Source organism: Apium graveolens, chromosome 3 (genome assembly GCF_009905375.1).
Source record: "Apium graveolens cultivar Ventura chromosome 3, ASM990537v1, whole genome shotgun sequence".
NCBI lineage: Eukaryota > Viridiplantae > Streptophyta > Magnoliopsida > Apiales > Apiaceae > Apium > Apium graveolens.
The window spans coordinates 5,977,709-6,049,797 of record NC_133649.1 but is presented as its reverse complement, the minus strand read 5'-3'; the positions used below and the strand labels follow the sequence as shown (position 1 = coordinate 6,049,797).

The window sequence follows — 72,089 nt, the reverse complement described above, 5'->3', positions numbered from 1 at the left end:
AAGTATAATGTTTAGAATAATTGATGAATATGCTTAATAAGAAAGATTCAATTAATATAAAAACACATCGGAACATCTTTTTCTAGAAAAGGTATCAATATTGTATATGATAATCATATTCATATTCGAAGCACATCCATATGTTTGGATCATTGAAAGGGTGATTTAAACATCCGTATAATTGGATCGTCGAAAATATTTACAAATTTAGAAAATATCAATAAACATGGGATATCAACTCCAAAAAGTCGAACTTATCGCTAGTGAGTTATATGTAACAGTTTACAAACAACTATTTAATCTAGTGTTGGGCAATAGTTTTTCAAAAACACTATTATGTAAAACAATATATAGTTCGGAACTCCCAATTGTCGATACGATCAAGTTGTAAAAACAAATAACAAACTAAAGATAATTAGATGATTTATTTACCGATCGTTTAACACTAATAATATAAAAAATATTGAAATTGAAAATGATAATAAAGACATTCTAAACGATTCAAACTACACTAATATCTATTAAAGAACATCTTCACAATTTTTCATGTAATATAAATTCAATATTCTTATTACCGACATACTATTTCGTTAAAATAATTTGTGATTATTTATTTTTTAATAAATTATATAATTTATTCCTCTATATTAATTTATTCAAATACATAAAATCCAAATTATTGTGGTCCTAGAGAATAAATGAATTAATATTATTCAAAATATTTTAATTTATGAGCCATGTATTTTTTATATAATAATTTAGTTGAGACTTAAACATATTATTAATTACTTTTTATTTCAGACATATATTTGTTCAGACATATGTATCTGTCGGAACAAGAACACATTTATTTACTTGGTAGTTAGGCCGTTCATCCATGTCCATGTGCTCTCAAATCCATAATACTCTCAAATCTATGCTCAAATTCGTGCTAATACTCTCAGATCTATGCTCAAAATCGTGCTCATACCCTCAAGTCCTCAAATCTAGATATCAAATCCATGTCACATCAAGATTCCAAGACATCAAGATCTCGGGTTTTAAATTTATTTTCACACTTGAACAGGTAAGTACAGTCTTTTATGAAGTCGGGTTTATATGTAATCTCTTTTGAATTCATTTTGATGAATTCATTCTTTTGTGATTCTGAACTAGGGTTCATATTGATTTGGGGGAAATATAAAGACTTCACAATTCATTTTTAAGAAGCTATAAGGACAGGTAAGTACTTTAATTTATGCATTTGGGTTATATAAGTCCTCTGTTTTGAATTCATTTTGATGCCTTTTTTACTTCAATTAGGGTTCAGTTATAAAGATTTTGGGGAAATTTAAAGATTTCATAATTTAGTCTGAATTTGAGGTTCTATTCAGACTTTTAAAAGATGGATAGGTCATGGTTAAAAGCGGATAGAAGAACGAAAGAGTTCAAAAAAGGAGTGGAAGATTTGTTAATATTTGCATTTGAGAATGGTTATAATGCAGAAAAAATCAGTTGTCCATGTGTAAACTGCGCACATAGTAAATCATGGAGAGCGCAGATAGTTAAAAACCATCTTTTTCAAAATGGTATTGATCAAACTTATACACGTTGGATATGGCACGGGGAGAATAATTCTGTAGAAAGTTCTAATGAAACCGACACTTCGGAATCTATCAATCAAGGCACCTCAAGAATGGGTGAACATGACGAGGACGACGACGATGATATGTCTTCTGATGAAAGTTCTGACGAAACCGACACTTCTGATTTCATTAACCATGTTAAAGGTGAACATCAACCTCTTTATCCTGGATGTGGGAGGTACACTAAGATGAAAGCTCTGGTCCAGTTATATAACTTGAAAGTGAAGCATGGTATGTCTGATTCATGCTTTAGTGATATTCTGTTATTACTTGGCTCTTTACTTCCAGAAGGCAACAACATCCCTTCTTCCTTCAATGAAGCAAAAAAAACCATATGTGCATTAGGAATGGGGTATGAAAAGATACACGCATGTCCGAATAATTGTGTCTTATACCGTGGCGATTTAGATGAAGAACAAACTACTTGTCACGTATGTAAGGTCTCTAGATGGAAATTGAACAAAAAAGGAGATGAACTTGAAGGGGTCCCTGCTAAAGTTCTATGGTATTTCCCGCTGATACCAAGATTACGAAATTTATTCAATACACCTCACATTGCAAAGGACATGACGTGCATGACACCGAGCGACAAAAGGATGGTAAAATGAGGCATCCGGCTGATTCAATAACATGGAAGGATGTCGACCAAAAATGGCCTGATTTTGCATCAGAGACTAGGAACCTTCGATTAGCTTTATCTTCCGATGGTTTCAATCCTTTTCATGGAAACCGTACTGATTACTCAAGCTGGCCTGTTTTGCTATCAATTTATAACCTTCCTCCATGGCTTTGTATGAAGAGAAGGTATATTATGCTCTGCTTGTTAATATCTGGACCGACTGAGCCTGGAAATGATATCGACGTGTTCCTTCAACCACTAATAGAAGATCTGCAAGAGTTGTGGCATGGGAAACAAATGTACGACACTTATAAGAAAGAGTCTTTCATGCTTAGGGGCATTTTATTATGGACAATAAGTGATTATCCTGCCTTAGGGAACTTGTCAGGAAATGTTATTAAAGGGTATAATGCGTGTACTATTTGTATTGATGAAACGAAAGCTACTAGGTTGGTTAATTACCGTAAGATGGTGATTATGAGGCATCGAAGATGGTTGCCCCGTAATCATCCTTATAGAAGGCAGAAATCAGCTTTTGATAACACTGTGGAGAAGGGGGTCGCCCCTGTTCCATTAACCGGAGAAGAGGTTTTTCAAAGAGTACAGCATTTAAGGGCCCATGTATTTGGAAAGAAACAACGGCAACCACGATGGAAGAAAGGTGAACCTAGACCTGTTTGGAAAAAGGTTTCAATATTCTTCCAACTTGAGTATTGGGAATTTTGCCAGTTAGGCATGTTCTCGATGTGATGCACATCAAGAAAAATATATGCGAAGCCCTTGTTGGAACTTTACTAAATATTCCGGGGAAGACAAAAGATAGGGAATATGTTCGTCTTGATATGGCTGAAATGGGAATAAGAACGGAGCTGAGACCTAAGACTCCTGGAAAGAAAGAAAAGGTACCGTTGGCATCATGGAACTTAATGCATGCAGAAAAAAAAACAGTTTGCTCATCATTTCTTAAAATGAAGTTGGCAGATGGATTTTGTTCAAATATTAAGAATCTTGTAAACATGGAAAATCTTCGGCTTGTTGGAATGAAATCTCATGATTGTCACACGATATTGCATCATTTGCTTCCAATCTCAATTTGATCAGTATTACAAAAACAAGTCAGGTGCACAATTATTAGGTTTTGCCTTTTCTTCAAGGCAATTTGCAGTAAAGTGATCAATGTAGACAAGTTGGAAAAAATGCAGAGTGAGTTAGTGGAAACATTGTGCCAGCTTGAAAAGCACTTTCCCCCTTCGTTCTTTGATGTGATGATCCATCTCTCAGTTCATCTCGTGAGAGAGGTTAAACTTTGTGGGCCAATATTCCTTCATTGGATGTATCCCTTCGAGAGATATCTAAAAGCGTTTAAAGGATATGTACGGAACCCGGCTCATCCCGAAGGGTGTATTGCTGAGGCATACGTTGCCGAAGAGGCGGTGGAGTGTTTGGTGAATTTTGAAAAATCTACCGTAGGAGTGTCTCAAAATGCAAAGTATGAGCAGAATGCAAGACCTCTATCTGGTGCGACATTGACAAAGCCGAGCGATGAGGACTTGCATCTAGCACATTTGTGTTTTCTCCAAAATACAACTAACATTAGACCATATTTTGAGTAAGTTAGTGATATTTAAGTGTGTGTTATTTCATTATTTTATGCACTTTGATTAATATACTAAAGAAAGTGATTTTTCTCGCAGCGAGCATATGGCATCTTTGATGACAAGATACCAACAACATGAAAATGATGAAGTCTGGCTTAAAAACAAGCAAAATGCAGAATTTCATAAATGGTTCAGGAAAAAGGTATAATTGTTATTTGAATAAAAACATCATAAATAGGCCTAGTTTATATTTTTTCCTGGTAAATGTATAATTGTTAATTTGAATAAATTAGGTTTTGTAAATGATCCGTTCGTGCTAGGGAAACATGTTAAGCACGTTTGTTACATTGATGATCCTCTTGAAAAACATTGGTATGTCGTGTTGAAATTACCGGAAAAGAACTGTTATGAACAATGTGACGATGAAAATGATGGATCAGTAGAAATAGAACTTGAGAATGAGCTGCACTTGCCAATGTTTCCCAATGTTGACGAACTTGATGAGGAAAAAGCTAGTTATATGTGGGACGAAGATGAATGGATTCAACTCCCATGATGGTAAAAATTACCTTCTTTTAAGTTAAATTGTCTAGAAAATTACCCCAGCATGAGTTACCTCTCTGCCTTATATAATTTATTTATTCGTAAATCTTTTTTTATTTCTCGAATTATTATTTGCCAAAATTTGATAATTTTAATTAATCAGTGTCAATTACGATTACTGTTTTAATATATATGAAGTTAGCAGTTTTTTTAATTTTTATAAATGATTTATCATACTGGAATTTGTCATTTTCTAATTTATCGCTCCCTTTTTTCTTGATTGTTTGGACTGTCTGGCATTTATATGTTGGATTCAGTGTCATCTAATTATTGGACAGTAGTGTTGATGGGCCATAAACCCTGTTAATCTTAAATTTGTAACCATGTTCAGTTTTTTTATTTTTCTTTCAATGACCAATGTGATTATTGATCCGGATTTCATTGTTTCCCGTTTTTGCCCATTTTCGTGGAAAAGCCTGTTTGATTGCATTATTGGTTTTATGGACATGCCTAATTAAAACTGTTGGTCGCTTGTCAAGGTTTTGGTTGGAATTCTGATCGAATAAGGTGTTCATATATGATACCCTGCTTCTTCTCTGCCAACAACTTGTTACTGGGGGTGGAGGGTTACCAGCACCTTCTTCCACTGTCTTCAGCTGGAGGAATTTGGTCCAAGTCAACTGGTGACGATTAAAAAACGGGAACTTACTTCCAATGAAAAGACCCTGCTCTAGCTGCAGAAAAAGTCTAGAACACGGGTATTAGAAAGACACAGCGAGGAAGAAAATACTCAGTAATCATCTAACATCAACTCATCAAGTTTCTTCAAGAAATACTCTTGATATTTTACTTATTTATGAACTTTTATCAATTTGCTTACCTGGAATACATTTCTTTCACCCACAATTGCTCCATTGACAAACTTTGTGTTGTCTCTTGTTATATTAGCCTGTAAGAATGCCATTCGGTCAATGCCAGTGCCACTGAGGGTTGTCGGAGGTCCATCAGCACTTACGCCTCCACTTGGCAACACCCTTTGCTCAGCTGGACATATATTACTACTTTCATCTCGTGTTGTTATCTCTTCCATCACAATTCCATAAGTGAACTTGCTTTGACGAGTGAAATTCTGCAATAAGTAATTATTTGTTGGGTGTGATAAGTAAGCTTACATAACATCTTAATAAGTAATTTGGTTTATGAATTATCCAATTGAAATTAGTTGTTGACTTGAGGAAATATTCTGATTTGCCAACTTGATTGAGGGTTTTTTGCTAGTCTATATTGGTTGGATGATATTTTGTTAGGTAGTCATTGGTTGGCTACTTTTGGATTAATTTTCTGGGGATTTAATATATATACAACTCATTTTTTTCATTTTAACATTACTCAGAGACAACAGTTTATAGATAATCTATTAAACCATCTTCTACCTAGAGTTTAGACAACATGCATGAAGAACCAAACCATTGTGTGTTTAAGTTTCTAACAAGTTTTTTACATCTCAAACCGTTGTCTATTAGTTGATAGATGAAAAAAGTAAACTGCTGAGTTGTTAAAATTTTATGGGAGATTAAATTAAAATAGGAGGGAGAATGAAAAATAAATAATTCAAAACAACCTCTAAAAGTATCTTTTAAAGTGTGGTGTTTAGACAACGCGTTATAAATCCGTCGTGTAAATCTTATAAATATAATGCTTTAAAACACCATTATCTGTGGCCTTTCCTTTTAACAATGGTATAAACGCACAGTTGTTTGATTTTTAATGAGACAAGGGTAAGAATAAGCACTTGTCCAAATTACACAACATAAGCAGCAAAACCATCGTCTTAATCTGATAAATGGTTGTTATTTAACAACAGTTCTAGCGTGTTGTCTTAGTATTCTAAGACAACCTTTTAGTTTGCACACTGTTGTCTGATTCCATGGGAGGGCATAACAAAGACAACAGTTTTTGAACTAATAGATAACTATTGTCTGTCCTTAAGCTCACACAACTGTTTTTTTTTCAAAATCATTTCACCGTTGTTGTATTTTTTAGGACAACGGTATTTTTTTTAACCGTTGTCTTTCAACCGTTGTCTGATTGCATTTTTCTTGTAGTGATATGTTATAGACTAAATGCTACAAAAACACCTTAGTAGATTTGATTAAGTGTATTTGTAGCTTTCGACGGATGATCCTATCTGTCATCCGTTGAAAGAGTACCTTATGTATTAAGAAGTATTTTGTAGCACATTCCTCTGTATTGTAATGCCTTAAAGAATTAGAAGTTCAAGGACATTCTAAGTCATGTTGACTACAAGAATGATATGTAAAATAGGGTGGAAAATTATATATATTAGATGCCTTGTAATTTTACATAAGTAAAATTGAGTCAACTGCTATGGAAACACTTTGAACGGATGTTCTTCACAAGGCTTCGACGGATGACCCAAGTCAAATTTCGACGGATGACGAATTTCAAACAAGAGTTGATAGTGACATTACAATAACATGGGTTGATTACCCAGAAAAGGAATGTGGCAGCCTATAATTAGGTTTAAGAGGACAAAGAAGCATTTCAATTTCTATACTTACTTGAAGAAAACAAAGATACTGGATGGAGAAATGAAGAAGCATGTGATTAGACAAAGACACATTTTATTACTTTATCTTAATCACGTGTATCTTGGTAATATATAGACCAAGAGTAGCTAGTAGAAAATTAAGCAATCAACTAGAGAAATAGAAAAAGCTGTATCTGTGAAGAATTTCTCTGTTCCCTGTGATTCTACTTGTAAGCAGCTATGTACAATCTTTGTATAACAAAGTTCTCGAAATATATATATCTCTGGTGGATAAGTTCAATCCACCAGAAAGTTTTTTAATACTTGTGTTTAAATTACTTTATTTTTGAACACATCAATACTTTTACACCGTACTTTAGCATATTCAAACACTGTTATGTATATTTGTTAGAGAAGTTCTTAAAAGAAAGAAGAAACCAAGAATTACATTCAAACCCCCTTCTGTAATTCAACTGTTAGATTATCTGGGAATGACAATTGGTACTAGAGCAGGCTCTTGACATATTAAGAGTATAAAGATCAAAGAAACCAATAAGATGAGCATGAATGATGTTGGAGTAAAGTTCCTTTTCTTAGATAAAGACAATTATCACCATTGGAAGGTAAAAATGCACCTGCATCTCCTCTCTCAAGATGAAAGGTATGTTGATTGAATTGAGAAATGACCTCATATTCCTGTAATAGCTGCTATAGGCAATGAGCCAAGTGTCCAAACGCCACAATCAAAATAGACAGATGAAGACATTGAACAAGTGCACAAAGACAAGAAGGCTATGAATATTTTGTTCAACGGTCTTCATGGAAATATATTTGACAATATATAAATTTCAAGACTGCTAACGACATTTAGGATACAATTCAAATTATATATGATGAAACTGAGCAAGTGAGGGAAAACAAGATGCACTTCTAATTCAGTGGTATGAACATTTTCATCGTGAAGACAGTGAATCCTTAATTGACATCTTTATTAGATTTCAAAAACTACTAAATGCACTGAAGCTGGATGGAAGGGTTTTTTAGACAAAAGATTCAAACCTGAACTTCCTTAGATCTCTACCAAAAGAATGGAAGCCTATGACGGTCTCTCCCAGATATTCACAAGATTACAAGGAGTTTACCTTGGAGAGACTATATGAGATTCTAAAAACTTATAAACTTGAGTTAGAACAAGATGAGAATATAGAGAAAAGAAGGAAGAAGGGAGGATCTATAGCACTGTAGCTGAACAAGAGAGAGTGAAAGAGATGAAGGTTGAAGGTGTGGAATCTGCACCAAACTCTAGGGTTTGTAAAGGCAAAGGAAAGGGGTTAGTAGCTAAACATGAAAACCATCTTTGTTAAGATAAAATGGAGCATATAGATGAACATCTACCTTTCCTATCAAGAAGGTTTGCCAAGCTCAAATTTTAAAAAAAAATTGGAGCAGCCAAGCCAAATAGATCACGGTGGATAAATCCAAATTTAAATATTTCAAATGTGGCTTGAGTGGTCATTTTGCAAGTGAATACAGAAAGCCTGATTCTGAAAGATAGAAGTTTGAGCCTGTGGATTATAAAAATAAATATTTTGAATTGCTCAAAAAAAGGAAAGGGCTTTTTTGACTAAAGATAATGACTGGGCAGCTGATGGAGTAGATGAAGATGAAGAAACAAGTTATGTTAACCTAGCCCTGATGGCCATATCACATGAAGCAGAGGTCAGTTCTTCAAGCAATCAGGTAATCACCACTAATCTGGCACAGCTTTCTAAAGCTGAGTGTAATGATGCTATAAATGATATGTCTACAGAGTTATATAACTTGCGTGTTACACTTAAGTCTCTCACTAAAGAAAATACCAGAATTAAAGATAACAATCCGTTCTTAAGTGAGAGAAATGATGTGTTAGAAACTTAATTTATTGAGTTTGAGAAACTGAAAATAGAATGTAGAATTGGTAAGGAAGAATTAACTGAATCCTTAAGGAAAAAGGAAATTTTAAGAAAGTAACTTGAATGAGAAGAAGAGGTAATTAAGGCTTGGAAATCATCTAGAGATGTCCATACTCAAATTACCAAAGTTCAAGGTATAGAGTCTTTTTGTGAGGAAGCCTGCAAAAAGAGTAAAGATAAATTGGATCATAATTTGGTAGAAGGACTTTTGACAGATGTGGATTGAACGGATAATAAAGATTACCCATTGAGAGATAAAATGGAACCACATCCGTCGAGTGAAAGAAAACCTATAAGCAGAGCCAAGTTATCTAAACTCAATGAAAAATATGGATCAGTTTCCAAGAACTTTATTACAGGAGAATCAATTCAAATCAAGGAAAACTAGAGATTTAATGTGGGTCATCTGTCAATGAAACTACTGAATGACATATTGGAGAAAATTGAGGTTAAGGCAGTATCAAAAAAGAAAAATAACAGAAATGGGAAAGTGGGAATTAACAAACATAACAGCTACACACCTGATAAATGTGCACCTAGAAAAATCTGTGTTAAGTGCGGTAGTGTTAATCACTTTTCTGTTAATTACAAACTTGTTATGCCTGCTCCCACATCTGTTCCTCCCTAATTTCCCAGCATGCCCACAATACCTATGAATGTTATGCCTTCAAAAAAATTGAATGCACAATTTGCTAATATGCATTTGCACAAAATCCTTAATATGCTGCATTCAGTATGCCACAAATGCCATTTATCATGCCATATTGAAATACCATGTTTACACATAATATGCCACTTCATGTCACTCAACCTATGCATGACAGTTCTTCAAATATGAATAATTTTCAAAGCTCTACTCTAATGGCCAAGGTTGAATCTCATTCACCTAAGTCAAACGAGGACAAGCCTAAGAAACCTAAAACGAAGGCTAACAAGGCAGGACCCAAGAAAACTTGGGTACCAAAATTAACTTGATTTGATTTTGATGTGTTCAGGGAAACAGAAAGAACTTTTGATACTGGGATAGTGGTTGCTCAAGGCACATGACTGGAGATTCTACCCTGCTCACTGAGTTCAAGGAGAGAGCTGACCCAAGTATTACTCTTGGTGATTAAAATAAAGGGTGTACTGTGGGATATGGCTTGATTTCAAAAGATAATGTCATCATTGAAGAAGTTGCTCTAGTGGATGGACTCAAACATAATATTTTGAGTGTTAGCCAGCTATGTGATAAGGGCAATTTAGTAACATTCAATTCTAGAGCCTGTGTTCTTAAAAACAAGAAGGATAACAAAGTGGTTCTCACTAGCATGAGAAAAGGCTATGTGTATTTAGTTGACTTCAACTCATCAAGTGCAAATTATATTACTTATCTTTTTAGCAATGCAAGTCAAGATGAAAGTCGGCTATGACAAAAGAAGTTGTCCCATCTGAACTTCAAAATGATGAATGAATTAGTCAGGAAAGATCTTGCAAGAGGCACTCCTCAAGTTGATTTCTCAAAGGATGTACAATGTGATGCCTGTCAAAAAGAAAAACAGATCAAGGCATCATTCAAAAGGAAGCTTGAATCTACAATGAAGAACCTCTACAACTATTACACATGGATGTGTTTGGACCAATCAATGTCTTGTCAATCTCAAAGAAAAGATATTACCTAGTGATTGGAGATGATTTCTCAAAGTTCATTAGGACATAAAGATGAAGCTAGTGAAATCATAATCAATTATGTAAGGCAATTTAACAATCATCCTGATCTCAAAGTTAGAAGAATCATGAGTGACAATGGAACTGAGTTCAAGAATTCTGTTATGATGTTGTTTTGTGAAGAAAATGGAATCATTCATGAATTTTCAGCAGCTAGAACTCCACAACAAAATGGAGTGGTGGAAAGAAAGAACATATCTCTTATTGAAGCTGCTAGAAAAATGTTAGAAGAATCAAAGTTACCCACATACTTTTGGCAGAAGCTATAAATACTGCGTGCTATACTCAGAATATTTCTTTGGTCAATCAAACAAAATGCATGACTTCCTACCAATTGTTCAAGAACAGGAAGCCAACACTAAAGTTTCTTAATGTCTTTGGCTGCAAATGCTATATTCTAAGGAACCAAACTGAGCAACATGGAAAGTTTGATGCCATAACAGGCGAAGGTATTTTTGTTGGGTATGTAGTTGAAAAAGCATAAAGAGTCTACAATCTCAGAACCAACATTGTTATGGAATCTGTACATGTTATGTTTGATGATAAGAATATTGAAGGGCTGCAAGATGAAGGTTTCCATGAAAGTCTCAAATTTGACAATGTTAAGATGATTTGTGATGATAGTGAAGATGAAAGTGATCAAGAAATAATCTGTAAAGACAATGCAAAAAAGTCAGCAATAAATGAAGCCCATAATTCAACATCCGTCGAAAGACCAAGTGCATCATCCGTTGAGAGACAATCTGCATCATCTGTCGAGAGGCAAAGATCAACATCCGTTGAGCCACCAATAGGAGTTGAAAGTCAATAAAGATCACACTCAGAAAGGACCCCAACTTTAAGTCAAAGATCCACAAACTCAGGGGAAATTTTTTCTAATCAAAACTCAGTCATACATCAAGACAACTATGAGGCCTCTTCATCTAGAGCCAATCTACCATAATAAAGAAAATGGACTAGAGATCACCCATTTGAACTTATCATTGGTGATGCAACTTTTAGAGTGCAAACTAGAAAAGCAACCCAAGAAGAATTTCTATACAACAGCTTCTTGACATTGTTTGGAGTCGGTGTCTTACTTTTGTACTATTTCCGATGTCATCACTAAGCATCTAAACATACAGGGAAGAGAGAGAGAAAGAGAGAGCAATTACAAAACTGAAATAGAGAAAGAGAGACACAGAGAGAGCGAAGTCGGAAGAGAAGGAGTAAGGAGAGAGTCGGGAATGTTGGGCGGGGGATTGGGCCGATAATGTGCCTATATTTCAAAGAAAGTTAGAAACGTACTTTTGAAAATAAAAATTTAAAATAAAGTTTATTTGTAAAAAGTTCGATAAGTTGGTATAATTGCAAATAAATATATAAAAATTGGTATTTTTGACAAATTCCCTTTAAATTTCTTCTAAAACTATTTATTTCTAGAGTTAAACTTAATTAGTAATAAATTTAATTTAGATTTGTATTGATTCGGATTGTATTAGAATAAAAAAACTATTTTTTTTCTCTCCTTAATATATACAGATTTTAAGCAACAAGTTCTATCAAACCCTATCAATTTTTTAGAGTATGAAAAATAGAGGGAAAAATAAAGTTTTCTGGTACTAATACATCATCAATCCTTCAAAAAACGAGTATTAAGACAGATACGAAGGAGCGTAGATTACGATAAGATGATACCAGGTGAACTGTATGACTTTGAACTCCTAATATGTATATGATAAAATTGTTAATATTTATTAACATATATATTCTCATTTTTGTAGAGAGATTTTTTCATTGTATTAGATGCTCGAAACCATCACATAAAGTATCTGTACATGTGTGTTTTATAAAAAACAGACATGTTACTAAATAACTACGGGATAAAATTGGGTAAATTTTCTTTTCTCAAAACTGATAATCAAGAACACTTCTTAAAATAAAATGTATATAATCACTAAACTATTAGCATGAAAAGAGGTATATTTTAATAATAAATAATAATAAATTGGGATTTTGAAGATTAAAAATTGAAATAATCTTTGATCGTTATTTCATATGAAAAGTTAAGATCCCATTCCCGCTAAATGTTGAAATATTTTTATGGCAACTCTATACGGGAATTTTTCCTATAAGAGCTTTTACTTTCCACAAAGGTCAGTGTCGTATTTCGTAAGTCCGACATGCTCGTATAGTGACGTGGAACTGGAGATTTACTTATTTTGGAGATGTAATTGTAGTAAGGATATGGGAAGTTGTTCTATGGGAACGATATTTTCAAACTTAAGGGTACAAATGAAATAACCTAGGGTAAATGTGAAACTCTAGAAGATTTGTGCAGGAAGCAATATAGCTAATGAGGTATGTAAATTAATATTAAGTCAGGAGAATTTGGATAATAATATTTTTTGACTTCCAAAAAAAGGTAGATATACTAAAGTGAGCATTAGGGTTCATTCCCAGGTAGAAAAAATAATTTTGTGGGACCTTCACCCCACAAAGAGCGATATATATAAAATTATTGTATAATGGTATATGGTCACACGATTTATTTATGGCTCCTAGATTAAACTTCCTGAATAACTGATAGGTGCACACATATATGTTATTTTCTTAAAAGTAAACATGGTCTTTAAATTCTCATTTTACGGGGCGAACTTATTATCTAAATGTTTTCAAACTATTACATTCAAGGAATGAAACTCTTTATTAAACTTATTGAAGAACAACCGTCGTAAGTTTGCTTTTCCAGAATAACAAAAAACTAAATTTTCAGTATCCGGCCATTTTCGGCTTCCAATTAAAATTCTTAACCTGCCAAAATCTTATGCAATCGCAAACTCAAAACAAACTCTAAAATTTACATTAGTTATACCGTAAATCTGTACTAATTCACAATCAAAAGTAGATAGCAAATTAAAATTCAATTTACGAACACCCACAAACCAAATTCAGTTTACAAGCACAACTTGATTATCTTACAAATCAGGTTGCTGATTAACACAGTAGATATAACTAATTAAAATAAAATTACTGTAGTTAATGGAGGGAGTAACGATCAACATCTTTATCTTCATCTTCATCATTGTTGCTTCGGAAGTTATTGCCATTCAATGGTGCGTTGTCAATTCTAGTACCCTGCATTAAAAAATATATAATATCTGTAAAGTGCAATTAACTTGATACCGAATAACATAAACTTTTATCAAATTGCAGCATTTGCATGACATAGGCACTCAATAACAGAAACTTTTACAAAAACTTCTCAAGCTCCCCCAAATCGATAACCTTGCTCCATAGAGCTCTAAGGCAGGCACTCAATTTCATCAAAGGTACTGCAACCTCAGCCTTTGTAGTTTTTTTGATGGCAAACTGCAACAAGTAGTGGAGTATGAATTGAGCATCATGGCTCTGATACCCCACTACTTTCCTCTCCTTTATGTGCACGTACATTTCTCCCTATGTTGGAGGCACAACCGTACGACAGTTTAGTGTTTTCCAATACTGAAGAAAAGATCTCCTTCTCTTTGTTCGACAAGTCAAAGATTGCTGCTCGTATTTCATGGTGTGCTCCATCTTCTGATAGAACAGGATGGAGGGGTTTTCTAATTCCCATTTCTTGTAAATCTTTACGAGCGGCAACATGATCTTTTGTCTTGCCACTTATATTGAGTAAAGTGCCCAATATGTTATCGCAAACATTTTTTTCTATGTGCATGGTGTCAAGGTTATATCGAAGTGGATTATGCTTCCAATAAGGTAAATAAAAAAAATTGACTTCTTTTTAAAAGGGCCCTCAGTTTTACTCTTTGCCTTTTTGTTCTGCAGGCCGAATTGGTTTACATACCCAGACAACAACTCTTCAATGTCAGTTCCCGTTAAAATTGAAGGACACTGCCCCATTTCAATTGCGCCATTAAACCTTTTAGTATCCATTCTCTACTTGTGTGCAGAAGGAAGAAACTTTCGGTGGTTCATATAGCACATTTTCTTGCTATGTTTCAAATAAAGTGATGAAGTTTCATAATGGCAGACAGGACACCCTAGTTTGCCTTTTGTGCTCCAGCCGGACAACATAGCATATCCCGGGAAATCGCTAATAGTCCATAGCACTCTAGCACGTAAATTAAAATCTTCATCAGCCAAGACATCATAAGTATTAACGCCGACCTCCCATAATTCTTTTAACTCGGCAATTAAAGGTTGCATGAACACATCAATACTATTCTTTGGTGAATCTGGACCAGATATTAGTGTCGAAAGAATTAGATTTTCTTGTTTCATGCATAGCCAAGGTGGGAGGTTGTAATTGACCAATACAATTGGCCAGGTACTGTGACTTAGGTTCATTGAACGATAGGGGTTGAATCCATCTGAGGCTACTCCTAAACTAACATTCCGATTTTCTAATGAAAAATCAGGATAATCAGCATATATCATCTTCCAAGCCTCTGTATCAGCCGGATGTCTTACTTTTCCATCCTGTTGACGTCCCACATCGTGCCATTTCATTAGTTTTGAATATTCCTTGCACATGTATAGCCTCTGCAATCTCGGCTTTGGAGGGAAGTACCTCATCACATTAGCTGGCACTTTGTGTATAACCTGCCCCGGATCACTAGCATCATTGCCTTTATTTTCCGGTAACACCCACCTAGAAACACAACAATTATCGCATTTTTCTTTGTCTTTATTTTCTCCCCAGTATAACATGCAATTATTTCGGCATGCATGTATTTTTTCATAGTATAAGCCTAAATCCTTGATCATATTTTTTGCAGCATTCAAAGACAAAGGTATTTGGGTATCAGGAAAGGCGTCTCTTATTAACTCCAGCAATTCCCCAAAGGCAGACTCAGAAATTCCATGAGTACACTTTAAATGATAAAGTTTGATCAGGAAACTTTGTGGTTTTTCAACAACATTTAGGTGGTTCTCAGCAACATTTCGGTGGTTCGGGTTCTCTGCAACGGAGTTAGGGCGTGCAATTAGGGTTTCAGAATTTTAGGGTTTCGATTGGAGCTAGCAATTAGGGTTCAGAGCTGCTTTGTGGTTTCAATTTTGGACCAAGGTAACCTCTAATTGAACTTTATTTTTGATTTTATGTATTTATCCCTGCTTATTTAATATTTTAATATGTGTCTGTGTTTAATATGTTGTAAATTGAAGTAAAAAATTTAATAAAAATGAAAGCATGGATAAAAATAGGGAATGAGATGTAGGAAATTATTAGTTTATCTAGTATCACTGCAGTATAGTGCACAGAGAGGATTACACGGGCTTTTTTAGGTAGACTTATAATCTTTTAACTTCGCTGGCTATATTATACAGTGTACTAATGGAAGATGATTATAGTAGCTGGATGGGATTTCCAAAATCTAGTAAAGAATATGTACGAGGGATAAAGGCATTTTTGGAAAATTTATTTCCAATTCATGCTAAAGGAGAAGAAATGAAGTGCCCCTGCAAAGTATATGTCAACCGTTATTGGCACACTCAAACAGTTATCTATGATCATCTCATATGTAGTGGCCTTTCTCCACTACATATGAAATGGATTTGCGAGGTATCACATACCAAAGTAGACGGTAGTACTGACTCCATGGATTCGGGGACGGGGATGGATTTCGAAGATAATTTAGAAATGTTCAATTGTACAGGTAAAAAGTTTCGAGATTTAGAAAATGACTATGAAAGTCTAACAAATGCAGAGGCTAGAAAGTTTTATGGCCATGTTAGGGAGGGTAAATAACCACTATACCCCGGATCCACTAAATTCTCTCGGTTAAGTTTCCTGATCAAACTTTATCATTTAAAGTGTGCTCATGGAATTTCCGAGTCCGCCTTTGGGGAATTGCTGGAGTTAATAAGAGACGCCTTTCCTGATGCCCAAATACCTTTGTCTTTGAATGCTGCAAAAAATATGATCAAAGATTTAGGCTTACACTATGAAAAAATACATGCATGCCGAAATAATTGCATGTTGTACTGGGGAGAAAATAAAGACAAAGAAAAATGCGATAATTGTGGTGTTTCTAGGTGGGTGTTACCGGAAAAAAAGGCAATGATGCTAGTGATCCGGGGCAGGTTATGCACAAAGTGCCAGCTAATGTGATGAGGTACTTCCCTCTAAAGCCGAGATTGCAGAGGCTATATATATGCAAGGAATATTCGAAACTAATGAAATGGCACGATGTGGGACATCAACAGGATGGAAAAGTAAGACATCCGGCTGATACAGAGGCTTGGAAGATGATAGATACTGACTATCCTGATTTTTCATTTGAAAATTGGAATGTTAGTTTAGGAGTAGCCTCAGATGGATTCAACCCCTATCGTTCAATGAACCTAAGTCACAGTACCTGGCCAATTGTATTGGTCAATTGCAACCTCCCACCTTGGCTATGCATGAAACAAGAAATTCTAATTCTTTCGACACTAATATCTGGTCTAGATTCACCAAAGAATAGTATTAATGTGTTCATGCAACCTTTAATTGCCGAGTTAAAAGAATTATGGGAGGTCGGCGGTAATACTTATGATGCCTTGGCTGATGAAGATTTTAATTTACGTGCTAGAGTGCTATGGACTATTAGCGATTTCCCGGGATATGCTATGTTGTCCGGCTGGAGCATAAAAGGCAAACTAGGTGTCCTGTCTGCCATTATGAAACTTCATCACTTTATTTAAAGCATAGCAAGAAAATGTGCTATATGAACCACCAAAAGTTTCTTCCTTCTGCACACAAGTGGAGAATAGATACTAAAAGGTTTAATGGCACAATTGAAATGGGGCAGTGTCCTTCAGTTTTAACGGGAACTGACATTGAAGAGTTGTTGTCTGGGTATGTAAACCAATTCGGCCTGCAGAACAAAAAGGCAAAGAGTAAAACTGAGGGCCCTTTTAAAAAGAAGTCAATTTTTTTTATTTACCTTATTGGAAGCATAATCCACTTCGACTTAACCTTGACGCCATGCATATAGAAAAAAATCTTTGCGATAACATATTGGGCACTTTACTCAATATAAGTGGCAAGACAAAAGATCATGTTGCCGCTCGTAAAGATTTACAAGAAATGGGAATTAGAAAACCCCTCCATCCTGTTCTATCAGAAGATGGAGCACACCATGAAATACGAGCAACAATCTTTGACTTGTCGAACAAAGAGAAGGAGATCTTTTGTTCAGTGTTGGAAAACACTAAACTGCCGATACTCCACTACTTGTTGCAGTTTGCCATCAAAAAAACTATAAAGGATGAGGTTGCAGTACCTTTGATGAAATTGAGTGCCTGCCTTAGAGCTCTATGGAGCAAGGTTATCGATTTGGAGGAGCTTGAGAAGTTTTTGTAAAAGTTTCTGTTATTGAGTGCAATATTTGAATAACATATACCCACATATACCAAATTGCAGCATTTGCATGAGAACTTTTACCAAATTGCAACATTTGCATGACATAGGCACCAAATTTCTGTTATTGATGCCTGCCTTAGGTCACTACATAACTGTAAAGCCACATATACCCCCATATACAAAAAAATTGCTTAAAATAGTAAATCTTATTAGAACATAGGGTGATCAGGAGTTGTTCAATGTAGCTATTAAAACAATGATAAATGGATTCAAAACAAACCATCTTAGCTCGGCCTTTGGTAATCTGAAATTGTTGCTATGCATTTTTCCTCTTGAAAGCATGTATCTTCTTACGCTTATCGGCTTTCTATCGATAATAAAATATTAAGCGAAAATTGTGCACGACTTAAGTAAAGCACGACAATGAAAGTAAAGAAAAGAGGGGAACTTCAGTGTTAATAGACAGAAATATGGGCAACAGCTGCCTAGGTGAAAAAGACCCCTTCAACTTGACATAGCAGTTCCAACAATGTACAAGGAGTGATACATAAGCATGAAACGGAGCACTATGAATACCTCAGTTATAATTTGAGCTTGCTTAGCTAGTCCTCACTAAAAGAATAATGATTTGCTCCAAAAGCTTCACATATTTTTAGGATTTTATTCTTTTCTTTTCCTCGGAGACGAAGACCGCAAATATATTTTTCTCAACCTGAATGATATTTCACCATCAGGAAGTCAATATTATTATATACGACTCGTATGTATATAAAAAATGATGCAAGCAATAACAATTATAGGTAAAAAAAACTGAATAGTTAATGAAAGGACTACATATATGTTAAGCAATTTCTCTACGAAATAAACTTTTCAGTTTTCACTACATCATCTCAAGTGAATATAATCAACAAAATCCAGAGGTATCAACCTTTTCCCCAGAAACAGGATCAATGATTGGGTGCCCGACAACAGCCTGCTTCAAGTACACATTACCCCCGGTAGCACGAAATAAAATCCTTTCAAATGACATAGATTTCGCTTTAGGGACAAGACCGCTTATAAAACCCAATTTAACTTTTGCAGAGCACGATATATGATGCGAGGTATGATAGAAAATGGGGCAAGACAAGGTGTAAGAGAATGTGTTGAGCAGCATGCTACTTTGTTGGCTCAAAATGTACGCTTAGTTGATCCTATGGACATTGCTTCTGACAAGGAACAAGTTTTAGCATCACTACAGGTGGAGCCACAGTCGGACTCTCGAAACTGGGTATCCAGTGTTTTGCTAATTTTACGACAACATCTACCATTTTTATGGGGTTTTATCTGCTTTTGCACCTATGCTTAACCATATCTAATGTGGCGCCCTCCAAACCCGGGTCAGAAGTTTGGGGTCCACAACACAAACACAATATATCAACCTATATAAAAAATATTATTTATAATGACCCTGCTTCACAAAACCACGGATCGCAACAGGTTAAAGTATGAAATCAAGCCACAACCTTAATTATTACATCGTACCAAATCCCAACTAATTTAACTTATAATTGAAAATAAAATCATTCTTACAATCTGACTATCTCTTTACTGCATGAAACTTCTGCTAGCTCGATCCAACTCGACTGGAACCTTAGCCTGCACTTTGGACTGAGGAACTTCACTATCATCCATATTCTTTTCAACTGTAAAATATATAAAAGAATTGCAAGGGTGAGATATCTAGCTCAACAAGTCATGATAACGATAACTGAGGTTAAACCATGATCAAATGAGATGATTCAAAGGAATCAAGTTTCTTTTTAACTATTCATTAGAATTGGATATTCATTTTAAGTTCTAAAAACTAAGGTTAGGCTGCTGATCAGTCACGCACTAACCCGAGCAAGCACACAACACTGCTCTAATTACTGGATCCAAGGCACACATTGGCCTAGCTTGACCATTGGTATGGTCTGACCACGAATCTGGTCCACATATATAAAAACTATCCAATCCGAAAGCAATTCAATATGATAAACAATATAATTCAATAAAACAAGATCATAATCAATGATGGTTAAACACTTGAATAAAAACATAAGGAAACTCATGGATATCTCAAGGGTATATCAGGGTATGTATATGAAACGGTTTTCAATTTGTAGAAGGGTCAGGTATTAGACCAGAAATGATTTTTTAGGATATGGTTCTTTGATGTTATAAAGAATGATTGGAGTATAAAAGTTTCTGTGTTTTCAAATCATTTTCTTTCAGTGTTTGGTGTTTGGTAGTTATTCCTTTGAAGAGTAGTATTATATTTGTATGGTTTAGTGTTTGAGGATCAACAAAAGATGGTTTTACAAAGAATAAGGCTTATGGCTCAAGATCAAGAAAGATCAGGGTTCAAGGGTAAATTCTTTATATCACTTGTTATATAAAACATGGGTTATTTTGAATAGTAGCGACATGTTATGAAACAGTTCAAAAATATATTTGCAATATATCTTGAAGAAAAGTTCAGAAGTACTTGCCTTACAAGGCTTTACAACTATTACTGATCAACTCTGAGCCGACTCTGCTGCTCAGGCTCTAACGTCCAACCACTAGATCTCATTGGATTCGACTTCGACACTCAGATCTTTCTGTTGAAACTCTATTGGGATCGTCGACTGATTGCTAGGTTATCTTTAGTCTATCATCCACTTTCAGTGTTCCCGACTATAACCTATAGGGTCGAAATACCCTATGTTAGACGTCTAGGTATGCTTGACATATCCTCAATACTAATTTTTACTCAACGGTATTCAAACCCGACTCGTAATTATATGGATTATAATATAACAACACACCCAACAGTCAGGGTTCACATTCTCGAGAAATCGGTCTGGTGTTCGCTTTCCGAAAATACGTATACTTGTAATTTCACAAAATCAGGGTTATGGATTTTAGCAAATCATTTCATCACATCGTGCAATCAAGTTCCATATAGATCACATATATATATCTATATAACCATTTGACATCGTGATAATCATCGGATACGTTTCCGTATTTACGGAGTTCAATTTCCCGGAAATCGGACAGCGTTCCCTTTGTTTATCGGACTACCCGTCGACCCATCATCGACGTCATTTCATCACAACCATCCATAATCACAATAACCAACATCCCTAATTTCCCAGTCACCAATTCAATACTATTATTAATTATTATTCACATTTTACATTTATTTATTTTTTAAAAATTAGGACTCAGAATAAATTCATCACCGTCCACCGTCAACTCAACGATGTTCATCGCTGACAGCGGCAGAATCAGTCGGTGCCCGAATAATTCAGGTGTCCAGGCTGATTCCACCGATTATCCAATAATTTTGCATCGAATAATTATTTAATTTCACGAAACCCATCAATAATTTCTGTAGAAAAGCAAACAAATTATATAATTAAATAATTTCCACATAGGCGCGTGCAAACGCACGCACAACACACCCAGTAACCGGAACCACAACAATAGCCAGCAACCAGCCAGAAAACACAAACACAAAACACAATCCTCACACACCAACGAATTAAACACAGGCCACACACAGTATATACAACGTATATATACATGTAATACACACCCGCGAAAGAACACGCACAGGGGAAGGAAGAAAAGGACGACCAGTCGCCGGAATAACCAGGGACGGCGGCATAACATCAGAAAAAGAAACAATAGCCGGCGATTCATCACCGAGAGGAGAATCGAAAAGGTACAGGAAGAAGGAGGTTATACATATATGTATGTATCTACCCTTTAATGGAGAAAAGGGTAGAAAAAGTAAAGAAATTCATGTTTTGTTAAAAAAAATAGAACAATACTCTTCTGCCTTTGCCGAATACAAAGCCGCGTGTCCTATTAATTGGACACGTGTCTCTTTCATTGAATTGCAAGCACGATTCCGAACATTTTAATATTTTAACGTATCACGTTACCAATAATTATTGATTGATATAAAAGAAAAATAAGCTAAGAAAAATACCCAAACTAATAAAATAAAATTTTCATAATTTTTAAAACATTTTTGAAATGCAACTCGTATCCGTATTTCACAATTAACGAACCAAGCTGTACTTAAAAGAAATTCAAAAAATCACGAAAATAGTCTTAAAATATTACAAATATCCCGAAGTTTACAAAAACATAAATTTCGTAATTTTAAAATAATTTTTGAAAGGCAGTTTATACTCGTTTTTAGCAATTAAACGAATCGACATGTCGGTGAAATTAATCCCGAAAATTTCCAAGATAATTTTAAAATTCTTGAAATATTTCAAACTTAAATAAATATGAGTTTCATAATTTTCGAAGAATTCTGGAATTAATTACAGATTTTACAATTAAATATAATCAGAAAATCGTTTAAAGATAAATAATTAATAAAATATTGATTTCTCAGTTTTATAAAACCCTAAAAATAATTAATGTAATTATAAAACCATAAAAACAATTTTAGAGACATTCCAAATATTTATGCAAATAAATTTACAATAAATCCACTTTTGAAATTAGAAATAAATCAATACAACTCCATAGTTAATCCCGCGGACAACCCGGTACACCATAAATCACACCTAGATAATAATCAAACAACAGATAGCGATCAAAACCAGTACACATATTTTATTTATTTAGTAATTTCCATAACCATATTTTTAAATAATTTAAAAATACACGAGTCGTTATATCCTTTCCCCCTTAAAAAGATTCTGTCCTTAGAATCTGGTTTAACTAAATAAGTGAGGATATTTGTTAAGCATATCTGACTTTAGTTTCCAGGTAGACTCTTCTACTCGAGGATTTCAAACATACTTATTATAGATATATCCTCATTTCCAAGGATTTGCCTTTAACGATCAAAAATTTGGATCGATTACTATATGCTTTACAGACTTGGACCAGAGCCCATTGGATCCTGATCAATCACTTGGTTCGAATCAGACACTTATCACTTTAACATTGACACGCAGAACACACTATTTGTACACACTGTTGTGACGGTCACATCAACTCATAGGCATCTTTATCTATATTTATCAACACTTCGAATGGTTTACTAATTTTAGGACTTAACCTGTCCCTTTTTACTCAAACTTATCCAGTCTCTGTCAAGAAGAAACTTGTGCTAACACTACTGGTCCTATTTCTATACTCCTTTTCTCTCTCGATACAATCTCGCCTTCTTTCTTTGTCTACTCCGAGCTGTTTTAACCAATAGAACTACGCTCTTGGGGTGCCGATTTAACTTAGGATTTAATAACTTAGGGTTTAACAAATTTCTTTCTCCCACTTTATTCTAATAGAAATGGGAACCTACACTTGCATTCTCACGAAGCTTGATACAGGGGCATTCCAAAACTGACATTGCTGATAAATGATCATTCCAGTCTTTCCTTAAAACTTCACCTCTCCACATATCTTACATTTCCTAAATCATTTATGTACTTTGACTCTCCACATAAGAATGTTAGACGATGTTTTTTTTTTAACTTGGTTTCTAAACGTTTAAGCATCTCTTATTCTTTTTCATCAATTAAGGCTGAAAAGTAGTCTCATATATTCACGTATTATCACCTTTAAGTATTTAAACTCCAGATTCCACTCTTTCCAATTCGTCTATTAGCTCCTCGGTGGTCTTAATTACATCCAATCTTCCCTGTCGGCATAATGCATCCATTACCATACAGTTTTATTTAGGTAGTTGTTAATGGATTAATTCAGAATCTCTTGTTAACCCTTGTCAAAATTTCATTCTTGAAGACTCAACGCATAGTTACTTTCCTTCTGATCCTTGGAGAGAAATTCTTGGGCATTCCACACAGACTTTCTTATTCTTTGAGTAGCTGAGGATGTTATCAATAAATACAGTTTGCTTATCCAAGCACTCCTTATACACCACGTTCCTTAATTCCTTATAATCACCTGATGCACTCATCATTTCACATAATATCACCCGAGCTCGCAATGCTCTTAACTCACCTTAATCGTAATCTCTGAAATTTTCTTAGGTTGGATCTTAAGTTATTCCTCGAGATATAATAGATTGATTGAATTAGGTCTCGTAGGAAATTAATTCTTTATAGGGGTCACTTATTCTTATTCGTTGTTTTGTTAAACTCCCACTTTACGATTCGCCTCTTGTAAAGTCACTTCCTGGATCTGCTTTATCCACTAGGCGTTCCAATATTTCGTTTTTAACTCTTTGACCTATCCAACACCTCCTGATCTATCTTGAAATTTCCTTTTTATACTTGTTTATCACTATTTTTCTTTAAACTTCCATATATCTTGACATCTCTTCAATAACTTAAATACTTAATATTGTGAATTCCCTGTGGGATCTCATTTCTTAATTCTTCTACTTGTAGCATCCAAGTGCTGGAAGAAAATCTGGAGATATCGTGATCGTTCTCCTGGGCGTATAAATTTTTGTTTTCTAACTACTAACATCGTAATCCATTATTCTCTCTTGACATCTTATTTTTCCCTTCACAAATTCAATTGAAAGGTTACACTATCCATCTTCTTCCTTTTGGATTATGAATTTTAGCTTTCAATTCCAACTTTCAGAATTCTATAGTTAATTCCTCTGGTATAGTTTCTATGTCCGTTATTACTTTCCTCTATCTTTGCTTTTCCTCGTGAACACATACTTCAACCTCTTATGGCCCGTATAGATCTTACACCTTTCTCCATACATATCATGTTTCCCAAATCCTTCAAAATGAATATTATTACTGTTAATCCCAAATTATCGGTAGGATACTTCTGCTAATAAGGTTTCGGTTGTTTGGATGCATATACAATAACTCTATTGTGCTGCATCAACACACATCCTAGTTCCTAATGAGAAGCATTAATATACACTACCAAACCTCCTTGATATATATATATATATATATATTTTTAATGATAAAACAGGTGCTGTAACCATTCTTTCACTTAACCCTGTAAAACTTTCTTTACCCTTCTTTACTTCATATAAACTTCGTACTTTTGTGAGTGTTTCTGGTCTCTTTTCATTCATAGTAACTTTAACTTCTGCTGAATCTCTTTCGATCTTTTCTACATTGACTATTTATGCTAAGAACTATATTTTATACAACTTCTTTCTTCTCCAACTTCCCAGTTATCATTAAATGCTTCGCATGGTCCTCCGTTGACTTTAAGTATCACAACTATAGCTTACTCGGATATTCCTTAAAGGTGTTGTCCATCTAGTTCAAATATTACTGGTATATTGGTTAATATAGATGACAACATGAGAACAGTACTTAGTTATGAAAATTATCCTTGATACATCCATAGGTTTAATCTTCAATTTGTGAAATATCAAGTCTTAAATCAGTCTTATAAAAGTATTTTACTTCCTTCGTTTGATCAAACAAATCATTGGGTCAAGGTAATAGATACTTGCTCTTGATAGTAAACTTGTTGAGCTCTTGCTAGTCGACGCATAATCTCATACTTCCATTTTCTTATTCACAGTTAGTACCGGTGCACCTCATGGGGTACACCAGGTCTAATCGCTTCTCCTTCTAGCATTTCTTGCATTTACTTTGCTAACTCCTTCACATTAACTGGCGCCATTCTGTGCGAAGCCTTGGACACTGGCTTCATTTCAGGTGCTAAATCAGTCACGAACTCAATTTCTATATCCGAAGGAAATGTTGATAACTCATCCAAAAACATATCTTGAAATTCCTTAATTACTTATAAAAATCTTCATACTTTGTTTGCTTCCGACTTTTATGTATTCCACATTCACCATAATGCTCATATCTTGATCACCGTAATTATCATTAGCAAATTTGTTACCTTCTTTTATCTTCTGAACCTCCTCACCTTCTCATTTGGCATCCTCAGAATTATCTTTTCGTCACGACGGTCTATCTGGACATCACGCTTTAGTAGTCAATCCATTCCTTAGAATAATATCAAATCCTCTTACCTCCCAGGATATCAATTCTTCACAACTTATTGCCAGGAATTTCAATTTCACCATTGGTACTTACTTACTTTAACAACTACACGTTCTTGACTTGCTAGTCATTTAATCACAATCTTATCAATTCAACAGGGTAATTCATCTCATCTACAAAACCTTGAGAGATAAACAATTAAGTTTCTCTCACATCTTTTAATACTTTAACATATAAGGTATTCACCTTGATTATCCATATCATCATGTCCGTATTCCGTACAACATATTTCATCGGAAAATCGCGTATTCTCGTTCTCGAAAACATATTCCTTATTGGAGTAGATTCCCTTGATTCTTAGCGGATTCTTCAGTGGGACTAGTAATTTGTAATTCTCGCCAGGTGCCCTTATTTCCTTCCCAAGCAGAAAACGTAGATGGAATTTCATCCGCTTAATTCAGGATACGTTGATTTCTGCTTGAAAACCTCTTGCAAAGAACGACAATACAACGAAGCAACTAGAAGGATTCACAATTCAACAAAATTGAAAGTTGAAAAGAAAGAAGAAACAAGGATTTGAATATGAATGAGACAACCAAATTGGTACTTAAGATGGCCAGTCTTTCATACCATATGGCATACAACACATGATTAGGTGGCGTCCCACCCGACTCTTCGTCATTCTGACAAAGTGTCTTACCATAACACTGTTTGTCCCAATCAGAAAGCAAAATTTGAGGGAAGCCAATAAATTTGAAAGGAATGGAATATCTTTCTTTCTAATATCATCATAAAGAATTAAGAAAAGAAGTTCATACATTTTTAGGAATTAAAAAGGAATATACACTGTAATGTTGAAGACAAAAATGATACCATTGGTCACCATCCCCATTTCACTTGTGTTCATATTTCGAGCTTGCTCGATCATTTCCCAATTATATCATATAACCACTTTAGAAGTATGATAAAATGTCTTTGCAACTAAGCATTATGGTAGATTCTTACTTGTCAAGCCTCGCGTCTGTAACGTCGCACCTACACGTATAATACTTTAACAACTCGATCATAATGGCGTTCTTATCTGATAACTTCGAGCTTCCTCTTTTAATTTAGAATAACCACGAACCATACGATATAACGACCCTTTTGTTAATAATATTCTGCTTTTAGAGAGGTCTAGAAATCTTTCCAATCTTCTGCGATCACGCTCCGACTTCTGCTAAATCAATGAATTCTTCGAACTCTGATAGTCCTAATAATTGAATGTATAGTTACTCCGTACGCTGATTCTATTTTAAATTTTATCAAACAATACTTGCACCTTACTGTTAGGAATAATCAACTTCTTCATAATCGCAGGTTACTTTGTTCTTGGAATTAGCAATACTAGGTCTGAAACAGCATCTTTCCAGGTAATCCAGGCTTTCTAACAAACAAGAAACTCAAGTAGTAACTCGACAACCAATGTTTAAAAATCATTTTATTCAAAAAGGCTTCTAGAAATTTGTAAAGAAAAATCTTTTTTTTCGAAAACTTGTTTTAAAAAGTTTGGAAAATCACAAACCTGGTTGTCTCTACTATATGAGTTGTTATCCTTCCGACCTATAACAAGGTACCAAACTCATGGAACGATCATATAAAGGTCCATTCACTTCAATCTACCTTTTGTCCTTCATCGTGTCCACTTACCTTCCTTAATCGACAAAACTTTAATTGTTGTCGCACATTATCTTATTCGTAGTTTCACATCAAAGCTCCCATACTGGTAATACTCCCGACATTATCGTTACAGTAGCTAAATGGAACAGACTATCCAATAGTCCACAAGTCTATTTCATAGAACAAAGTTTACTCGTATCACATCACTACTTTACATATCACATTTATCATAACACCATCATTTAATTTCATAAAAATCCCAGGTTTATACTTTTCTCTCTTATTCGTTCAAAATTCATCTAGTTCATCCCATTATTATTCACGGGTGGCTTAGTCACTAATGACTTCTTTTAACCCGATAACAGCTATCCTCTGAAACATTTAAATCTCTTCTTTTTTTTCTCTAAACTTCTTCTCACCTTTATTTATATTTCAAGCGCTCACCAGGTACTATAACTCTCGAATCCCTCCTCATAGATACAATCGCTTCATAGGAAAATTTTTAAACTGGGGGTATAGAACAGGATATAGGGTAAACTAAAGAGATATGCTCACAGCCGAATGTCCAGTAAGACAAAAATGAACAGATGGAAGTTCTTGAATAGGTAATCTCGCATCAAGAGGCGGAAAATTAGCGTAGAATAGCTTGAAGAAGTGCAACCGTTATAACAAAAGGTACTACCATTAATACTGGTGGAGGAACAAAGTACAAATCAAATCTAAAAGAAGATGACGATCCTCAAACGGAAAGCTCCAAATGATCAATTGATACCGGGAAATCAAGATCCTCCATTGCCGTTATCTGGAAATCACGTCGCAAGATAAGAATCCCGAATCGAAACACGAACCGTGCTGGAGACCTACTATATAGTCGCACTCGTCCTCACGACGTCTTATCTTTCTGTTTCCTATTCCTAATCCTAACCCTCTACCCAATCCCGACAATCTAGGCTTGTTTCAGTGACTTATAACCTGTAGCTCTGATACCAACCTGTGGCGCCCTCCAAACCCGGGTCAGAAGTTTGGGGTCCACAACACAAACACAATATATCAACCTGTATAAGAAATATTATTTATAATGACCCTGCTTCACAAAACCACGGATCGCAACAGGTTAAAGTATGAAATCAAGCCACAACCTTAATTATTACATCGTACCAAATCCCAACTAATTTAACTTATAATTGAAAATAAAATCATTCTTACAATCTGACTATCTCTTTACTGCATGAAACTTCTGCTAGCTCGATCCAACTCGACTGGAACCTTAGCCCGCACTTTGGACTGAGGAACTTCACTATCATCCATATTCTTTTTAACTGTAAAATATATAAAAGAATCGCAAGGGTGAGCTATCTAGCTCAGCAAGTCATGATAACGATAACTGAGGTTAAACCATGATCAAATGAGATGATTCAAAGGAATCAAGTTTCTTTTTAACTATTCATTAGAATTGGATATTCATTTTAAGTTTTAAAAACTAAGGTTAGGCTGCTGATCAGTCACGCACTAACCCGAGCAAGCACACAGCACTGCTCTAATTACTGGATCCAAGGCACACATTGGCCTAGCTTGACCATTGGTATGGTCTGACCATGAATCTGGTCCACATATATAAAAATATCCAATCCTAAAGCAATTCAATATGATAAACAATATAATTCGATAAAACAAGATCATAATCAATGATGGTTAAACACTTGAATAAAAACATAAGGAAACTCATGGATATCTCAAGGGTATATCAGGGTATGTATATGAAACGGTTTTCAGTTTGTACAAGGGTCATGTATTAGACCAGAAATGATTTTTCAGGATATGGTTCTTTGATGTTATAAAGAATGATTGGAGTATAAAAGTTTCTGTATTTTCAAATCATTTTCTTTCAGTGTTTGGTGTTTGGTAGTTATACCTTTGAAGAGTAGTATTATATTTGTATGGTTTAGTGTCTGAGGATCAACAAAAGATGGTTTTACAAAGAATAAGGCTTATGGCTTAAGATCAAGAAAGATCAGGGTTCAAGGGTAAATTGTTTATATTACTTGTTATATAAAACTTGGGTTATTTTGAATAGTAGCGACATGTTATGAAACAGTTCAAAAATATATTTGCAATATATCTTGAAGAAAAGTTCAGAAGTAGCCTTACAAGGCTTTACAACTATTACTGATCAACTCTGAGCCGACTCTGCTGCTCAGGCTCTAACGTCCAACCACTAGATCTCATTGGATTCGACTTCGACACTCAGGTCTTTCTGTTAAAACTCTACTGGGATCGTCGACTGATTGCTAGGTTATCTTTAGTCCATCATCCACTTTCAGTGTTCCCGACTATAACCTATAGGGTCGAAATACCCTATGTTAGACGTCTAGGTATGCTTGACATATCCTCAATACTAATTTTTACTCAACGGTATTCAAACCCGACTCGTAATTATATGGATTATTATAATATAACAACACACCCAACAGTCAGGGTTCAAATTCTCGAGAAATCGGTTTGGTGTTCGCTTTCCGAAAATACGTATACTTGTAATTTCACAAAATCAGGGTTATGGATTTTAGCAAATCATTTCATCATATCGTGCAATCAAGTTCCATATAGATCACAGATATATATCTATATAACCATTCGACATCCCGATAATCGTCGGATACGTTTCCGTATTTATGGAGTTCAATTTCCCGGAAATCGAACAGCGTTCCCTTTGTTTATCGGACTACCCGTCGACCCATCATCGACGTCAATTCATCATAACCATCCATAATCACAATAACCAACATCCCTAATTTCCCAGTCACCAATTCAATACTATTATTAATTATTATTCACATTTTACATTTATTTATTTTATAAAAATTAGGACTCAGAATAAATTCATCACCGTCCACCGTCAACTCATCGATGTTCATCGCTGACGGCGGCAGAATCAGTCGGTGCCCGAATAATTCAGGTGTCCAGGCCGATTCCACCGATTATCCAATAATTTTACATCGAATAATTATTTAATTTCACGAAACCCATCAATAATTTCTGCAGAAAACCAAACAAATTATATAATTAAATAATTTCCACACAGGCGCGTGCAAACGCACGCACAACACACCCAGTAACTGGAACCACAGCAATAGCCGGCAACTAGCCGGAAAACACAAACACAAAACACAATCCTCACACACCAACGAATTAAAAATAGTATATACAATGTATATATACATGTAACACACACCCGCGAATGAACACGCACATGGGAAGGAAGAAAAGGACGACTAGTCGCCGGAATAACCAGGGACGGCGGCATAGCATCAGAAAAAGAAACAATAGCCGGCGATTCATCACCGAGAGGAGAATCGAAAAGGTACAGCAAGAAGGAGGTTATACATATATGTATGTATCTGCCCTTTAATGGAGAAAAGGGTAGAAAAAGTAAAGAAATTCATGTTTTGTTAAAAAAAACAGAACAATACTCTTCTACCTTTGCCGAATACAAAGCCGCGTGTCCTATTAATTGGACACGTGTCTCTTTCTCTGAATTGCAAGCACGATTCTGAACATTTTAATATTTTAACGTATCACTTTACGAATAATTATTGATTGATATAAAACCAAAATAAGCTAAGAAAAATCCCCAAACTAATAAAATAAAATTTTCATAATTTTTAAAACATTTTTGAAATGCAACTCGTATCCGCATTTCACAATTAACGAACCAAGCTGTACTTAAAAAAAATTCAGAAAATCACGAAAATAGTCTTAAAATATTACAAATATCCCGATGTTTACAAAAACATAAATTTTGTAATTTTAAAATAATTTCTGAAAGGCAGTTTATACCCGTTTTGAGCAATTAAACGAATTGACACGTCGGTGAAATTAATCCCGAAAATTTCCAAGATAATTTTAAAATTCTCGAAATATTTCAAAATTAAATAAATATGAGTTTCATAATTTTTGAAGAATTCTGGAATTAATTACAGATTTTATAATTAAATATAATCAGAAAATCGTTTAAAAATAAATTATTAATAAAATATAGATTTCTCAGTTTTATAAAACCCTAAAAATAATTAATGTAATTATAAAACCATAAAAACAATTTTTGAGATATTCCAAATATTTATGCAAATAAATTTACACTAAATCCACTTTTGAAATTAGAAATAAATCAATACAACTCCATAATTAATCCCGCTGACAACCCGGTACACCATAAATCACACCTAGATAATAATCAAACAACAGATAGCGATCAAAACCAGTACACATATTTTATTTATTTAGTAATTTCCATAACCATATTTTTAAATAATTCAAAAATACACGAGTCTTTATATCTAACACAATTCAAGGGCTTGAATTTGTTGGGTTGGACTTGCCAGATTCTGTTGGGGAAGTTATTGCATGTTTTATATTAGTTCTTCAAGGTCAACAGGTGCTGGCACTTGTATCATGTTTTATGCATGCCAGGGTTAAGAGAGGTATTTATCTAAAGTATGTATGTTCTTCAAGTCAATTTTGCAATTAATTTGAAGTAAAATATTTACTCTCCTGCTAAGAACGAGGTGATTTAGTAAGTACAGTCTCTTATATATTTAACTGTGGGATGATACTGATAATTTGAGGTTGGTACTGCCAACATGCTATACATATCTAGATTTTGCATTTCTAACCTAAATTAAATCAAGAGATACATATTTTTGTACTTTCTACGTTCTTATTGATTCCTACTACTTCTCATCCAATCCAACTAGATAATATTTGTTTGTATTTAGCCATACAATTTATTGTGTTGTTGCTTCAATCTTCAACTGTTAACTTATCTCATCATTTCATAATTAAAAAAACATAGGCAGTGACCATGGAGTTAAAGCACAGGGGGAAGGGTGGTTACTAACCGTTGCCTTGCTTGAAGGGAACAACTTGGCCACTGTTGAGTCAACTGGGTTCTCTGATGTTTATATAGTGTTTAGCTGCAATGGTAGGACTAAAACCAGCTCAATCAAGTTCCAGAAATCTGATCCTCTGTGGAACGGTATGTTTCTGGTTTCTGTTTTCAACAATTGGCATGTTACTCTGGTGTTACATCGAATTGATGCAGGGGAAAAGAAAATGTCTCAAGCATGGAACTTAATATCCTATTCCTCGACTAGTTTAACATTATTAGCCTTGTTATCTGATTAAATTTCTGGCGTGAACTTTTCAGAAATATTTGAATTTGATGCAATGGATGAACCCCCACATCAAAACCCGAACTTTACTGCTAGCATTAAATTCCTATCTAAAAACCAGCAAATGGCTAATAAACCATACTCTACGCAACAATATAACTTCACTGCTAGACAATTAGAATTAGCACAATTACATGTACATATATACACATAGAGATAGAGAAATGTGGCATATTAAAACCCTTATTCAATTTGCTTCAGCAACTATTCCGATCTAATAAGAGCAAATTTCTACTCTTAGCAAACTCTCCTTAATAACAACAATTAAATTTTAAAATACAGATCAATTCTATATAGGACTCATACTTTGATATTAAACTTGTGACTAAAAATCAGCACCACTGCATTTATATTAAACTTGTTATTTCATAGATTGCTTTATCTTATAGGAGTAACATTTAGTATGCTCCCATCATCGATTACTCGGTCAAAAACTTGAAATTATTGATACTACCACACTTTCCACTTCTACCTGTTAGTCATATAAAAGCAAAGCAAGCTACCTGTTCTACGGGTTATACAATACAACACACTTTCCACTTCATCGATCTAGTTGTTATTTTGTCGTCATTGATACTACCACACTTTCCACTTATATCAAGCCATATAAATCAGACAAAAAAACACTTAAATACCATTATTTCATAAAGTTAAAAATCCACAAATCACAGAAACAAAAAATATTTTTTGTGTGTGTAAAATACCATTGTCATGGATCTCAAAATCTTGAGATCTCAAGTCAAATCTAGAATCCATTTGTTCATCTTCTTGAGGCCTTCCTTGTTTTCTCAACTTCTCAACTCCCATCAACAAACTCCTCAACTTCCCATCAGACAATCCCCCTCCTCCACTTCCCTGAAAATCAACTGAAGAGGACCTGAAATGAAAGAGAGAACATAATAAGTCGAGTTTAAGTAGAGAAACTTTGATTTGAACCCTAATTGAAATCTAGAACCCTAATTTGAAGAAACCTTAATTAAAGCTTTCAAATTTGACACACAAGCACATAAGCCGAAATCAATTAATTTGAAGACTCCCTGACTAGATCTATACTTAAAGTAACGAGAGGGAGAGAATAAGAGTTTGGAGAGAGAGGGAGTTGGAAGAGCGAGAGAGACAAAGAGGGGTTAATCAAAAACACTATTAAGTGAAGAAATGAATAGGCGACCCGTGAAAAAATGAAATAATGAGGGCCATTTATAATTTACCTGTATTTTAAAATTTATATAAATATATTAAATAAAATATCTTAAATAATATTTAAATATCTAACTCATTTATCTATAAGATTTTATTTATTTAAAAATGTATTTATCACTTTTATATTATTTATTTATATAGGACTCAAAGTAATACTTAATTTTTTCTTTTACATTAAAATTACAACATATTATTAATTTAGTAAAACAAAATATTACTTAAAAAAATAAAATATTGACATCTATATGATTAGATACTTAAAAAACAAAAGATGTATATATTTTAGTGATTCAACTAAAACTACTTACCAGTGTCAAGTTCTCTATCAATATTTTGGTTTTTAAAAATATTTATAAATGATCGAACCGTAATCGAACCGTACGGATGTCAAAAACTGTGTATATTGGTGATATGACAAAATTTTCAGAAAAACATTAATTTATTTGATTTGCTATTTTAACAGTCAACCAATGATTTAACTAGTGTTACTTATCCGTGTTTAGTCCCATATTGATGTTTCAATTTTTTTAAAAATATTTATGAATAATCAAACCGTACGGATGTAAATATATATATATATATATATATATATATATATTAGTTATATAACCAAAACTTCATATCAAAATAATTTTATTTGGTTTGCCATTTTAACAGTCAAGTATGAGTTTGACTAGTTAGCTAACTGGTGGTTAATCCTGAATTAGTGTTTCGATTATTATAAAAATATTTTTCAACGATCCAACTGTATGGATATCAATACATATATATATATATATTAGTGATATAATCAAAATTTCATATCAAACTAATTTTATTTGGTTTGAAATTTTAAAAGTCAAGCATCAGTTTGACTAGTACAACTAACTAGTGTTGAATCTTGAATTAGTGTTTCGATTATTTTAAAAATATTTTTCAACGATCCAACCGTATGGATGTCAATATATATATATATATATATATATATATATATATATAATATAACCAAAATTTCATATCAAAATAAATTTATTTGGTTTGACATTTTAACAGTCAAGCATCAGTTTGACTCGTACAGCTAACTAATATTTAATCTTTAATTAGTGTCTCGATTATTTTATAAATATTTTTCAACGATTCAACCGTATGGATGTCAATATATATATATATATATATATTAGTGATATAATCAAAATTTCATTTTAAAATAATTTTATTTAGTTTGACATTTTAATAGTTAGGTATCAGTTTGACTAGTACAACTAACTAGTGTTGAATCCTGAATTAGTGTTACGATTATTTTAAAAATACTTTTCAACGATCCTACCGTATGGATGAATATATATATATATATATATATATCAGTGATATAATCAATGTTTCATATTAAATTATTTTATCAAAATATTTAATTTTTTCTGAAATTCTTGAAATGTCACCCGAACAAATAAATGTTGACATTAATATGGTTGTATCATGAAATAATATTTTTTAAAAATTGAAATTATCAAAAATCATGTGCTAATTTATGACAGAATCTGTCATAAATTATTATCCGCAAAAAAATTGAGAAAAGTAAAATTTACCGCCAAAATTTTGGGGAAAAGTCAAATTACCCTCTTCGATAACTTACGACGAATTTTAATTTCCATCGTAAATTGGATGTTCCAATATTTTCCGTCACAAATATTTCATCGTAAATTGAGATGAAATATTTTTTTATTTAATTTCAGGTTAAAATTTTAATAAAAATATTTAACTTACGACGAAACGTTCACATCGTCGTAACTTCAAATGATTTTTATTTTTCCTCCAAAATTTTTTGGAAAAAAGTTAAATTTCCCTAATTGATAACTTATGACGAATTTAATTTCCGTCGTAAATTTGACCATCCAATTTTTTCAGTCGCTAATATTTCATTGTAAATTTAGATAAAATATTTTTTATTCAGTTTCAATTTATAATTTTAATAAAAATAATTAACTTACGACGAAATATTTAAATCGTCGCAACTTCAAATAATTTTTATTTTTGTTTAATCATGTCGTGCATAATTTTATTAATAAAATACTAAACTTACGACGATTTTGGCTTTCGTCGTAAATAATTACGACGTTTTACTTTTTTCCGTCGTAATTAGGCGCACATTTTTTTCCGTCGTAAGTTGGTAGTCGTAATTGGCCTATTTTGTTGTAGTGTGAAAAAAATCAAAATCTTTTTACCAGTGCACTGATATAACGACAGTAGACTACTACAAGTGCCCTAAAATAGCAATCATCATTTAATAGATTTCCGAGAATAGTTAGCATCATTTAATCATTTTTAAAAAATAGTTTATGCGCTTCATCTTCAATGAATCTCGATTTTACACTTGAACTAATTAAATTGTTATATATTCGTTAAAATTTTCATGTATTTAACTTATGAAAATAAGCTGATAATCTAATGTTAACTTATTTGTGAAAACGAATATGCTTATTATTTGATTTTATATTACATATTAGAGTCAATGGACATGAGTTTTCATCTCAAAGGTATGAAAACTGTAAAAGTCACATTTTAACATATTTTTTACGTAATTTATCTTTGAAAATTTTCTTATAAATAAAAACAAAATACCGATATTATTTAATCAATTATTTGTATTTTCTAAGTGTAAGTAAAATCAAGTATACATATTACAAAACAATACCATTTTTTATAAAATTTTAATAAAAACAATATCTTCTACATTCAAGAATGAAGTTGTGTAAATCTTAAGATGATATATGTGTTTGGGGGTGAGTATGAATATGAATAGCTTTTATATTTATTTTTATTTTTAACATTATGCAAAGTTATTATAAATGGAAAAGTTAAATATAAAGATTTTGAAGAAAATTATGGATTAAAATCCAATAATAAAGACAAACATCAATTAAGAAAGGGCCAAGAGCCATAAATAGATCTTGCTATAGACTCTAAAAATGTGCATACAGTAGATGGATGAACCAAAAACTGAAATATGATCTACCTAAATTATCTCTAAATCTACTAGAAGATCTAGATCAAGATCCTCCTCTTCTTCTTCATCTGCAAGAACACCCGCTGCATCAGGTGGCCCAACAAAGTTATATATTATTGGGCGTCTAGCAGCGGGGGGACGAGCCATTGGAAGAGAAGGCATATGGGCTGCTGGAGGAGTAGTTGGTACCAACGGATGTGGAAGAGAAGATGTCAATGGGGCTGATGGAAAAAGAGCCAGAATAGGTGGGTGAGAAGGAGAGACTGTTAGAAAATTATTCTAAACTTGTTTTATTGTTTTATGTGTTTTACTTTTATTTAAATAAATATTGTTATTAACCTGATTTGTAGCAGTAAAGAAAGAGTCAGTAGTAGTTCAGTTATTATAGGACGTAGCGGTGATAGAGTTCTGTTTGAATGGGGCTAGGAAGTTAACCTTGTATTTTTCTATTTTCTTGCCACCACCTTTGCTCTGCACTGCTATTTATATTCCTGTATGCATTCTTTTATATGAATAAGAGCAATACAATGTAGTCCCAGGAGTGTTTAGCTCTTGTACATATCTCATTCAATCTTGTTTATTCTGTACTTATAATTATAGTCTTGGATTCTCAACATGGTATCAAAGCTACCGATCTTTGAGGCAGAAAAAAACTTGATTTTCGAGGACATGGGTGGTAACGATGGAGTAGTACAGTTGAGGTTAAGGTTATGTGAGGTTGCAAGTGGTTGTAGTCGAGTAGCTGGTGTGAGTTTTAGAGAAGTAGGAAATGGCTGCACACGGAGGAAATGGAGTCGTGTAGAAGCATGCATTTTCTAGTTTTCCGGAATTTTTGTGGCCGACGACAGCCGTGCGAGCGTGCACAAGAATGTAAGTGCATGGCAGGGGTATTACACAGATGCAGGTGGGTGTGCAGTGGGTGCACAGGAGTCAGTTGTAGCAAGAAGGAGACGGCAACGGTGTTGCAGGCTGGTTTACGAGGGTGGTGATTGTCGTGTAGGTGCTGGGCTACAGAAGTGGTGTACCAGACAGGCAAAATAAGAGAGGACATATGGGCCAACAAAGACAAGACTTACGGGCTTGTAAATAATAGCCATAAAGACTGTGAAATGGATGCCATATGGGCAGGAAATAAATTGCCAGATGGGCAAACAAGTGATCAGTGGTGCCACAGAAAGGCCACAAGGGCTGGATCAATGTAATAGCCATTCGGGCTCAGATTATTAGGCATATGGGCTCAGTTTAAAAGCCATATTGCATGAGACAAGTTTAGATTAAAGGGGAGATTGTTGGAAAATTAATCTAAACTTGTTTCATTACAAGAAAAATGTCATCAGACAACACCCATCAGACAACGCTTGACCAAAAAAGTGTTGCCCAGAAATTTTACACAACAGTTTTTTAAAAACCAGAAAATAGGTGTTGTGTGAATCCCTTTACTACAATAGGTTTAAAACTGTTGTCTAGCATATCGTATCAGACAACCGTTTTATGAGATAAGGTGTTATTTAAATAAAAAGATTTCATCATTCCTACAATGCTTTAAAAACTATTGTCTAGGTAATCGACACAGACAAGCCTTTCTAAAGATATGTTGTGTAAATGAGGTAGTTTGTACAACAGTTTGATTTTGCATTGTCTGAAAGTAATGGAGACAACGTTGTGAAACACCGTTGTTGGAATGAGACAAGTGTTTTCTCAATGGATTAGTTAAGCTGGAATCAAACAACGTACTTCCATTGTGTTGTCTAAATATCACTTGACATACATGTGTTTTTATTTTGTTGTATGTCACGACATCACACAAGCGTTTTGCTCATAAAACCATTGTCACTTGTATTGGTGAGCTGGTATAATGAGAGACGTTCATTAAGAGGAGATGAGGTGGCACCATGTGATTGGTGAAAAAACATTCACTTGGATTGCTGAGTTGGTGTAATAAGAGCAGTTGATTGAAAGTATATTTAATATGAGCCATTAGATTAAAAAACATTGTTACGCTTACACAACAGCTTTTGTTCAAATAAATGTTGTCAATGTTCATCTAAGACAACCTTTTTTCATAGAAACCCGTTGTCTGTAAGTCTGATTCTTGAAATTTCTAAAGCATTGCTTGTGATGAGGTGGCACCATGTGATTGGTGAAAAAACATTCACTTGGATTGTTGAGTTGGTGTAATTAGAGCCGTTGATTAAAAGTAGATTTAATATCAGCCGTAGGATTTAAAAAAGTTGATCATCTAAAACAACGGTTTTTTTTCAAAAAAACTGTTGTCACTATTTATTTCAGACAAGACTTTTTCATAGAAAACCGTTGGATGTTGCCTCGTACTAGATTTTTTTCCATACCCGATTAAAGAGATAAATTTTTAAAATGATTTTTTAGATGATCCAACCGTACGGATGTTAAGAAATACTTATTTTAGTCACATGAAAAAAGTATTAAAAAATTTCAAATTCATCTCGAATGTCAAGATTAGAAAAATCTGGTAAAAGCACTACTTCCCAACACGGGATTCGTTCCCGATGAACGAGATAAATTTTTTAAATGATTTTTTTGACGATCCAACCGTACGGATGTGAAGATATAATTATTTTAGTCACATGAAAAAAGTATTAAAAAATTTCAAATTCATCTCGAATGTCAGGTTTAGAAAAATCTGGTAAAGCACTACTTCCCAACATGAAATTCGTTCCCGATGAACAAGATAAATTTTTTTAAATGATTTTTTCAACGATCCAACCGTATGGATGTTAAAATATACTTATTTTAGTCACATGAAAAAAGTATTAAAAAATTTCAAATTCATCTCGAATGTGAGGATTATAAAAATCTGGTAAAAGCACTTCTTCCCAACACGGGATTCGTTCCCGATGAACAAGATAAATTTTTTAAAAGATTTTTTCACACTTGTTTATGATGAGGTGGCACCATGTGATTGGTGAAAAAACATTCACTTGGATTGCTGAATTGGTGTAATAAGAGCAGTTGATTGAATGTATATTTATTATCAGCCATTAGATTAAAAAACGCTGCTACGCTTACACAACAGCTTTTGTTCAAATAAATGTTGTCAATGTTCATCTAAAACAACCTTTTTTCATAAAAAAACGTTGTCTGTAAGTCTGATTCTTGAAATTTCTGAAGTGTTGCTTGTGATGAGGTGGCACCATGTGATTGGGGAAAAAACATTCACTTGGATTGTTGAGTTGGTGTAATTAGAGCCGTTGATTAAAAATAGATTTAATATCAGCCGTAAGATTTAAAAAAGTTGATCATCTAAGACAACGGTTTTTTTCAAAAAAACTGTTGTCACAATTTATTTCAGACAACAATTTTTCATAAAAAACCGTTGGGTGTTGCCTCGTACTAGATTTTTTCATACCTAATGAAAAAGATAAATTTTTTTAATGATTTTTTAGAGGATCCAACCATACGGATGTTAAGAAATACTCATTTTAGTTTCATGAAAAAAGTATTAAAAAATTTGAAATTCATCTTGAATGTCAGGATTAGAAAAATCTTGTAAAAGTACCCCTCCCGACAACGAGACTCGTTCCCGATTTACAGGATTAATATTTTAAAATGATTTCTCGATGATCCAACCGTACGGATGTTAAGATATATCGATTTTAGTCATAAGAACAAATTATTAAAAAATTTGAAATTCATTTTGCATGCCAGGATTAGAAAAATTTGGTAAAAGTACCCCTCCCAACAACGAGACTCGTTCCTGATTTACAGGATTAATTTTTTAAAATGATTTTTCGACGATCCAACCGTACGAATGTTAAGATATATCGATTTTAGTTATAAGAATAAATTATTAAAAAATTTGAAATTCATTTTGCATGCCAGGATTAGAAAAATTTGGTAAAAGTACCCCTCCCGACAACGAGACTCGTTCCCGATTTACAGGATTAATTTTTTAAAATGATTTTTCGACGATCGAACCGTACGGATGTTAGGATATATTGATTTTAGTCATAAGAAAAAATTATTAAAAAATTTGAAATTCATTTTGCATGCCATGATTAGAAAAATCAGGTAAAAGTACCCCTCCCGACAACGAGACTCGTTCCCGATTTACAGGATTAATTTTTTAAAATAATTTTTCGACGATCCAACCGTACGGATGTTAGGATATATCGATTTTAGTCATAAGAAAAAATTATTAAAAAATTTGAAATTCATTTTGCATGTCAGGATTAGAAAAATCTGGTAAAAGTACCCCTCCCGAAAACGAGACTCGTTCCCGATTTACAAGATTATTTTTTTAAAATGATTTTTCGACGATCCAACCGTACGGATGTTAGGATATATCGATTTTAGTCATAAGAAAAAATTATTAAAAAATTTGAAATTCATTTTGCATGTCAGGATTAGAAAAATCTGGTAAAAGTACCCCTCCCGACAACGAGACTCGTTCCCGATTTACAGGATTAATTTTTTAAAATGATTTTTCGACGATTCAACCATACGGATGTTAGGATATATTGATTTTAGTCATAAGAAAAAATTATTAAAAAATTTGAAATTCATTTTGCATGTCAGGATTAGAAAAATCTGGTAAAAGTACCCCTCCCAACAACGAGACTCGTTCCCGATTTACAGGATTAATTTTTTAAAATGATTTTTCGACGATCCAACCATACGGATGTTAAGATATATCGATTTTAGTCATAAGAACAAATTATTAAAAAATTTGAAATTCCTTTTGCATGCCAGGATTAGAAAAATTTGGTAAAAGTACCCCTCCCAACAACGAGACTCGTTCCCGATTTACAGGATTAATTTATTAAAATGATTTTTCGACGATCCAACCGTACGGATGTTAAGATATACTCATTTTATTCACATGAAAAAAGTATTAAAAAATTTGAAATTCATTTTGCATGCCAGGATTAGAAAAATCTGGTAAAAGTACCCCTCCCGACAACGAGACTCGTTCCCGATTTACAGGATTAATTTTTTAAAATGATTTTTCGACGATCCAACCATACGGATGTTAGGATATATCGATTTTAGTCATAAGAAAAAATTATTAAAAAATTTGAAATTCATTTTGCATGCCAGGATTAGAAAAATCTGGTAAAAGTACCCCTCCCGACAACGAGACTCGTTCCTGATTTACAGGATTAATTTTTTAAAATTATTTTTCGATGATCCAACCGTACGGATGTTAAGAAATACTCATTTTAGTCACATGAAAAAAGTATTAAAAAATTTGAAATTCATCTCGAATGTCAGGATTAGAAAAATCTGGTAAAAGTACCCCTCCCGACAACGAGACTCGTTCCCGATTTACAGGATTAATTTTTTAAAAGGATTTTTCGACGATCCAACCGTACGGATGTTAGGATATATCGATTTTAGTCATAAGAAAAAATTATTAAAAAATTTGAAATTCATTTGCATGCCAGGATTAGAAAAATCTGGTAAAAGTACCCCTCCCGACAACGAGACTCGTTCCCGATTTACAGGATTAATTATTTAAAATAATTTTTCGACGATCTAAACGTACGGATGTTAAGATATATAGATTTTAGTCATAAAAACAAATTATTAAAAAATTTGAAATTCATTTTGCATGCCATGATTAGAAACATCTGGTAAAAGTACCCCTCCCGACAACGAGACTCGTTCCCGATTTACAGGATTAATTTTTTAAAATGATTTTTCTCAGGCGTTGTCGTATAAACTATGTACAACAGGCTTTTTAAAAATACCGTTGTGTGATTCAACAACGGTTTTTTTCTTGGAAACCGTTATTGACATTGTTTTTAAATAACCTTTTTTGGTTATAAACCGTTGTATGAATTTGGCACTATTTATTTGGTTGATATTACATCCCACAATTATTTTATATTAAAAACTGTTGTATGACTTTTGTTAAGACAACACATTTTAAATTTCAGACAATTATTTTTAATGCCATATATTTTATTGACTTTGTTAATATATATTCCTTAAACTGTTGATGTTAATATATATTGATTTTATTCACTTAAAAATATTTTAAAATTTTCAAATATATCTTGCTTGAAATTATAACGAAAATGTAGTGAAAGTGGTAGTTCCTAAAATGGATTTCGTTCCTGCTTAACAAAATAATTTTTTGAAATGATTTTTTTCTAATATCCAACCATATGGATATTAATATATATTTGTTTAAGTGAATTATAAATTAATGAAAATGTTAGATTGAATTTTATTACATTAATATGTAATCTAAAATTTTATGTAATAATTTATAAATTCAAAAAAATATCTTGCATAACTTTACAAGAAGATTCTAGTTGAAGTACTACTTTCTCAAACTAGACACGTTCCTCATTAACAAAATGATTATTTAAATAAATTTTTCGACGATCCAACCATACGGATGTTAAGATATATTAATTTTGATTATCCTCTTATAAAATAAAGTAAAATTAAAAAAATTATAAAATAAAACATATAAATAAAAAAATATCTATTTACCCCTATTTCACCTTAAACCCCACTTTTTCATTTTCCCCTTGTTTAAATTTTCATTTCCTCCTTCACCCAAATTTCACTTTTTAGGCCATTTTTTCATTCCATCTACTCTATTTTTAGTTTGCCCCCAAGTGAAAATTTTATTTCCCCCTTATATCTCCCCCCATTTTGTTAACCCCGTTTATATCTCCTTCTCATCGGTCTCTGCTCTCACCCCTCTATTTTACCTGTTCTCTCTCTCCTAACTCTCCCTTCTCATCACTGACTCTCTCTCCATCTCCCCATTCTTTCTGTCCCAACTCCCCCTTCTCATGGATCTCTCTCTCTCTATCTATCTCCCCATCTTTTGTTCACTCATTTCCCCTTTACATGGTAGTCCATCTCCCTCTCTAAGCTGTAACTCCCTTTCTCTCATGTTCTCTCTCTTTGAACTTCCTATGCGGCCTCTCTTTCCATCACACCATCTGTGTAATTAAAACCTAATTTTTAACACCTCAATTTACTCTAACCTCTCACCTCTCTAAATCCAAACCCAAACCCCAATTCAAATCTTAGAAACTAACCCCTAACTCGAGTTATTCAAAAGCTCGATTTCAAACGCAAACCCTAGTTCGATTTTTGGGTTAAAGGTATACACTTGTCTTATTTCTTTTTTAAATGATTTTATTTTCATTGCCTTGGGTTTTATATTCTTTTCATATATTATTAAAGGAGCTCATATGTTCAATTAATGTATTAGTATTAAAAACCTACTAATTTGTTTTGTCATGTAATTTTATACTGCAATTTTTATTTCATCCATTTTGCAGGTGGTCCTATGATATTAATTAATTTTTGATTGCTCACTCTTATCAGTGTATGTATGTTTTCTTAGCTGCTGGATAAATTTTAGTTATATGATTGCTCAATTCACATATTTTGTTTCAATAGATTCTTGATTTTTGGATGCTTTTAATATATGATTTGTTCTTATCTTGATTTTATTGCTTTTAATTAATATTTTTTGCTTCAGATTAAATAAATTTTCATGCTGTCTATTCTAAACAAAGTTATATGATTGATTTAATAAATTATTGGTTTTGCAAGTACTATGATTCAAGAATGCATGTATCTTAACTTTGTTCTATTTTTATCAAACTATTGGTTGTTTGTAGTACCCGGAGAGATTATATAAACTTTGTTGATATGTTTAACCAAGCCCATGTATAGATTGTTGCTAGAGGAGGAAAGAAGTTATCTAGAGTTGCAACTGTTGTAGGGGTATTGTCTCAATAGAAAGGATGATACTTGTTGGAAGCCAACATCCACACCAGGAACATAGAAGACAAGATGTGAGTGATGGGTTAGAAGGTGTGGTCGAATCTTGTGATTTGGTGGAGGTCTTTATTAATTGTCTTGTGTGAATACAAAATAAAATAGAAGCTTACACAACTCTCGTGTATCAACAACATATACTTTTTTTGCAGGTTGAACTTGACTAACCAAAGATTGCCAAGTTGGTATCGTTGAAGAGTGTATTGAAGATTCTTGTGTGAACTGTACAAAGATAACTGCTAGAAGAAAATGGAGTTTGTAAAAGTGATCATTAGGTTTGAACTTTTTGTTTAAAATTAAACCTGAAGTATTTTATTATTTGCATAAATTGATACATGGAATTGAATTTATGAAGAGAGGAAGTTTTAGTCACGAGGAGCTTAATGTTTTTGTTTCTCTATTGGCATTTGCAGGACAAACCAAGACCCGAGAGCAAAGACCACGAGAATGTCTTGGACAACTGCCAACCACAGGAAAATCAATTATTAATCTTCAAGCCATGGGAATCAAAATTTATGGATGATATGAACCTATTACAGGGGATTCAAAAGCTAAAAATTCATTGGAAAATATAGTTGGATATAGTTGAGCAAAAAAGGTATTTATAGTTGGCATATTAGTGTGTATACTAGAGAAAGCGTCATGTGTGTTTGCACATGTAAATGTCACCTGAATTTCTAAAGAAAGTTAACTCAGATTTTTCATTTTTATATGTTTTAACAAGCAATATAGAGTCCCGAAGTACATGTACTCGAATGGTCTTATTTTTCTTAAGATAGAACTTGGTTATACTTAGTTGGTTTTTAGTTGAAATGGTGTAATGGATGGTTGGTTGATTGCTGGAGTAATAGGAGTAATAGAGGGTTGGTTGTTTGCTAGTGTAATGGTGATGACTTGGTTGTAATCTCAATGGTTTTTCTTTGGATTTTAAATTTGATGGCATATTAATTTTATAATGTTGCTTTATTTGCTTTGCATTTGGAAACCATTGTCTGAGGGGATTTTAACCCATAAGTTATCCAGTTAAAACATTGTTATAGTTTGTTTCACACAATAATTTCAAAACTTAAAAGCTTGTTATATTGACTTTCGCACAATACCAAACTGAATAAAAAACCCTTCTCTATAAAACTAATTATGTTCAAACAACACCATTTGTTATAAAAAGAATCATGTCTTAAACACTAACTCAACACATTGTAAACTAAAAGACAAGTGTGAAACTAAATCACACAACACAAGAAATAGGACAAATCTTGTATGAGAAGAGTTCCTACAACACAAAACAAAATGCAAGTGTTGTCTGTAGAATTTTACTACAAGAGCTATTTATTTCATTTGTGTTTTGTGTTGATCTGTAGAACAACCATTTGAGGACAATAAGAGTTGTATTACTTGTTTTGTTCTTATATTATTATGGACAAACTACACAACCGTTTCCAGAACACTTGACTAATACAGATGTTTACAATATAAGTTACAAGAATGCGTTGTCTATTCTGGATGTAACACAACAGGTTTACTACTCTGGTCATTGTCTGTGCTCATTCACACAACAGTTTTTTTCCCGTTGTCTGATCCATGTAAGAGACGGCGGCTCAATAGTCAACGGTTTCTCAGGGTATCAGATAACGGGCAAAAACCGTTGTGTGAGCCGGTTTTCCTTGTAGTGTTTTATTGTTTTATGTGTTTTACTTTTATTTAAATAAATATTGTTATTAACGTGATTTGTAGCAGTAAAAAAAGAGTCGGTAGTAGTTGAGTTATTATAGGACGTAGAGGTGATAGAGTTGTGTTTGAATGGGTCTAGGAAGTTACCCTTATATTTTCCTAATTTCTTGCCACCACCTTTGGTGTGCACTGCTATTTATATTCCTGTATGCATTCTTTTATATGAATAAGAGCAATACAATGTAGTCCCAGGAGTGTTTAGCTCTTGTACATATCTCATTCAATCTTGTTTATTCTGTACATATAATTATAGTCTTTGATTCTCAAGAGAGACATGGGTAGACGGAGAGGGATCCATTGGTACTGGTGGGGAAAAAGGCAAAATAGGGGGTTGAGGAGGAGACACGGGGATTGGGGGATAAGTCACAGGGGATGTTGGAAAAAGAGCCATTGTTTGTGTCGGAGGAGGAGACACACGGGCAGATGGACGAACCATTGGGTATGAGGTAGCATAAAAAATCAAAACATATAAATTAATTAAATAACAATCCAATTTCGTGCCAAATGAACTAAAAATATAGACAAAGTATGATCATAAAGATCATACATCAGTATACATGTAAATACTAAATGAATATATATAAATATTTATATTTTTTATATTAATATGAAAACTGATACTATTATCAGGGTTTGCCAACAATAAATAGTTAAATATTATTATTAGTGTTTCCAGAGAAGAAATTACTTAAATATGGCATGTGTAGAGTGTATAGGTGTGTAAATAAAGTAACCCCTAAATCAACTTTTTGGGAGCCTTTTGTAATGTTTCAATTAGGATATAGGGGTTGGTACCTGAAATCATGATTGTAGGAACATTCTGGTGTACGGGTACCTGGATGCGCATGATGGAGACACACATCAAGGTTTCCTATATATGTTGGAGTCTGTCAAGATGAGATTGGCGTGTGGGTGGAGTACCATTTCATGTGGGACATAGTGATATGAGTAGGTGATAAATGATTGGGAATAGTACTCGTACTCACAAACAATGATTGTGGAAATATTTTGGGATAACATGATATTTTGGGCTCATTATTTTATTGGGTTTTAGAGTAATAATTGGGCTAAGTTGTTATATAGCCTATCAAATATACCCTAACAAAATAGTCATGAAGTGCATTATGAAAATCATCATGGAAGTGCAAAAGTTGGCACTTTTTTATAAAGCAAGACGTGATTTATATTACAATTGTTTAAGCTGGAAGGCATGTCTTTTGGTAGTAGCCATGATTTTCAGAACTTTTCCATTAACAATGTTCTTTTGACAAAGAAGTGCGACCAAATCGGTAACATTATTACTTTATCTTCTCAAAGAAAACCCTAATAATAATTCCTTTTGTTAACCATTTATCTTACTAAATGTTATATTTAGATATGCTATGTAACTATGAACTACGCTAAACCAGGCTCTTAGTGACTGTTCGCACAAAAACATGCAAGCGTACGTGGTCACAAGTAGTATAAGATTAAGTTTAGTTCGTTTCCATAAAGTGTGGGTAAATTCGGAATGTGCACTTATGCAACAATGTGTGATTATTATTAACTTCTAAGACAAGTATCAAGTTGAATTTGATTATTTAATTAAATTAACTAAAAGTAATTATCCTAGAATGAATTAACTAAGATATTAAAATCAAGTTACTTATGTGAAATAAAACATGAGATTCCAACTTCATCAAATACTTTATTCAAAGTTTTTGCCTTCAATCGTAGTATGTGACGGTTATAATAAATAATCAGCCAACACAAAATTGGTACACGGTATCTTTCGATATACGTTTACCCTACCACTCAACATCCACAAATTAGATGGAAGCTGGAAGACACCATTTATGTTTAGACCCTATATGTCTATAGGATTTGAAAACTTAACAGGTTAAGAGCAAGTTATTCATTAAAATCACATAGGGCAGCGTAAGATGGTTAAAATTACAATACGAATCATGCATGTCAAAACATCCATAAACCTATGCTAGCATGGCAAGTACTAAACCTCTATATCCAATTTCGCATTCAATAGAGATTAACAATACAACATAGATGTTTGCTAGGCATCCTAGAAGATTAAGCACAATCATACGAGGAAATCAATAATTCATTACACACTGAAAACTTTAAGGCAGTCAACTAATAATCTCCTTAAATAAATCCGTTAGAATCTCATGATAATGATTAGTTCATAATCGAATGGCTCGTCATCATGGGCTCCAATGAAAACATGATAGTAAAAAGGTTCATAATACTATAAGAGAATATTAAAGTATTAAGGTTTAGAAAACAAATCCGAAACGAGCATCCAAAGTATCGCCTAATTAAAAGAATATAAAAATAAGATGTAGAACTAGATATTCTTCTTCTTAGCCATCTTGTGCTCTCATTTTCCCCAAAATTGCATCCCCTTCCTGATTGATATCTTCTTGTATTTATAGGTTCCAGGTTAACTTGACAGCACGAAACTTCCAAAACAAAATTAAAATAGGATTTTCTGTTGCACGCACTAGTGCGGTGGAGCCAGGACACAGCACAGGCGCGCTGGGTGTCTATCCAGGGCAGCACGGGTGCGTCGAGGTGGAGGGCGGCCGGCTTGCCTTCTTCTGAAGAAATTCGGTTTTCTTTGTTTCTCTCTCTGCTCCTCTTGCAAGTTTTCTCCCTTCATTTCCTAAACTCATACCACCATAGAAGCATAGAAAAGTCCATTCCTGCCTCTTAGTTATAGCTCTGCAAAGACTCAACAAATATTCAAAAAAAACACCCCATACTTGAGGTCAAGTCATCAACTTAAGCCAATATGAAGCAACCTAAATCGGTATAAAATCCACTTATCACACCCCCAAACTTAAATAGATGCTTGTCGTCAAGCATAAAAAAGACTCGACAACTACTAGCACAATGCATGAATGCAACTAAATGATAAGACAAGGATACCCTCAGAATAAACATAACCAGATCAATAAGCAAATATCTCTATGAATGCAATAACCTTAAACAGAGCTCGACTAAATCACATATACTAACTTACAAGCATAAAAAAGTGAGTGTGTGCTTTGCTAATCAGATATACTCCCAACACTAGATCAAAACCAAATCATATTCTTCTCCAAAACAATGACAAGCTTATAAGTAAAATGAATGCTAAACACATCATGACTCTAAAACACCTCCATCATCACTGGAGTTAGACAAGGATTCATGCTACAATACTGAACTCATCGACACAAATGCTTGTTTGACTGTGTAGTGGATGAGGCCCCAAAAGACTTATGCAATAATACCCATGTAACGAGCGTTAGGTTAGCGGATCGAAGAATGAACAAGCCTTAAGTCACTAGGCACAAAGTCCCCTAGAACTTAATTGCTCGAGTATTAAAGAGCTCACCCGTGGTCAATTTTACATAATCAGATACTAACACATTTCTTTTCTTTTTTTCCTCAATTTTCTTTTTTCCCCTTTTTTCCTTTTTTTTTCTTATAAAAAAGCACACTAATAATTTGGAATGGTTGCATTTCGCACCATCTCATCAATCCCTAGACTACTCATAATATATGAGCGACTTTTGACATCTAACTTTTATTAACAACTAGCAATTAAATCCATTGTTTCCCCCAATTTATATTGTAGTGCTACTCCGTCATCAATGGAATGGCAAGCTTTCTAAATGTAAACAAGTGATTAAATTTCAACAATCAAACCTGTATGGCCCTGATCTAGTCCAAAAGCAACCGATGAGACTTGTGCATAGGCTTTGTTTCTGGACATACAAGCCAATTCATAAGAACTTGATCATCCCTCTATTCATCATCACCACCCCAAATCAACACCATCCTACCACCTGGAAATAGCTCATCCTACGGGATCATGCTATATGCTATGGAAGTGCAATTAAATGGACTCACGTAATATATATAACAATTATGCAACCAATCATGACCTCTATGAACAATAATGCAAGACTATAAATGAACTACCACTACACATGCAATATGATTCCTATATGAACACGACTCTACTATTACTAATCCTTAAATTACCACCCCCAAACTTAAAATATTCAATGACCCCGTTGAAGGCAATAATATGGATACAAAGAGCATACCTAGCTTTTGGCAGGATCTCCCTCTTCTGGTAGAGAATCAGGTGAAGGATACACCATGTTAGCTCTAAAAACTGGCCAATCCCTGCATCCAGCGATTTAAGAATTTCTTTCCTCACAACCTGTTTCATGATAGGATTGAGTCTTCTCCGATGTTCAACATTAGGTTTGCTTCCTTCCTCAAGCAGAATTTTATGCATACAATAAGAAGAGCTGATTCCCTTGATATCTGCTATAGTCCATCAGATTGCTGATTTAAACTCTCTCAGAATTTGCAAAACCTTGTCTGCATCACTACCTGACAGGTAAGATAGAATAATAACAGGTAATGTACATGCGTCACCTAAAAGTGCATACCTCAAGTGATCCGACAGTGGTTTGAGCTTAAATGTGGGAGCTTCTTCAATAGATGGTTTAAGACGCTCCTGTGAATTTTTTAGCTCTCCTAATCAGAGAGAATCGAATGGCATACCCAACTTCCTCCTATGGCAGCGTAAGATGGTTAAAATGACACTACAAATCATGAATGTCAAAACACCCATAAACCTATGCCAGCATGGCAAGTTCTAAACCTCTATATCCACTTTCGTATTGAACAGAGATTAATAATACAACTTAGATGTTAGTTACACATCCACGAAGATTAAGCACAACCATACAAGGAAATCAATAATTTATCACACACTAAAAACTTTAAGGCAGTCAACTGCTAAACTCCATAAATAAATCAATTAGAATCCCATGATAACGATTAGTTCATAATCGAACGGCTTGTCATCATGGGTTCCAATGATGATAGTAAAAAGGTTCTTAATACTAAAAGAAAATATTAAAGTATTAGGGTTTAGAAAACAAATCCAAATCGAGCATCGAAAGTATCGTCTAATTAGAAGAATACAAAAATAAGATGTAGAACTAGATCTTATTCTTCTTAGCCATCTTGTGCTCTCTGCTTTAGGTTTTCCCCAGAGTTGCATCCCCTTTCTGATTGATATCTTCCCGTATTTATATGTTCCAGGTAACTTGACCGCATAAAACTTCCAAAATCGAATTAAAATATCCTAGCAGCACGGGCGCGCTGAGTGTCTGTCCAGGGCAGCGCGGGCGTGCCAAGGTAGAGGGCGGTCTGCCATAGAAGCATAAAAAACTCCATTCTTGTCTCCATTTTTAGCTCTACAAAGACTCAACAAAAATGCATCAAAAATACCACATACTTGAGGTCAAGTCATCAACTTAAACCGATATGAAGCGTTTTAAATGGATATAAAATCCACTTATCAGTGACTCCTCAAATAAGTAAGGGTCTCCCTTATTTCTTTATTTTGAAGAGTCACAACTCACTCTTAACTTATATTTTTTAATAAAATTATCTTTCCATTTCCCTTCTCTCATATATTTTTTATGTACTTTTATAACTTCAATGTACTTTTATTTATAAAATAATAAATAAAGAGGTGGTTTAAATATTATTGTTAGAGATGAACCTTCTTTATCTTATTAAGAGCTAATGTTTTATAATGTTTATAAAGAGTGTACTAAGTGTCTGTTGGAGATACTCTTAGGATTCCTAAACTATATGTTTACTTTGTGTTTTGTTTATTTGAATAAGTCAACTTGGTTGACATCTTATTAGTAACAGTGCGATTAGTACATGAAAGTAATAGTTTATCAGGAGTAGTTTTGGGGAAATAATAAGAAGGGGCTGCTGGTTTGTAGGTGCCATTTTGCTCGTAGTTATATTTAGGTGTAGTAGTTCCTTTTCTTGGTGTTACGTAACCCGCTCTCTATATACTTCATATATACAAAATCGAGTTTACACTCATCTAAGTTTCCTTCTTGTTTACGCGTTTATATATTTTTAATATTCTGGTAACAGAGCCACAGCCCTGTGACCATAAAAATAAACACGTAAGTGAAGAAAATGGAGTCTAGGAGAAATTAAGAAGGTTCATTTGGTTTCCTCTATCAAATGCATACTAAAACTAGTTATACGACATCAGCTATGAAGAAGAAACTATATATGCCAGCACATGAAGTATGGGAAGTAATAGAACCCAAGAATTTCAACTCTATTTTTGAGGATAAGATTGACAAGCAAGCATTACCTGTTATTTACCAGGGGATTCCAGAGGATTTGTTGTTGACAGTTGCTGAAAAGAAAACAGTTAAGTAGACGTGGGAGGCTATTAGGACATTATGCCTAGGAGCAGAAAGGTGAAGAAGGTAAATGCATACACACTGAAAGGAGAATTTGAATCACTAAACATGAAGGAAATAGAGAAACTCAATCAATTTTATATGAAATTGAATGGCTTGATTAAAAATATCTGGGCTTTGGGAGAGAAATTTGAGGAGACTTACATGGTGAAAAAAATGGTTTGAGTAGTACCTTTAAAAAATTTCTACGAATTGCTTCATCCATTGTACTATTTTGGAACTCGGAGGGGCTATTAGTGGAAGAAGTTACTGGGTCCCTGAAAACTCATGAGAAGACAATTTGGGGAGAGACAAAAGTGAACGAGGGAAATAATATTTTACTGATAAAGAATGAGTGGAGAAAATATGAGCAAGCAGATGGACTACTTTTGCTTACCAGAGATGAATGGATAAAAATATCATGCAAGAAAGGATATCGAAGTAGTTATGAAAGTCGTGGAAAAGATGGTGAACGTTGAGGACATGGCCGAAGTAGAGTGAGGTGCTTTAACTGTGGAGCTCTGACTGCCAAAAACCATGACAAGATAAAAAGAGTAAGTTTGAGGTAAATTTAACCCAAATCCAACTTGGATTGTATAATTCTGACTATATTGTTAATTTTTTAAATTTTAGATTTTGTCCAGTTTACTATTGTGCAAAGATGTATGACATATAATTCTATAATTTTATTTTTAAGAAATTCATGAAGCACAGAACTAAAGGGTTTCGCAGAGAAAGTATCATCACCGCTTTGTCCGTGAAGGGTTATATTGGTCGAAAAGATGATGAAGTAAGAACAAAGTGAATACATCAATATTCTAAGCATAATTGTCATGGATATTTATATTTTATTTCATTTTGAACAGATCAAGAAAGGAAGGTTGGAGCCAAAAGTACAACCTGATAGAGCACTTTTTTTGAAAAAGGCTCGCAAGCGAAAAAATGGGGAAGAGGTCGGTGAAGACTTGACTGATGTATGCGACAAAATTTTAAGTCTCATGTAGGATTATATTTACATCTAGTAGGGCCATAAGTTATACTGAATATAACTGATTGAAATGACATTATTCCACTAATAAATGAAAAATTAAATGATTTAAATCTTCTTAATTTATATAAATAATTTGCATAATGTACTTATATATATCCTACAAATGAAATATATTAATATAACATAGAGAGACAGGTCTCTATGCCCGATAAACAGATAAATATTAACAAATACCGAAATGTCTTTTGAAAATAACAGAATCTATTATGCAAAATTCAAAATTTCACAGAACACTGTATGTAACAAAATTATTTCAATTTCCACCACAACAAATTCTATTATACAAAATTATGTTGGAAATCAATTTTAGTTAATTTTATTTCAAGTCAATTGGATGCTTAGTTGGAAAAAAAAGAAGGATGAAATATAATTTGATGGATGTGATGATGTTCTCACTACAGCTTTGGAAAGTCGTGAGCATTGTGGAAGGGTTCATGCTTTGGAGTGTACATACCTCCGAAATTATACTTTAAGTTGCCGAGGAATAAAAGATTCGAATCAAGAAGGAAGAGTTGATGGCACTAAATCGACAAAGAGATGATAAGGCTGAGAAAAAGATGCAGGCTCTTGAGGCCGAGATTGCTCAATAGAAGGAAATGATTGCTTTAGTAATTCCTCTTCACTCTCCAATGCAGTCTGAAAGGGAAAGTCATCAGCCAGTTAAAGGAATTATATGTGATGCTAATGATGATGAGGAATGTCTTCCTATAGTTCATCACCCTAGGATACATAAAGAATCTAGCATAATAAATGTTCTTAGACCTTTTATTAATGTGTCCTAGTTTGTATCTTAGCTCACACATTATAGAATTACTGAAATTAAAATACTTATCACTCAGAAGCATGTAAAGCATGTTAACAATAGAATAGCTAACATCATCAAAATTACTATTTTTTCCAGAAAATGTCGTAACAAAATAATTACAGAGAAAGCTCCACTCTTTTCTAAGGCCCATTCTCCTAACCTCACCTAACTTGGTGGGAAGTGGTCCAAATCTCCTCAACAACCACTACGCCATAGATTGGATTCTGTAACCCCAAGAAACCATTACTAAAGGCCAAAAAAGCATTGCTAAAGGACAAAAAAGGCTATTGCGACTCTTTTTTGGGGTTGTAATTTTAGGCATTGCAATAGAGTTTTTTACAACCCCGGGGACACCCTATTACAACCCTTGGTTACCCGTTACAGAAATATGCTATTGCAACACCGATGGGGTTGCAGTAGGACTTGAAAAGTGTTACAACATGGTTTGGGCTATCAGTACAATATTTGTGGGGCCCATATTGGGCTATCAGTACAATAATTGTGGGCCCCCCATGTGGGTATTGATGCAACCCTTTTGTAACGTTTTTTGCAATGTTTTTAGTATTTTTTACAACATTTTACACTGATTATTAGCAAAACTGTAAAGACCTATTGCAACGTTTTTACAAAAAAAAATGCAGGGAACTGTTTATAAATTGGCATGCCTATAAATAAGACCATAGTCTTAAAACCAACACAATCAACCAATCCACTAACCATAACATCAGTTATCACAAATAAACACAACTACCTTCACCATCACCATATTACCATCCCACATACATGTTCATCTCATAAATTCCAAACAATATAATACAAACTTAATTTACAAAAATAAATAATCTTGAACTATCAATTTAGTAGGAGGGTCATGCGCCACATTCAATAGTTTCTTATAGATAATAACATCTTCTTCTCTCTCAACATTCACGTCTAACGCATACCTGCAATTAAAATTAATCACATTCTACTCCTAGTTATGAGCTAACCAACACTTCTCAAAAATTTAAGAGATATAATTACAATATATAATCTGATTCACTTATCTAAATAACTAGTGATAAAGGAAAGATATGATTCACAATATATAGTTTTAAGTATCATTCCTAAAGTGACTGTACTCAAAGATCGATTCCAGAGACTTAGGATTTGATGATAGATCAGAAAAGAATACTGTATAAATCTTATTGATACTTTTCTCAAAAGTCTTATTTACAACAATCATAACTGTTATACAATTTATTTTAGATTGATAAAGCACTAGTTTAGGTATATCAGGCAACTTGGAATAACAATCTATAATTATTTCGGTGAAGTGCATCATATAGTAAATTGACCCGATCTGCGCTTTTCTGATGCCAGAAAGTGCAATCGCATGTCCTGAATTTTCTCATACTCCATTTTTAGCACATAACTTGTCCAGAATGTAAAGGCATAGGCCATCACTATATGAATCCAAAACCTACAATTAGTTTTAAATAAATAAGGTTCTCATCCTCCAATCTGTCAAGTTCTTAAGCTAACATTCAAATTACTATTTAACAGATTAAAGTATCCAAGTTCTTATATTGTAGTACTGGTAAAAGAATTTTACAGCAGTTCACATGTACTGTAAATGATTGTATGCATTTTACTAAATGATTGTGTAGAGTTCCAAACGCATATACAAAATGAAGGAAATATAGCACATAAGGATGGTCTTTACAAAAGTTTCTTTTATAACACCAGCACAACAAAACCCATAACAAGGAAAGTTGAAACCTAATTGGCAGCAATTAGAATGCTCGAGAAGTCTAAGTTTGTAAGCTTAATAAAAAAATTTAATTACTAAGCACAAAATGGTAGATACAGTTAAAGAATATGTAGTGAAAGCACTGTAGATGAATCAAGACATTTCACAAATAACATACATGTAATGATGGTATAGTTCATATAATGCTTGAAACAACCTATGTTCTTACATGTCTGATCCTACTGGAATGTTTGAAATAGAAATTTTATCAATATTGTTGAACATTACACCTTTGGCCTTCTCTAAAGTGTCATTTGTAACATTGATTAATACAAGGATAGCCCTTGCCAGTAACATTATGGGGAAAAATATTTTGAGCCTACATTTAAAGTTCAAATTAGCTATTATAATTATTTCAACAAAAACAACGCAACAACCACAAAGGAGATGATCTTGGTACATAAGAACCAACATATTATTCTTTTTGTATATAATGTCTTCATAATCAGTGGTATGAGTTCTTACAAAACTGTATGTCAGCCTGTAGGTCTTCCTTGGACTGTACTGTAGGTAAACATCAAAATACAGGACGCCTTCACGTCTATTAGCTCTGTTGCAAGTACTAATTTTTTTGACAAACTTACTCTCTTGTTGAAGTCGAGCTGCATTATGTGTCGAGTAATATATATTTTGTCTCAGTGACTCTGAATATTTATTAATTATCTTTAGTATGTGATAAACATTACATTTTACAAATAATTATTCCTTGGGCATAAAATCTGAAGACCAGAGTCTGAGAAATCTCTTTTAGAATGTATTTTCTTTTTTGTAATAAACTAAGTACTACACGGTGCCGGATGGCCAATCTCTTCCCAAATTTGTTAATCAGATTTAAAAATTAACAATTCTCATTCATACAGGTTAATGTCACATTTTTAACCTGTCGAATACCTGCAGAGTGAAGGCTGTGACAATAATTGAAAGAGCAAGACAACCAGTTTCAAGGAGATTGAAATCAAGCTCCAAGTTGATGCCTTCTATCCAACCAAATAATACACTTGCTGAACTCTATAACGTATAATATGAAGTATATATTAGTAAATGAATATGAAAACAACTTATTTTCTTGTAAAAGAGGAATTACAGATTATTGTCCAATGTTTATATCCTAGAATTCAGTTGGTTGCTGAATGCTGATATTTCATGTCACTGTCAAAACTCCAAATAACATGATTCAATTTAAGACAAAAAAATGCAATACTGAAGGGGCTTTATTTTACTAACACAAAACAACCAATGTAATAGACTTTTACATATATATATATGTTAGCGAAGTTAGTTCTATCTATGTTAAAATAGAATTCATGTTTGGGATATGATGCACGAGAGACTGACTATGTTTGTGAAGTGAAGCATGAGAGACTGTTTGTTCGACATGCTTACAGATAATTTAGGCCACACCATTAAATAGCCTAAAAAAAGGATTCCAAGATCCAGGTCTAAAGAATTATGAACCAAAAAATAAAGAAGTTACATACCCAACCAAGTAAATCCGCAAATACACAACGGAATCCATTTCTGCATGGTCAATAAGCTCGAGCTCTGGCATTTGAAATGCATCAGGCATCCACTTGAGAAACTTAACGTAGGAGTTCACATCAAAATTCACAAACTTGATCAGAGAAGAACACTTAGGATTTGAATGACAAGGAGCAGATACAAACATTCCCTCGCACATTCTTCTCTCAACCATTCTGTTCAATTCACCCACCTCTATACTTTATGATGTTAATATTAAAAAGTCACAAAGTTCATATTAACAATAGAGAGAGAGAGAGAGGGCGGGCAAATAAGTTCTAAATACCTTTCAAAATAGAGAGAGAAAGATGGAGAGATGGAGAGAGGGAAAGAGCACCGAGAGGGAGATACATTAAGATTCAAAAATAAGAAAATAATAGCAAATCGTACCCTGTAATCGAAGCCCCTAATCGATCGAAAAAACCCGAATCTTGAAGAACCCGCTTCATTCGAAACCAATAATCAAAAAACCTAATTAGAGACCATGAATGACGATGAGCTCATTATGATTAGGAGGCCCTACAACGAGTCCGACACTGGATTCTATGGAGGCCCTTGTTCAAAGTATCTTGATAGACAAATGCAAGGAATGTTGTGAACAAAATAGAAAGTAATGCAGAAATTATACTTAAGAAAACAGAAGCACATATATAATTAAATAGGATCAGGCAATCAATAGAAGCACAAATGCCACCAACTTGCGTGTAGAGAATCCATAATTATAACCAATTCACAACTTAATTATCATACAAAATTCTCTACAAGCAATTTGGGGTAAATTCCATACATGAATATCAATGTGAATCTGTGCGTGTTTACTTGGAAAGTAATTGAAACACAAATACTGAAATTATCACTATAATACACAAACAGTCAAGAAATTAATTTGAATCGAACTTTAGGATCTAGGGTTTCAAGGAATAAGCTCAAATCAAGGGGCTTTTAATATATGATACATATAAAATTATCTACAACACAAAACAAATGCAAATCGTTCCAAAAAAATCGATTAATTTAGAATCGAAGCGATAAAAGAACCGGGTTCATAAATCTTTCAATCTGAGACTAGAAAAGATGATTTGAGGATTGAAATAGATGATAACGTGGCCAAAGAACATAAATGGCTACGTTTTTTTTATCGAGGTTGAATGGTTTGACTGGAAATGGAAAATATAGAGAGAGGGCGAGAGAGAAACAGAGAGAGAATTGAGAGACAGACACAGAGAGGGAAGGAGCGAGACAGAGAAGGAGATAGATGACCTAGTGTCGTTCAAATCTCGGTCCAAGTTTTATTCAAAATAAATACCCGGCCGAACTTTTTATGCTCAACTTTAAATTATTAAATTGTTTTTTCTTTTAGTAAATATTATTTTTAACAACTAATTATAAAAAATTAAATAAATTTAACAATATATGTTGTAAATCACTCCAGTACTAATGACTTGTTAAGTTATAGAACTTTCAATTGATCAATATATTATAAATCACTCCACTAATATTAAACTTTAGAAGCTATATATATTTGAATTATTAACTCATTTCTATGTAAATAATTATTAATTAGTTAAATTAAAAAACTCTTCTTTAATTTATATATATATATATATATATGTCATTTTGATAACACATTATAACTATACTGCAACATTAAAAAGGAGGGTTTGCGATAGACATTTGTTTACAAGACTACTATTACACTTTTCTTGCAACCCCGCCATGAAGGGTTGCGGCATACAATATGTGGCGTAGTGAACTTCACAATAAATGAAAGGAGATTCAAGTATATCATAACTCAGTTTGCAGCCTCGAATTAAGTCTATCATTTTGTGATAATCCTCAGAATCTCCTTGTCACCAATCCTATAAAGTTGTTCTTCTCATATACAAACCCAGTTTAAGACATGATTTTGACTACTGTGCCATTGATGTGATTGAAAGTAGTTGTGGAAAATCGAATTTTTGCTTTGGAGACGAAGAGTGTTAGTAGATTTTTTTTTGAGAAAGATAAAAGTAAAATAGAAAATGAAATGGGGCTTTTATACTTTCTCGAAAATAGACAAGTAACTATTAAAAAGTAAAAGGGTTAAATCTCAAGGTGCTCATTGCACTGAAGGACATATATCAAAAAACTGATTTTAGTTACTGGTGACTCATTTGTACAACTTTAGTTTCAGATAATGACAACTCCTTTAAATGATCTTGTTGACTTAAGGGAAGAATGGAGGTGGCATTCACTACAAAAAAAAACGGCTAAATACAACCGGTTCAAAATCGGTTGTATTTAGTTAAATTCGACCGTTTCCGGTTATATTTAACTAAATACGACCGGTTTTTGGAACAGTTGTATTCGCTCGAGTAATATTTAGTAAATCGGTTGAATTTAGTGGTAAATACAACCGGTTAAATACGACCAACTAAATACAACCTCTAGTAAATACAACCAGTTCTGGTCGAATTATAATTTTCGGCTAAAATTCAAAAATCCCGCCCAAACAATTAAATTTTCTGAAGAGTTTTGAACAGTCCGCCCAAAAAGGAGGTCATGGCCGGAAACTGGAAGACATCGCCGGAAATAAATAGACTATTGTGAAGCCTGCAATTTACCTACTAATGGATTTTTATACATATTTTAGAAATATCGATAGTTTTCCGGCGCCTCATAAAATAAAGCATGAGTATGAGTATCACAATCACCCTTTAGTTCAGCGTTATCTAACAACATCGGAGAAAACTTACAATGCTTGTTTAGAACTAATACTTCTCCCTCATTGACACTTTGGGCTAACCCTATGTATTACCCAACAAACGCACCCACAAAATTAACACAAAAGCTCTCTTTTTTACAGCTAGACAAATGCAAAAGTAACAATAATTTCAAGACAGTAGAATACTCAACAGAGAAAAATGGAAAATGATGAAGAAAATCAAGTAAACAAACTCAACCACCCATCTCCTCATTCATCTTGTTTAGGCCATTCTCTGTGTGTTTCTCCCTTTCTAAACGCTAGCGGGTAACAAACTGTACATGCCTGTATATAACAGAGAATCGAAAAAGGGGGAGTTGGCCGGAATATTAATTTTGCCTCGATTTTGACAAAATAAAAGTGACTAGGTGATAGATCGGGGGGAGATGGGTGCGAATCGGAAAAGAACTATCGAGAAAGGGGCTCGCCGGAGTATGACTAGACGGCGGACGGCCGGTTGCACCCGGTGGCGGTGTCATGGGGGGGTTTAGTCGGGGATGAAGGTGTGTGGGGGAGAGAGAGAGAGACGGAACAAAAAAGTGCGGCGTTGGTGAGGGATAAAGAGGCGGGGCAGGTAGGTCTGGGGGGTGGGGGTTCAGGGTTAAATTTTTACTTTATATGATTTTGTTTTATTTTTTGTTTTAATTTTTATAAAATGTAACTCTAACCCTTGGATTGTTTTGATAATAGTTGAATTTGGTCCGTTAGATATAATTCACGAGGATTAGTGACATGGTACTAAATACAACCTTATTTGATCTAATTTAGGAGTGTGAATTTAAATATTATTATTATTATTATATTTTTTATCTTTTATAGATTATATAATAATAATTAATATTTTGCTTACAAATATTATAATACTCTAAATTTAAAATTTATTTTTGAGAACTCACTATTTTAAGAAAATTTTGAATTCATGATTTTGATCGATTTTATAATAAATACCGCAAATAGATACATGGTGAAATTTTCTCTTATGATAAATTAAAAAAATATTCTTAAAATAATAAAGGAATAATAATTAAAAATTATTGAAAGTTTGCATAGAACATTTTCGTTTAACCGTTTTAACATTTGTACAATTTGATCGTTCGATATTTATTGAATACGTTTGAGATTTAATATGGGACAATACACTAATAAGAAATACATGTCAAATTAATAGTTGGTTATCAAAATAGCAAACCACATATATTTATTTTTTTCTCAACATTTAATCATATCACTAAAATATATAGATATTGACATCTGTAAAGTTAGATCATTCATAAACATTTTTTAAAAAGGTTGACCAATAGTTCTAACTAGTGTTTAATCCCATAATGATGTTTCGATATTTTTAAAAATATTAATGAATGATCCAACCGTACGGATGTCAGGATCTATATATTTTAGTGATATGACAAAAAATTTAGAAAAAAATAAATATATTTGGTTGTTTTTTTAACAGTCAACTAGTAAATTGACCAGTACTTCCCATATTGATGTTTCGATATTTTTAAAAATATTAATGAATGATCCAACCGTACGGATGTCAAGATCTATATATTTTAGTGATATGACAAAAAATTTAGAAAAAAATAAATATATTTGGTTTGTTTTTTTACATGTCAACTAGTAAATTGACCAGTACTTCTAACTAGTGTTTAATCCCATATTAATGTTTCGATATTTTTAAAAATATTAATGAATGATCCAACCGTACTGATGTCAAGATCTACATATTTTAGTGATATGACAAAAATTTTAGAAAAAAATAAATATATTTGGTTTGTTTTTTTAACAATCAACTAGTAAATTGACTAGTACTTCTAACTAGTGTTTAATCCCATATTGATGTTTCGATATTTTTAAAAATATTAATGAATGATCCAACTGTATAGAAGTCAAGATCTATATATTTTACTGATATGACAAAAATTTTAGAAAAAAATAAATATATTTGGTTTGCTTTTTTAATAGTCAAAGAGTAGTTTGACCCGTACTTCTAAATAGTGTTTAATCCCATATTGATGTTTCGATATTTTTAAAAATATTAATGAATGATCCAACCGTACTGATGTCAAGATCTACATATTTTAGTGATATGACAAAAATTTTAGAAAAAAATAAATATATTTGGTTTGTTTTTTTAACAGTCAACTACTAAATTGACCAGTACTTCTAACTATTGTTTAATCCCATATTAATGTTTCGATATTTTTAAAAATATTAATGAATGATCCAACCGTACGAATGTCAAGATCTATATATTTTAGTGATATGACAAAAATTTTAGAAAAAAATAAATATATTTGGTTTGCTTTTTTAACAGTCAACTAGTAAATTGACCAGTACTTGTAACTGATGTTTAATCCCATATTGATGTTTTGATATTTTTAAAAACATTAATGAATTCTCCAACCGTACGGATGTCAAGATCTATATATTTTAGTGATATGACAAAAAAATTTGAAAAAAATAAATATATTTGGTTTGCTTTTTTAACAGTCAACTACTAAATTGACCGGTATTTCTAACTAGTGTTTAATCACATATTGATGTTTCGATATTTTTAAAAATATTAATGAATGATCCAACCGTACGGATGTCAAGATCTATATATTTTATCGATATGACAAAAATTTTAGAAAAAAATAAATATATTTAGTTTGCTTTTTTAACAGTCAATTATTAAATTGACCAGTACTTCTGACTAGTGTTTAATTCCATATTGATGTTTCGATATTTTAAAAACATTAATGAATGATCTAACCGTACGGATTTCAAGATCTATATATTTTAGTGTTATGACAAAAATTTTAGAAAAAAATAAATATATTTGGTTTACCTTTTTAATAGTCAAAGATTAGTTTGACCAGTACTTCTAACTAGTGTTTAATCCCATATTGATGTTTCGATATTTTTAAAAATATTAATGAATGATCCAACCGTACGGATGTCAAGATCTATATATTTTAGTGGCATGAATAAAATTTTAGAAAAAAATAAATATATTTGGTTTTCTTTTTTAATAGTCAAAGAGTAGTTTGACCCGTACTTGTAACTAGTGTTTATTCCCATATTGATGTTTCGATATTTTTAAAAATATTAATGAATGATCCAACCGTACGGATGTCAAGATCTATATATTTTAAATATGACAAAAAATTTAGAAAAAAATAAATATATTTGGTTTGCCTTTTAAATAGTCAAAGAGTAGTTTGACCAATAATTCTAACTAGTGTTTAATCCCATATTGATGTTTCGATATTTTTAAAAATATTAATGAATGATCCAACCGTACTGATGTCAAGATCTACATATTTTAGTGATATGACAAAAATTTTAGAAAAAAATAAATATATTTGGTTTGTTTTTTTAACAGTCAACTAGTAAATTGACCAGTACTTCTAACTAGTGTTTAATCCCATATTGATTTTTCGATATTTTTAAAAATATTAATGAATGATTCAACTGTACAGAAGTCAAGATCTATATATTTTAGTGATATGACAAAAAATTTAGAAAAAAATAAATATATTTGGTTTGTTTTTTACAAGTCAACTAGTAAATTGACTAGTACTTCTAACTAGTGTTTAATCCCATATTGATGTTTTGATATTTTTAAAAATATTAATGAATGATCCAACCATACTGATGTCAAGATCTACATATTTTACTGATATGACAAAAATTTTAGAAAAAAATAAATATATTTGGTTTCTTTTTTTAACAGTCAACTACTAAATTGACCAGTACTTCTAACTATTATTTAATCCCATATTGATATTTCGATATTTTTAAAAATATTAATGAATGATCCAACCGTACGGATGTCAAGATCTATATATTTTAGTGATATGACAAAAATTTTAGAAAAAAATAAATACATTTGGTTTGGTTTTTTAAGAGTCAACTAGTAAATTGACTAGTACTTCTAACTGGTATTTAATCCCATATTGATGTTTTGATATTTTTAAAAATATTAATGAATTATCCAACCGTACGGATGTCAAGATCTATATATTTTAGTGATATGACAAATTTTTTTGAAAAAAATAAATATATTTGGTGCGCTTTTTTAACAGTCAACTACTAAATTGACCGGTATTTCTAACTAGTGTTTAATCACATATTGATGTTTCAATATTTTTAAAAATATTAATGAATGATCCAACCATACGGATGTCAAGATCTATATATTTTATCGATATGACAAAAATTTTAGAAAAAAATAAATATGTTTAATTTGCTTTTTTAACAGTCAATTATTAAATTGACCAGTACTTCTAACTAGTGTTTAATTCCATACTGATGTTTCGATATTTTAAAAAAATTAATGAATGATCCAACCGTACGGATGTCAAGATCTATATATTTTAGTGGCATGAAAAAAAATTTAGAAAAAAATAAATATATTTGGTTTGGTTTTTTAATAGTCAAAGAGTAGTTTGACCCGTACTTCTAACTAGTGTTTAATCTCATATTGATGTTTCGATATTTTTAAAAATATTAATGAATGATCCAACCGTACGGATGTCAAGATCTATATATTTTAAATATGTCAAAAAATTTAGAAAAAAATAAATATATTTGGTTTGCCTTTTAAATAGTCAAAGAGTAGTTTGACCAATAATTCTAACTAGTGTTTAATCCCATATTGATATTTCGATATTTTTAAAAATATTAATGAATGATCCAACCGTACGGATGTCAAGATCTATATATTTTAGTGATATGACAAAAAATTTAGAAAAAAAAATATTTAGTTTGATTTTTTAACAGTCAACTAATAAATTGACCAGTACTTCTAACTAGTGTTTAATCCCATATTGATGTTTCGATATTTTTAAAAATACTAATGAATGATCCAACCGTACGGATGTCAAGATTTATATATTTTAGTGATATGACAAAAATTTTAGAAAAAAATAAATATATTTGGTTTGCTTTTTTAATAGTCAAAGAGTAGTTTGACCCGTACTTCTAAATAGTGTTTAATCCCATATTGATGTTTCGATATTTTTAAAAATATTAATGAATGATCCAACCGTACGGATGTCAAAATAGTTAAAATTTAAATATTCAAATTACTTACATTTTTCCGTGAACTTTTTTTTCAACAATTTTCATATCCGTATGGGTGGATTATAATTTAAAACAAATACAAAATAAATTGAAACTCAAACTATAATTATTAATTGAATGATAAATATCTAAATACCATAATAATCTTTTTTGCAAGAACTAAAAGATAAATTTGGTGTAAATTTTATTCTATATTTTTTTCCAGAAATTTTTTGCCATTTTTAAAAATAATTCTAACGAAATCGGTTGAATTTAGTACAAAATTCATTGGCGGGAAAATTCCCTCCATTTTTTGGCAAGGCTAAATTCGTCCGTATGCGGTTGAATTTAGGAGCACGCTTAAACTCAACCGTATATGGTTGTATATAAATATGGTTGTATTTATTCAGTTGTAATTAGTAAGCCTAAATTCGACCGAATGCGGTTGAATTTAGGAGCACGCCTAAACTCAACCGTATACGGTTGTATATAAATACAGTTGTATTTATTCGGTTGTAATTAGTACTAAATTCGACCGCCTAAATATGACCGTATTTAAATACGACCGCATGTGGTTGTATTTAGCCGCGCCCTAAATTTCAACCCAAAACGGTTGAATTTGATGTCGGTTGTATTTGTGCGGTTGTATTTAGTCTTGTTTTCTTGTAGTGATTGTTGACTTGGCAAGGCTGGATGGGGTGGAAAGGGTTGCCACAAATTTAATATTTTAAAGTGTAAAATGCATGTATATCAATTAGGGTTCATGTGGATAAAAATCACTCACTTCCAAAATATGGTGAGAAATAGTTTAATTGGTTTCATACATTGCTCTTAACTTCATGACATCTTAAAGCCGCGTGGCCACGACAGAGTTCTCAGTGTTCTTATGATGGATTGTGTACTTTAGAAGCTGTAGGACCTTTCTGTTCGGGTGATCCCTGGTATATACACCTTCAGTAGTAGAGTGATATAAAATATGTTTGTATCAACTCTACGGTTGAACTTCAACTATGAATTATTAAACAAAGCTAAACTGGTGTGCATCATGGTTGTAAATAAAAACCTGAGCATTAAAATTAATGTCAAGCATATTTTATTTATAACATATGTAACTCATTTTTATATTTATAAAATTCATGATCTCAACCAGCTTATATTTTTTTTAATATTTATGAAATTACTAATAATATCCCTTCTTTAAAAAATGGTCATTTCACTTATATAAAGTGTCATTAATATAAATTTGATTTATAAATTATTAAAAAATGAAAACTTTGATTTTCAGTTTCTATATTGTGTTACTTTAGTTACATTGTATTTTTTTAATTTTTTTGTTAAAACACTAAATAAAGTTTACATTTAAAAACTAAAAAAAAAATATAACAAAGAAAAACTCATTATTTTTTTTTATTAAAATTACATGTATTATTAAAAGAAATGAGGGGGTTGTTCATGTAGTTTTTTTTTTCTTACCTGCAGACACTCAAACAACTTTGCACACTCAGGTATATACACACACAATAGAAAAGCTTGTATTGGAAACTCTTTCTCTCTTATTTTTTTTTTTGATGAAGAAACCAGTACAAATAAATGAAATACATTCCACACGTAGTGGCTGCAAACTAGGAAACTGAATAACCCACTAACTCCTAAACTTTCTCTACTGCTATCCTTTTTGACTAATGCTCCTGAAACTTCTCTGACTAAATCAAATACTGAAGAATGCATTACTACAAATATATAAAACATTTATTAAAACGAGTTTAAGATTAATTCTCATAACACTCTCCCCCTTAATCTTGAACTCGATCTGTAGTGTCTGTAACTCCCAATAGCTGCCTCATCTGTTCGAACTTGATCATTGACAGTGCCTTCGTGAGTATATCTGCCCGCTGAATTTCACTTGACACATGCTTCACCATAACTTCTCCACGCTCAACACAATCACTGATAAAATGATATCGTATATCAATGTGTTTGCTGCGGCCATGAAACACTGGATTCTTTGCAAGATCTATAGCAGACTTATTGTCAATATATAAAACCACGGGATCAATCCATTCACCTGTAACCTGATGCAATACATTTCGCAACCAAACACTTTGACATGATGCTGCTGTTGCAGCCATAAACTCTGCCTCACAAGATGAAAGAGCATCACACCTCTGTTTTTGCGATGCCCAGGTTATCAAATTCTCGTTCAAGTAAAACGCCATTCCTCCTGTACTTCGTCTATCCTCGACATCTCCAGCCAAATCACTATCTGAATAACCTGTTATCATATTGTTTCCTCTTGTCCTTTTGTAGATCAAACCCAGTCCCAATGTTCCTTTCACGTACCTCAATATTCGCTTAACTGCATTCATGTGCATTACAGTTGGAGACTCTATATACCTGCTCACCATACCTACAGAAAATGAAAGATCAGGTCTGGTATGTACCAAATAACGTAAGCCTCCCACCAGACTCCTGTACTTTGTGCTGTCTACTTGCTTTCCACCCTTGTCCTTTGTCAACTGCTCTCTGGGGTCCATGGGAAATTTTGTCGAGTTGCAGTCACTTAACCCTGTATGTGCAAGGATCTTCTTTGCATATCCCATCTGTTTTAGTTTGATGCAACCTTCTTCCTGCTTCACTTCTATCCCCAAATAATAAGTTAATTCTCCCAAGTCACTCATCTCAAAGAATTTGTTCATCTATTCCTTAAACACTTCAATATTCGCTGTGTTTGTGCCTGTCACTAAGATATCATCAACATACACACCAATTACAAGCACTCCTTCACTGTGATGGCGGATGTAAGCAGCGTGTTCTGATGGACATCGTTCAAAGCCAAGCTTCTCCAAACAATTATTCAGCTTAGCGTACCATGCTCTCGGTGCCTGTCGGAGACCATATAGGGCCTTTTTGAGTTTATACACCAGATTTTCTTGTCCCTTCTTAACATACCCCTTTGGCTGTGATACGTATACCTCCTCATTAATATCTCCATTGAGGAAGGCTGTCTTGACATCAAGGTGATGTACTCGCCACCCATTCTTTGCTGCCAATGCGAGCAACAAGCGTACTGTCTCCAACCGTGTGACTGGAGCAAAAACCTCATCATAATCAATCCCCTGTTCCTGCACATATCCCTTTACAACCAAACGTGCCTTGTTCTTGACAACTTTTCCCTCGACATCCTTCTTCAATTTAAATATCCATTTCAAGTCAATTACTTTACGCCCCTCTGGTAATTCTGTTAATTCCCACGTACCATTTTTCTCGATAGACTCGATCTCTCTCACCATGGCAAGCTTCCAGTCATCTTTCTTTTCTGCTTGTTCAAAATTCTGTGGCTCCCCAACTCCTGCAAACATCAGCTCTTCATCTAATTCCATTTCTTCAGTTTCATCATACACTTCTCTGAGCATCCTAAACCTGCGAGGTTCCCCACTGTCATCGTGCCTATCAGCACTTACTCCCTCTACTAATGCCTGAGCAGAGACTGGTGTATCAGTTTGGTTCGACCCTCTTGCTGAAAATTGAGATGACTGTGAAGATCGTGGTGGCGTCTGGAGCTCAGTATCCTCAGTTCCTTCCCCATACAAATCTCCTTCGTTTCCAAGTCTGTCACCGTCTGTCTCCCACACATCTGGAACTGAGAATACACTCGACTCATTTTCATCACTTACTTCTAGTTTGTGCCAGGGCCACCCTTTCTTTTCTTCAAACACAACATCTCTGCTCATATATACACGCTTGCTTTCCGGATCATATAGTATGTATGCCTTTGTACCAGTTTCTCTTCCGAGATTGACCACCTGCCAACTCCTGTCATCCAGTTTTTTTAAATTCTCCTTTGGTATTTTCATGTGTGTCAAACACCCAAACACACGAATGTGGTTCAGATTTGGCTTGCTACCAGTCCACGCCTCGTATGGGGTTTGATTTGAGAGTGCACGTGTTGGCAATTGATTCAGTACATACACTGAATGACGCACAGACTCACCACAGAAATTTGCTGGCATTTTCAGTTCCTTTAGGTAGCTCCGAGCCATTTCCACGATTATCCTATTTCTGCGTTCCACCACCCCATTTTGCTGGGGTGTGTAAGGTGCTGTAAGATGCCGCTCAATTCCATTATCCTCACAGTAGGCTTTAAATTCGTTTGAAGTGAACTCCCTGCCACGATCGGTTCTCAATATCTTTATTTTCTTATCACCACCATCTTCAACTTGTGCCCAAAATTTCTTAAAAACACCAAATGCCTCGCTCTTGTGTTTGAGCATGTACACCCACATTACACAACTATAGTCGTCTACCAACAGAAAGAAAAACTTATTACCCCCAGACGTTTCTGGTTCAATAGGCCCGCACAGATCCCCATGAACTAGCTGCAGTGTTTTGGTGGCTCTGTAGCTTGTTTTCTGAGGAAATGCTTTTCTTGGCTGCTTCGATACAAGGCATCCCTTGCACACTTCTTTTGGTTGAGAAATGTTTGGCAAACCATAAACCATCCTGTTTTTACACATCAATTCCATTGACAAACAGTTTACATGCCCTAACCGCGTGTGCCACAGACATGAAATTTCCTCCGACTTGGATAGCAAACACCTTGGTTTCACAGTTTCAGCAATCAACTTATACAACCTATTTGGTGATCGTTTTACTTTCATAAGCAACTTTCCCGTTTTTTCAAATACCCACAGAAAGTTTCCCTTTAACACTACCTCATGTCCTTCCTCGGAGAGTTGCCCCAGGCTAATAATGTTACTACATAAAGAGGGGATATACTGTACCTCACGAATTGTACGCTCTTCTCCGTTCTTGCACGTGAATATTATTGAGCCCTTTCCTTCAATCCTGACGGTTGACCCATCTCCAAATTTTACCAGTCCCGTAATGCCTTCATTCAACTCAGTGAATTTTTCTTTGCCGCCCGTCATATGGTTGCTTGCTCCATTATCTAGGTACCACACATTGGAACTCACCATTCTTTCCTTTTTATCCGTCATTATAGTGGGTGTCACACATCCTTCATTCAGCAGCAATTCACCACCTTCTTTGTCGTGTTTGGCCAGCAGTAGTGCAGGCTCGTCCTCCTCTGCCTTCGCCATGAAAGCCTCCTGTCTGTTTTCACCATCTCGCTTCGGCTTTCTGCACTCAGCGGCATAATGGCCATAAATATGGCAGTTATAGCATCTGATTTGACTTTTGTCTCTTCCCCCACGACCCCTTAAGTTTGAGGTCCCTCCAGTGTTTCCCTTGTTCGCTCGTTTGAGCCACTCCTCCCTGGTGAGGAGCAATTTCCCCTCACTACCTTCCTTCTTAATCCACTCATCTTCTGTGAGGAGTAATTGGCCAACTGCACTTTCCGTATTTCCCTTAATCCTTTCTTCATGTGCCTTCAGTGAACCGATCGCCTCCTCCACAGTCATTGTTTCCAGGTCTGCAAATTGCTCCATAGTGGAAGCTATTTGCAAAAATTTCTGAGGAACTGCACGCAGCAGCTCCTTCACCACATAGGCCCTCCTTCATTTCTTCTCCAAGGGCCCGGATGTTTGTCACCAGCCCAATTAGTTTCATGCTGAAATCATCCAACAATTCTGAGTCCTTCATGCTCAATGCTTCAAACTTTGATTTCAAGGTTTGAACTTTTGCCGCCGTAACTTTATCTCCTCCTTGACACATAGTCTTTATAGTGTCCCAGGCGTCTTTAGCCTTTGTCTTCTCTGAGAGAGATAGAATCATTTCTTCTAGGATACTCTGGTAGATCATTGCAAGTGCTACTTTGTCAATTCTGTCTTCCACAGCCCCCTTCGGATCAGATGGATCGATTGCTTCCCAAACTGCATGTGCTTGCATGAAAACTTTCATTTTCATCGACCAAACAGTGTAGTTGGCTCTGGTCAATATGGGATAACTCAAACCAATGGTTCCTCCTTTGCCTTTCCCCACCTCTATCGTCTGTGGCTTCGACATACGCACTGTAAAGGCTGTAAACTCACGTGAAGCTCTGATACCAAATGTAGTTTTTTTTTCTTACCTGCAAACACTCAAACAACTTTGCACACTCAGATATATACACACACAGTAGAAAAGCTTGTATTGGAAACTCTTTCTCTCTTATTTTTTTTTGATGAAGAAACCAGTACAAATAAATGAAATACATTCCACACGTAGTGGCTGCAAACTAGGAAACTGAATAACCCACTAACTCCTAAACTTTCTCTACTGCTATCCTTTTTTACTAAGACTCCTGAAACTTCTCTGACTAAATCAAATACTGAAGAATGCATTACTACAAATATATAAAACATTTATTGAAACGAGTTTAAGATTAATTCTCATAACAGTTCATGTATGTATATAATTTTCTTTTTCTTTTTT

The 72,089-nt window shown here is 33.5% G+C and overlaps 1 protein-coding gene and 1 long non-coding RNA gene across 3 annotated transcripts; one reads left to right on the top strand and one right to left on the bottom strand.

Annotated features, from left to right (window-relative positions):
- Positions 1 to 1,384: 1,384 nt before the first annotated feature.
- LOC141713784 (uncharacterized) lies at positions 1,385 to 2,233 on the top strand. Its single transcript, XM_074517359.1, has one exon. It carries the CDS (start codon positions 1,385 to 1,387, stop codon positions 2,231 to 2,233), a length of 849 nt encoding a protein of 282 aa, XP_074373460.1.
- A 16,023-nt stretch (positions 2,234 to 18,256) lies between these two features.
- LOC141710545 (uncharacterized) lies at positions 18,257 to 33,814 on the bottom strand. Of its 2 annotated transcripts, XR_012570962.1 has the most exons (5): positions 33,730 to 33,814; positions 33,463 to 33,635; positions 32,426 to 32,577; positions 18,502 to 18,637; positions 18,257 to 18,292 (listed from the first exon to the last, which is right to left on the bottom strand). It is a non-coding gene; the product is annotated as an uncharacterized LOC141710545 (long non-coding RNA). The 2 variants fall into 2 exon arrangements; XR_012570961.1 differs by lacking the exon at positions 18,257 to 18,292 and having other exon boundaries at positions 18,336 to 18,637.
- Between the last annotated feature and the right edge of the window lie 38,275 nt (positions 33,815 to 72,089).

Coding starts and splice junctions, on each gene's coding strand:
- LOC141713784 (XM_074517359.1), top strand. CDS start 1,385: ATGGATAGGTCATGGTTAAAAGCGGATAGAAGAACGAAAGAGTTCAAA.